This window comes from Peromyscus maniculatus, chromosome 5 (genome assembly GCF_049852395.1).
Source record: "Peromyscus maniculatus bairdii isolate BWxNUB_F1_BW_parent chromosome 5, HU_Pman_BW_mat_3.1, whole genome shotgun sequence".
Taxonomy (NCBI): domain Eukaryota; kingdom Metazoa; phylum Chordata; class Mammalia; order Rodentia; family Cricetidae; genus Peromyscus; species Peromyscus maniculatus.
In genome coordinates this window covers 144,171,832-144,243,408 of record NC_134856.1, presented here as the reverse complement: position 1 = coordinate 144,243,408, position 71,577 = coordinate 144,171,832, and the positions used below count along the sequence as shown (strand labels likewise).

The following is a 71,577-nucleotide window of genomic DNA, read 5'->3' as shown; positions in this document are numbered from 1 at the left end:
ATCTATTTGCATTCTTCTACAGGCTGACATCCAGTTATTCCAGCATCATTTGTTGAATATGCTTTCTTCTATTGTATAGTTTTGGCTCCTTTGTCAAAAATCAGGTGTCCATGTGTGTGTGTATTTACATCTGGGTCTTTGATTCAATTCCATTGATCAACTTGTCTGTTTTTATGCCAATACTATGCTGTTTTTATCACTATAGTTTGTAGTAGAGCTTGAAATCAGGGATGATGATACCTCCCAAAGTTCTTTTATTGTACAGAATTGTTTTAGCTATCCTGGGCTTTTTGTTTTCCCATATGAAGTTGAGTATTGCTTTTTCAAGGTCTGTAAAGAGTTGTGTTGTAATTTTGATGGGGATTGCATTTAATCTATAGATTGCTTTTTGATAAGACTGCCATTTTTACTATGTTAATGAACATGGGAAATCTTTCCATTTCTAGTATTTTCTTCAGTTTCTTTCTTGTCATACAGGTCTTTTGTTTGATTAGAGATACTCCAAGATATTTTATATTATTTGTAGCTATTGTGAAGGGTGTTGTTTCCTTGATTTATTTCTCAGCCTGTTAATCATTTGTATATAAGAGAGCTACCTTTTTTTTTTTTTTTTTAGTTAATCTTATACCCAGCTACATCACTGATGGTGTTTATCAGCTATATGAGTTCCCTGGTAGAATTTTTGGGGTCACTTATGTATACTACAATATTATCTGCAAATAGTGATACTTTGACTTCTTTCTTTCCAATTTGTATTTCCTTGATCTCCTTTTGTTGTCTTACTGCTCTAGCTAGAACTTCAAATACTACAATGACTAGGTATGGAGAGAGTGGAGAGCCTTGTCTTATTTCTGATTATAATAGAATTGCTTTGAATTTCTCTCCATTTAATTTGATATTGGCTGTCAGCTTGCTGTTTTATTGCTTTTATTATGTTTAGGTATGTTCTGTAGATGTAATTCTGAACGGTTTTATTAAATAAGAAACACAGAGCCAAATGCAGAGTTAAAAGCCCCTGAGGTCAGAGAGCAGTAGCTAAGAGCTGAGACTGAGACTGCTTTCTTACCACCCGCTGCCGCTGCTGTCCTTCCCCTGAGAAAGAGACCTACTTCCTGTGTGTCTGTCTTTTTATTAACTTTCTGTTCTGCCTGTTCATTGGTTGTAAACCCAACCACATGACCTCCTTGTCACTGCCTGTCTATACAGATCTCCAGGTCTCTATGGTTGGTATTGAGATTAAAGGCGCGTGTTGCCAAGCTGGCTATGTCCTTGAACACACAGACTCTGCCTGCCATGTGATCAAATTAAGGGCGTGTGCTAACACTGCCAGACTTCTGATATGGCTTGCTATTAGCTCTGACCCCCCAACTTTATTTATTAACATACAAATAAAATCACATTTCAGCACCAATAAAATATCACCATAATGTTTCTTGTATCCCTAATCTTTCCAAGACTTACCATGAAGGGATATTGGGTTTTGTCAAGGCTTTTTCAGCATCTAATGAGATGATCTTGTGGGTTTTTTTCTTTCATTTTGTTTATATGGTTGATTACATTGGCAGATTTTCATATGTTGAACCATCCCTGCATCTCTGGGATGAAGCCTACTTGATCATGATGGATGATCTTTTTGATGTGTTCTTGGATTCAGTTTGCCAGTATTTTTTTATTGAGTATTTTTGCATCAATATTAATGTGGGAAATTAGTCTATAATTCTCTTTCTTTGTTGAGTCTTTGTGTGGTTTGGTTGTCAGGGAGACTGTGGCCTCATAAAAAGAATTTGGAAATGTTCCTTCTGTTTCTATTGTATGGAACAATTTGAGGAGTATTGGTATTAGCTCTTCTTTGAAATTCTGGTGTAATTCTGCCCTGAAACCATCTGGCCCTGAGTTTCTTGTTTGTTTGTTTTTTGTTTTGTTTTGTTTCTTTGTTTTTTTTTCCCCTTTGGCTGGGAGATTTAATGACTGCTTCTCTTTCCTTAGTGGTTATAGGTCTATTTAAATTGTTTAGCTGATCTTGATTTAATTTTGTTATGTGGTGTCTATCAAGAAAATTGTCCACTTCTTTTAGATTTTTTCAATTTTGTGAAGTACAGGTTTTTGAAGTGTGACCTAATGATTCTCTAGATTTCCTCAGTGTCTGTTGTTATGTACCCCTTTTCATTTCTGATTTTGTTAATTTGGATATTCTCTCTCTGCCTTTTGGATAAAGGTTTGTCTATCTTGTTGATTTTCTCAAAGAACTGTATCTTTGCTTCACTGATACTTTGTATTGTTCTCTTTGTTTCTATTTTATTGATTTCAGCCCCCAGTTTGATTATTTCCTGCTATCTCTCTCTTGGATGTGTCCGCTTCTTTTTGTTCTAGAGCTTTCAGGTGTGCTAAGTCACTAATGTGAGATTTCTCCAGATTCTTTATTCAGGCACTTACTGCTATGAACTTTCCTCTTAGCACTGCTTTCATTGTGTCCCATAAGTTTGGGTATGTGGTGCATTCATTTTCATTGAACTCTAGGAAGTTTTTAATTTCCTTCTTTATTTCTTCCTTGACCCAGTGGTAATTCAGGTGAGAGTTATTCAGTTTCCATGAGTTTGTAGGCTTTCTGTAGTTTGTGTTGTTGTTGAACTCTAACTTTAATCCATCATGATCTAATAAGATATAGGGGGTTATTCCAAATTTTTTGTATCTGTTGAGACTTGCTTTGTGACCAAGTATATGGTCAATTTTGGAGAAGGTTCCATGAGGTGCTGAGAAGGTAAATTCTTTTGTGCTTGGGTGAAATGTTCTGTAGATATCTGTTAGGTCCATTTGGCTCATAAAGTCTGTTAGTTCTGTTATTTCTCTGTTTAGTTTCTGTCTGAACAACCTGTCCATGTGTGGGGTTTGATGTGTGATTTAAACTCTAGTAATGTTTCTTTTACAAATGTGGGTGCCCTTCCATTTGGGGCATAGATGTTCAGAACTGAGATGTCATCTTGATGGATTTCTCCTTTGATGAGTATGAAGTGTCTTTCTCCATCTCTTTTGATATTTTGGTTTGAAGTTTATTTTGTTGGATATTAGGATAGCTATACTAGCTTACTTCTTAGGTCCATTTGATTGGAAAATGTTTTTCCAACCTTTTACTCTGAGGTTATGTCTATGTTTGATGTTGAGGTGTGTTTCTTGTATGCAGCAGAAGGATGGATCCTGTCTTTGTATCCATTCTGTTAGCCCGTCTTTTTCTATTGGTGAATTGAGTTCATTGAGATTGAGAGATTTTAATGACCGGTGATTATTAATTCCTGTTAGTTTGTTGTTTGTTGTTGTTGTTGGTGGTGGTTGTGTGTGTTTGTGTGTGTGTGTGTGTGTGTGTGTTTCCCTTTTTTTGTTTTTGCTGGTGTGAGATTATCTATTGTCTATGTTTTCATGGGTGTAGCTAACTTCCTTGATTTGGAGTTTTCCTTCTAGTACCTTCTGTAGGGCTGGATTTGTGATAGATATTGTTTAAATTTGACTTTGTCATGAAGTATCTTGTTTTCACTATCTATAGTGATTGAAAGTTTTGCTGGGTATCAGAGTCTGGGCTGGCATCTGTGGTCTCTTAGAGTCTGCAAGACACCTGTCCAATATTTTCTGGCTTTTAGAGTCTCCATTGGAAGTCAGGTGTAATTCTGATAGGTCTGCCTTTATATGTTACTTGGTCTTTTTCCTTTGCAGCTTTTAATATTCTTTCTTTATTCTATGTTTAATATTTTGATTACTATGCAACAGAGGACTTATTTATTTATCATTTTTGTTCAGTTCATATTTGGTTCTGTAAGCTTCTTGTACCTTCATAGGCATATCCTTCTTTAGGTTGCAAAGTTTTCTTCTATGATTTTGTTGAATATATTTTCTGTGCCTTTGAACTGGGAATCTTCTCCTTCTTCTATCCCTATTATTCTTAGGTTTGGTCTTTTCATGGTGTCCCAGATTTCCTGAATGTTTTGTGTTATGACTTTGTTGGCTTTAATGTTTTCTTTGACCGATGAATCTATTTCCTCAATCGTATCCTCAATACCTGATATTCTCTCTTCCATCCCTTGTATTCTGTTGGTTATGCTTGCATCTGTAGTTCCTGTTTGATTGCTCAAATTTTCTATTTCCAGAATTTCTTCAGTTTGTGTTTTCTTTATTGCTTCTATTTCAATTTTCCAGTCTTGAACTGTTCCCTTCACCTGTTTGTTTTTTCCTTGGCTTTCTTTAAGGGATTTATTGATCTCTTCCAATTTTTTTTGTTTGTCTTTTCCTTGATTTCTTTAAGAAAAATCTTCATTTCCTCTTTAAGGGCCTTTATCATCTTCATAAAGTTATTTTTAAGGTCGTTTCTTGTGCTTTAGCTGTGTTGGAATATTCAGGTCTTGCTGTTGTCAGATCACTGGGTTCTGGTGGTGCCATATTGCCCATTTTGTTGTTGAATGTATTCTTACATTGGCATTTACCAGTCTGGGTTTGGAATGATTATAGGTATAAGTGTTGATTCTTGTGTTGTCTTTATTCCTTTATTATCTGTTTCCTTCATTGTCTTCTGGCCAGAATGGCCAAGGGTTCTGGTGATTTGCAGGTCTTCAGGTCCAGTAGGGTTGTCTCAGCTGAGGCTTGTGTTGGTTTGGGTGCCTAGCTACAGTGTATGCTCTTGTTTTTCTGACTGGTGGGGCCTGTACCTGTGCCTATGGAGTCTGTTCTTCCAACTGGTGCAGGTTGTACCTGAGCCTATGGAGTCTGCTGGAGTTGTTGCGGAAGGCTGGCCTTGGGAAGGATGATAAGGTGGGTGGGATTGCGCAGTGGAGTGGGTCTTGGGGGAACAGAATCCAGTGTGTGGTGGCAGTGGTGGTGCAGCCTGCAGGCAGGTCTCTCATCTACTGGCCAGCTGCTGCGGATTGCACCAGAGCAGTAGAGTTCCACCAGAGTTTGGGGCAGGGCCCAGCTGTCTTTCTGGGGCTGAGATGAGGGGAGGGGCATGGGATGTGCCTTGGGGCTTAGGGTCTGGAGGTTGGCAGTTCATCTGGGAGGTCAGTCACTCACCTGTTCTTCCAGCTGGTGTGGGTTGTGCCTGTGCCTACAGAGTCTACTGAAGTTTTGGAGGAGAGCTGGCCACAGGGAGGATGAGATTGGTGGGATTGGGTGGCTGAGTGGGTTTTGGGGCAACAGAATCCAGGGGGTGACAGTGGTGGTGTAGCCTGCAGGCAGGCCTCTCACCTGCTGGTAGGCTGCTGGGGATTGCCTTCCTATGTATGTATGTATGTATGTATGTATGTATTTGTTTATTTATTGAGACAGGCTCTGCCTATCTAGTCCTGGCTGGCCTGAAACTCCCTATGTGGGCCAGGATGGTCTCAAACTCAAGAGATCTGTCTGTCTCTGACTCGCTAGTGCTGAGATTAAAGGCATGCACCACCAGGCATAATTTCCATTTCCTAATAATGTTGTTTGTTGTTGTTGTTGTTATTTTTGTTTGTTTTTTTTGAGACAGGGTTTCTCTGTGTAGCTTTGCGCCTTTCCTGGAACTCACTTTGTAGCCCAGGCAGGCCTTGAACTCACAGAAATCCACCAGCCTCTGCCTCCTGAGTGCTGGAATTAAAGGCGTACATCACCACTGCCCAGCTAATGTTTCTTTTATTACTATTGGGTTCAAGCTGTTATGTTTTGGTTTTGTTTTTGAGACAAGGTCTCCTATAATCAAGGATGGTTGAATTTATGATCCTCCTGTTTCCATCACTCAAGTGCTGGTATTACAGTTATGTGCCACTACGCCTGGCTTATGTGGTGCTGTCTATCAAAACCAGACCCCATGTGTGTTAGCCAGGCGCTCCTCCAACTGAACTGAACTCACAGCCCTGCTTCTGCTTACTTTTTAAGGCTTTGAGAACATGACATTGGGGCTTCCAAACTATTGTTAGAGCAACCTCTGGCATCTCTCCGGAAACCCAGAGACCAGAAGTCACTCACTCAGCCAAACAAGTGAAAACAGTTTTTGCTGTGTTTCAAAGCTGTTTTCCTTATCTCTAAGCTTTATTTTTGGATTTTTTTTTTCTTTCAGAAATGATTTTAAGACTTTTCTTCCTTTTCCATATATGGCCAGCAGAGGGCACCCTAAAACAGCATTTATATCTGGATGGAAAGTAGCCCTTTTCACTCTAGGAAGGCCTGTAGCAGATGGGATCTGAATTAAGGTTAGGCTGGGTTGCTGTGTGCATGAGGTGGTACTAATTTGACGCACTTGTGGAGATGAACCTCCGTTTGAGGAATTGCCTCTATCGGACTGACCTGTGGCCACTTCTGGAGGCATTTCTTAACTTTGGGTAAAGGTGCTGAATTTGATGCCCAGAACCCATAGTAGAAGGAGCGAATGATTCCTGAAAGTGGTCTTCTGACCTCTGTGTGGGCATGTGGATATCTCACTAGCCTCAGAGACACTTGGGCCCTTTTATTTGGCTATCAGGCTACTAAAACAATGGTCTCCAAGGAATTGGAATTTCCCTAAGAATCACATGTTGGGGAAGGAAAAGGCTGAGGCCTAAGGCCAGCCACAGAGGAATTTGTTTCCCAGGAAGATTTCAAACATATACGATGCAGACTGCCTTGCCTGGGCAAGCTCTCTGAGAGATTATTCTGAGTGCTGGGTGGTGTGGTGGCCTCTGACACTTAGCCTATCTTGCAGGAAAGACTAGGGCCCAGACAAGATGGCTTGAGGATGAGCAGGACCACAGCTTGATCAGGGCTTCTTTCTTATATGTAACTCTCGCTCTCTAAAATTAAACCTTCTGGGGACTGAAGTCAGCCCGAGGACAGTCAGTGAAACCTGGTGTTGGACTCCAAAGGTACTGAGCACTGAGGCTGGGGTCAGTTCCTGTCACTGGTGCTGTGTGTTGTCCCCGACTCCACATTGGGAAGACAACGGGTGATTTACATCTGGTGTTTCTCTAGAGTTCGTTTTTTGCCCTCCTTCCTGTGGCCGACTTTAATTTGTCTCCTTTTACCTGTGATGAACCACATATATGAACCACATATCCTGTGATGGACCACATATCCTGTGATGGACCACATATCCTGTGATATAACCACATATCCCGTGATGGACCACATATCCTGTGATGGACCACATATCCTGTGATATAACCACATATCCTGTGATGGACTACATATCCTGTGATGGACCATATATACTGTGATGGACCACATATCCTGTGATGGACCACATATCCTGTGATGGACCACATATCCTGTGATGGACCACATATACTGTGATGGACCACATATCCTGTGATGGACCACATATCCTGTGATGGACCACATATACTGTGATGGACCACATATACTGTGATGGACCACATATACTGTGATACAACCACAAGTATAATAGCTCCCTGTGAAGTTTATAAGTTCTCATAGCAAACTGTCAACTAAGATTGGTTTGGAGACACTCCTTAAGCTTACAACTGATAGAAATGAGGGCAGCCTTGTGATTTGAATGAGAAATGTCTCCTCTAGGCTCGTGCATTTGAATACTTGTAGCAGAAATTATCCTATGTCCCGCAGCTGCTTGGTCCCAAGTAAACACACAGAGGCTTGCATTCATTACAAACTGTGTGGCCTATGGCTCAGGCTTCTTGCTAGCTAGCTCTTACAACTTTAACTCAACCCTTTCCTATTAATCTATGTCTTGCCACGTGCCTTCGTGGCATTACCTCTTCTCTCACATCTTGCTTCCCCTTGTGGTGGCTCCTCTGACTCCGCTTTTCTTCTCCCTCTATCTCTCTTGGATTTCCCGCCTGGCTCCATTCTGCCCTGCCATAGGTCAATGCAGCTTTATTTATTAACCAATGGGAGCAACACATATTCACAGCGAACAGAGAGACATCCCACAGCAGACACTTGGTTCCTAGTTGGTGGCACTGTTAAGGGAGGTTATGGGGCCTGGCTGGAGCAGGCACATCAGAGGGAGTAGAGGGCTTTGGGGTTTCCTAGCCTGGCCCCACTTCCTGTTCTCTCTGTCTCTCCAATTCTTATCCAGTGTGTGGATAAATATGATTACCCCGCTACCTGACTGCCAGGCCAGCCTCACGCGCCTGCTGTCATGCCATCCCCGCCATGATGGACTGTGTCGCCTCTGGAACTGTAAGCCAGAACCAACTCTTTCTTCTCTAGGTTTCCTTTTGTCAGGGAATTTTATCACAGCACCAAAGAAGTAACTAACACAGGCCTCATGTGGGTTGTGTGTGGTGATGTATTTTGTACCCTAATAAAATTTGCCTGAAGATCAGAACAAGCCCCTAGATTAAACATAGAGGCCAGGCAGTGGTGGCACACACCTTTAATCCTAGCACTCGGGAGGCAGAGGCAGAGATCCGTCTGGATTTCTATGAGTTCAAGGCCATACTGGGCTACACAAGATTAATCCAGTCTAAGAGAGAAACAGAGCCAGGCAGTCGTGGCACACACTTTTAATCCCAGTATTTGGGAGTCACACACCTTTAATCCCAGCACTAGGAAGGAAGTGATATGGTGGGCAGAGAAAGGTATATAAGGCATGAGGAGACAGGAACTAAAGGCTTTTCTGCTGGAGGTGCTTTCAGCTGAGGAAGTCCCTTTCAGCCTAGAGGCCTTTCAGCCAGAGAGACTTTTTAGGCTGAGGAGTCCTAGAGATAAGACATAGCAGTGGCTTCTTCCTTTGTCTCTCTGATCTTCAGGCAAATTTTATTAGGGAACACAATATATCACCACAGTTGTGTGATTTCAAACATTTCAGATGTCCAAAGGGAACATATGTCCCAAAAAATAAGACCCCTGTCTTAGTTGGGGTGTCTATTGTTGTGATGAAACACCATGATCAAAGGAACTTGGGGAAGAAAGGGTTTATTTGGCTTACACTTCCACATCACTGTTCATCACTGAAGGAAACAGGGACCAGAATATAAAAAGGGCAGGAACCCTGAGGTACAATATGACACTGAGGCCATGGAGGGGTACTGATTATTGGTTTGCTCCCCAAGGCTTGCTCAATCTGCTTTCTTGTAGCAACCAAGACCACTAGCTGGGGGCAGGGGGCAAGGACCTCACATACAACTGGGCTCCTCCCCATGAATCACTAATTAAGAAACAGCCTGGTCTTATGTAGACATTTTCTTAATTGAGGTTTCCTCCTCTCAGATGTCTTTAGCTGCGTTAAGTTGACAAAAAACTATCCAGAACAAGTCCCAGAGAGATTGTCAAAGGAATTGACATTGCTTGAAACAATTTGGAACAAGCTTGCACGAAGGTGCACTCTTGAAAGCAATCCTTTTTCTTTAGAACAAGCTAAACCATAGGCCCTTAGCTTTGCAGGGAAAATACAGCCAAGAAGAGGCCTCTTACTGTCTGAACAAATTGGTCTCAGTGATTGCCTCTGTCAAAAATTAAGTGATTCAAACTGATAAGCATAGCACACTTAAAAAATAGGGCAGTCAGATCTGAGTGGTCTGCATTTCACCCAGGGCCATGTTGTCATCTGTGCTAGGGCTGCTGTGGAGGGCCATGTCTGGGTCTGTGGCTCTACAGTGGCCAGGGTCTGAGTTGATGTCTGGGGGTCCTGTTACCACCAAGGGCCATTCACATGACCGGGGTCTGGTCAGCTACCTCAGACAGTGTCAGAGGACCATGCTGCTACTGGGGTCATGCTGATCTGGGTGGCTAGTGCTGCCACCTGGAGCCTTGGAGATGTCCAGGCATGAGCCACTGCCAAGGGCCATGTCTGGGTCCATGATCCTGCTGCAGCTGGGGTCTGTGTTGATCTCCATGGTCCATGTTAGCCCAAGGGATCATTGGACCTGGTCTGTGTTAGCACAAGGGGTCACTGGAATCATGCTGTGCTGAGCCAACCCTGCCCTTCACTGGCTCTGGGATAGCTGGCCCTGTCCCTCACTGGATACTACAGCAGGAGAGCTGGTCCTACCCCTCACTATGGCATGCACCTTACCTGGGCAGCACATTAGAGCTGTCACTGTAGTTGGGATGCAAGTGAGCTGGCCCTGAGATGGTGAAAGCAGGAAAGCTGACCCCAAACCACCCTCGTATGCCTCCTACAGCAATTGGGAGAGAGGGCTCTGTAGCTACTGTGGGCAAAACAGTAGAGCTGGCCCTGGTGATGTGAGTGCGGGGGAGCTGGATCTGAGGACCTGAGAACAGGAGAACTGGCCTCGCTTCTTGCTGCAGGCTACATTGGGTGAGCTAGCCAAAGCTGGAGAGCTCATCCAGGTAGTGATGATGAAGGAAAGCCGGTGGGCTGACCAACCCAGCTATCACCCAGACCCAGAACCAGTGCTGTGAGTTGGTCTACCTCAACATCATCTGAATCCATGAACTGTTGGAGCATGTGAAAGGGAAAAACCTAAAGATACAAAACAGCAGGATCTCCATGACACAGGACAACAATGGGACATCCAAGAGGAGCCCCAGTGAGAGCCCCTTATAGGTGGTGTAGCAGAAACCAGAGGCCTCAAGCCTGACCAATGACTTGTAGTGATGAACACTTGCAAGTAAAGGTGAATAGATGAATGGACTAAAGGGTAAACAGTGACTCAACAGGCCACACCACAGCTTTTTTTTTGTTTGTTTGTTTGTTTGTTTGGTTTGGTTTTTTTTTTTTAATTTGGTTTTGATTTGCAGGGGGTGGGGTGGGGAGATGTTGCAAGGGCAGAGGGTGGATTTAAGGAGATGGGGAGATAAGTAGGACCAGAATGCATGATGTGAAATCCACAAAGAATAAAAAAAAAGTTTAAAAAAAGATAAATATAAAAAGAATAGGGCAGTCACCTGGAAACTAGAGCTGGAGGCGCCATTTAATACCAGAAGACACAGCGAAAGCAGGGGCCATGTTGGTGTGCATGCCTGCAATTCCAGCTGTTCCAGAGGCTAAAGAACAATACAGAATATCAGCGGAAACAATTGCGAAAATAAAGTTGGCAAACTCTTAGACAAGTTAAGCAAAAGAAACTTTTTAAATTAGGCATAAAAGAGGAATATTAATAGATACCACTGAAATCTAGAGGACTATTGAAAATGTATATCCTGATAAATTATAAAACCTAGGGAAAAATGGATAAATTTTTAGACACATGTGAACCAAAAGAATATAGGCAACCCAAAAATGATAGTGAGCAATGAAACTGGAGGAGTAATGGTCTCCAAACAAAGACAAGTACCAGGCAGATTAATTGCTGAATTGTACCAGACCTCCGAAGAAGAGCTAAGACCTTCTCTTACTATCCCACAAAATTGGAAGGGAAGGAATGCTTCTAAACTCACGACAAGAAGCTACTGCCACTCTGATGGCAAAACTGGGTGATGACATCACACAAAGAGAAAGCTACAATTTCCTTGATGAACACAGATGCAAAAATCCTCAGTAAAACACCAGCAAACTAAATTAAGCAACAGAATAAAAGTAATAAAACCTCAGAAGCAAGGTGGTTTCACTCTAGGGATGTTTGGATAGCAAATGAATTAATGTGATACAACATAAAAGTGGAATAAAGACAAATTACATAATCATCTCAATGGATATAAAAAAGGCTTTGACAAAATTCAGCATTCTTCATGACTAAAAACTCTAAAGCAATTAGGAACAGTAGGATCAGATTTCCCCATGATAAGACTGTGGTGGTATTGTGTTCCCCAAAATATTGTGTACCTTAATAAACTTATCTGGGGTCAGAGAACAGAAAAGCCACTAGTTAGGCAATGATAGCACACACCTTTAATCCTAGCATTCCAGAGGCAGAAATCCATCTGGGATCTCTGTGAGTTCAAGGCCACATTGGAAACAGCCAGGCATGGTGACTCACGCCTTTAATCCCAGAAAGCCAGCCTTTAATCCTAGGGAGTGATGGTAGAAAGCAGAAAGGTATATAAGGTGTGAGGACCAAAAACTAGAAGCATTTGGCTGGTTAAACATTTTGCTGGTTAAGCATTTGGCTGGTTAAGCATTCGGCTGGTTAAGCATTCGGCTGGTTAAGCTTTCAGGCTTTGAAGCAACACAGTTCAGCTGAGATTCATTCTGGATAAGGACTCAGAGGCTTCCAGTCTGAGGAAACAGGACCAGCTGAGGAATTGGCAAGGTGAGATAGCTGTGGCTTGTTCTGTCTCTCTGACCTTCCAGTATTCACCCCAAAAACTGGCCTCGAGTTTGATTTTGTTAATAAGAACTTTTAAGATTCCTGCTACATAAGACCTTTCTATGAAAACTCAGCAGTGAATATTATACCAAATGGGGAAAAGTGGACAGGATTCTTCTAAACCAGGGACAATTCTACTCTGTTCACTAATGTGATGATCACAATAAAGTCCTGAGCTGTGTTTCCCTCCCTCCCTCCCTCCCTACCTTCCTCCCTCCCTCCCTTCCTCCCTCCCTCCCTCCCTCTCTTCTCTTTTATCTTTTTCTTTTCAGATAGTCTCAAGTAGCCCAGGCTTGCCTTGAATTCACAATGTAGCAGTGACAACCTCGAACTTCTGGTCTTCCTACCTCCACTTCCCAAATGCTGGATTACAGGTGTGAGCCACTGTGTCGAGTTCATGCAGGGGTCAAACTTAGGTTTTTGTACATATGAGGCAAATACTCTGCCAACTGAGCTACGTATCTAACCCTGAAAAGTGTGTTCCAAACACAAATGTTTATCTTTTTTGCTTTACTTTTGGTGGTGATGAGTTCTTGGTTCATCGTTTTGGCAACAGTAAGTTCCCTGAAGACAAAATGGCTTGGAAACTGTAGTGTCCAGCAGAACTTCCTGCATGGACATAAATGTAAACCAGGTGGCCACCTAGCCAGGAATGGCTGGTGTAGTTCAGGAACTAAATTTGAAATTAAGTTAATTTAAATATGACCATAGAGAGTTGGTGCTGCTGTGTTGTTTTTTCCAATGTCACACTAGTTCTTTTCTACTTCCTATCCTGGAGTATCACATGCAGTTCATTATTTAACAGCGGATAATTAATTTACTAAAGTGACTAACTAAGGTATTTGCAATGATGACTTTAATCTTAAAATCTGGCTCAGCAACCATGGAGGACAGCTGCCCACACTTCCTCAAATACCCCTCCTTGCTCCCTTTCAAATTCATGGCCTCCTTTTTCATTAATTGTTATTTCATTCATATGTATATGTGTGTATCTATATGCATACACATATATATCCCTAAATATAACCTGCTCAGTCTGTATAATGTTACTTGTATGCATATTTTCAAGGATGACCATTTGATATTAGATAGCCAATTGGTGTGCTCTTCCCTGGAAAGGCTATTTCTTAGTTGCTTGTAGTTCTTTGTGTACCCTTGAGGCTGGTGGACATTTCCCTGTCTACTTTAGCATGTCTGTTGGTATTGTCCTTGTTTGGTTAGCCATGCCAGTGAGACTTTATGAGTGTAGCTTCTGACATTAGTAGGAAACAGTAATGAAAGATTCTCCTTCTGAGCATCACTTTCCCAAGTGACTGCAGAACTTCTTACTAGATCCCACTTTATTTTATTTATTTTACATCCCAGCTGCAGTTTCCCCTCCCTCCTCTTCTCCTACTCCCTCCCTCTGCCTCCCCTCTGCCTGTTCCTCCCACCCCCCAATCCACTTCTCCTCTGTTTCTATTCAGAAAGGGGCAGGTCTCCTATGGATATCAACAAAGCATGACATGTCAAGGTGAGGTAGGGCTGAGCTCCTCCCCTTCTGTTAAGGCTGGGCGAGGCAACCCAGCATGAGGAATGGGTTCTCAAAAGCCTGTCAAGGCATAAAGACAGCCCCTGCTTCCACTGTTAGGAGTCCTACAAGTAAACCAAGCTACACAACAAACACATATATGTAGAAGGCCTACATTGATCCCATGCAGGCTCCCTGGTTATTGTTGGTTCAGACTCTGTGAGCTCCTATGAGTCCAGGTTAGTTGTTTCTGTGGGTTTTCTTGTGATGTCCTTGACCCCTCTGGCTTGTACAGTCATTTCTCCCTCTCTTCATCAGGCTTCTCCCAGCTCAGCCTAATACTTGGCTCTGGGTGTCTGCATGTGTTTTCATCAGTTACTGGATGAAGGCTCTCTGATGACAATTGGGGTAGTCACCAATCTATGTGTATAGCGGAATATCGTTAGGAATCATTACATTTTTTTTCTCCAATTGTGTTTGGTTTTGTCCTAGGTCTCTGGGCCATCCAGCCTCTGGGTTCTAGCACTCATGGCAGTGTTAGGGGTGGGATCACTCTCATGGCCTGGGTCTCAGGCTGGACCAGTCCTTAGTTGGCCATTCCCACAATCTCTGAGCTACCCTTACCCTGCCCCTACCCCCACCCCTGCACATCCCATAGGCAGGACAGGCTATAGGTCACAGGAGATGGCCAGTTCAGACTACGTATCCACTAATTGCTAGAACTCTTAGCTGAGGTCATCCTTGTAGATTCCTAGGAATTTTCCTTGTACCAGATTTCTGCCTCCCCTTTCCAGTCATCTCTTTCAATACTCTACCCCTCCATGACCCCCAACCTGATCCCTCATGTTCCTATCTCCACCTACCCCAGTACACCCACAAGCTCTATTTCCCCTTCCTAGGGAGATACATGTGTTCCCCCTTGGGCCCTCCTTGTTACCTAGCCTCTCTGGGTCTATGGATTGTAAATGGTTATCCTTCACTTTACAGCTAATATCTGCTTATAAGTGAGTACAAACCATGTTCCTGGGTCTGGGTTACCTCACTGGGATTATTTTTTTCTATTCCATTGACTTGCCTTCAAATTTCTTGATGTCATTGTTTTTAACAGCTGAGTTAATGTGTAAATTTACCACATTTCTTTATCCATTCTTCAATTGAGGGACATCTAGGTTGTTTCCAAGTTCTGGCTATTACGAATAAAACTGCTATGAATATAGTTGAGCAAGTGTCCTTGTGGTATGATTGAGCATTCTTTGGGTGTATGACCAAGAGTGGTATATCTGGATCTTGAGGTAGATTGATTCCCAATTTTCTGAGAAACTGCCATATTGATCTCCAAAATATGGGCCCCACTTCTCAAGAGTTTTGTCACCTCTCACATCACTACCACCCTGGGGATCAGGCTTTAAATGCAGAGATGGAGACCAAGTCACAAGACCAAATCTCTTTGGTCCAGACCCAAGTATCCCAGGGTGCCATGTTGCCTCTCTCTGGGCTTTGCTTTTCTGCAAGTCTACTGTCTCCTTTACTCAGCAACTCCATTGTCACAAAAGCCCACTGTTCTGTAAAGATATTATGAAGAATACTTGATTCAAAAGCCCATAAATCACAGGGTTACATAAAGAAGCTACTCTAATCTAAATGCTCCCTGATACATAGAACACACCCAGTGCCTCCCGGAAGGAGATCTGGCAGGTCCCCAGGTTGCCTGCCCCTGGAGGCACATAGGGGGCAAGGGCCAGATCCCAGCCGCATCTCCAGCAGGACAGCCACGGGAAGGTCATGGAGCAACTCTTTGTTTCCGTGGGGCTGCTTGTGTGCCTGGTCTGCCTGCTGAAGTGCATGAGGCTTTCCCAGTATCTCCTGCTGCACTCCTGGAAGGTTTTACCAAGGTCTTTCCTGCAATCCATGGGACAATGGGCAGGTAAGAGGACTCCCTGGGTCTTGCTGATTTGATTGCTCCTGTTTCTTTTTCTTATGTCTCAGAATGCCTCTGTGACTTTACATAAAATGAATGTTGTGGCTAGATAGCATGAGTGGAATTAGAACTATCTGAAAATCAAGGTGTGGATCAGGAGACGGTGGAGGAGGGAGACTGCCCCTCTGTTCTTACCCATGCATTGGGATTTATTACTTTGCTTTATTTTCTTCTTTTTGGAGTTTTTCTGATAATACAAATAATAAATAAGGCAGAAATACCTCTCTCCTCATCTATAGATTTCTAAATTCTGGGATGGTATGCTTCTATTTTGCTAAAGGGTGTTTCAAAAAATTTGAAATCCAAATTTTAATTTATCTTTTTAAAATGCATTTCATGCCCTTACTAACTTGGCAACTTTGCAAACTTTGTCATAGATTTTTTTTTAAATGACTATATGGGAAATTGTTCAGGATGAATTAATGAATTTCTAACTGATGCTTCTTACACTGTGCATGCACACATGTACATATATGTGCACACATATGTGATGTGTGCATACATGTGTTTGCTGCCTCTAGTAAACTTACTAAGCCACCTGAGTTTGCATGCTCTCGATCAAATATCCTACTGGGCACAATCAAATGCCCATGTTCCTGGTGCTATGAGACCTCTGCACAACTACTGCCCACTTAGACCCTTTAAGAACATTCCCCCAAAGCAGTTAAAATGGAGCTAGAGACTCCGTGGCTTCAAAGTGAAAAATATAATCTTAGCTTGTTTGGGAGTCAAGAGTGAATAACGTTATCATGAGCAAACATGTGATTTCTTCAGGCACAGACAAACCATGGAAGGAAAATATTTTAAGTAGACGATGAAAAATCCCAGTAAGAAGGCTGGAAAATACCCGGAGAGAATATTGTGAGATCCATGCTCAATAAACGTGATAGATTTTTTTTTGATTAACATTTTAAAAAAATGTGCCCTTTAATTATTGGTGTCAAGGTCAGTTGCAGGTACATGTGTAGTGAATTGTGGTAATCTCCAATTTTGGGAATGAAGGGCATAAGGACCTTTGAGATTGTTGGGTACTAGCAGATAGTGGCATTGAGGATTAACTATCTAAAAACCTTGGGTTCCTGCACCCCCATTCCTGTGTTCTTTTTTCTAGGTTCCTTATCTTCCACAGTCACTGTGGGCTGCTGTCCTGTGGGGTGGAGGAGGGGAGGACCAGACTTCACTTCTCAGAAGGGACCCTGAGGTGTTCTTAGAGTAACCACTGGGCAGGGGTGAAGCAATAACAGGACACATGCTTGCCCTTGAGGTGCTAAGGCTTGCATTGCCCCAAACCTTAAGAACCTGGATAAAATACTTGTTGGCTTAGTGCTTTGCTGCATTTCACAGTGTGTTTTCTAGATTTATAGATCCCTCACAAAACTACATACACAACCCCTCGCCCCCAAAACAAAACAGAAAAAACCTTCAAGTGTTCTGTCAGGGGTTACCAAGAGATGGAAGCTTTGGAGTGGGAAAATACGGTTTTGTGGTATTGCGAGTTCTAGACTGAGAAGTACGAAAGAATATAGCTGTGAGAAAGAGATGTGTCCTGTTGCTTCAAGACTGTCACTGTTTCTTGCAGTAATCACCGGAGCAGGAGATGGCATCGGGAAAGCCTACTCATTCGAGGTGAGGTGGCCTCTTTCTTGCAGTTTAGACTTTGGAAATCAGGTCTTATCATGTCTCACTGGTTGACCTCACATGGATTCCTGCGCTAGCTTTCTGAATTGCTAGGACTATAGGTGAATCCCACCAGCCTAACTTTGAAGCTGTCTCCCTGTTGTCATGGGATATCGACCTCACCCATCACCTTCCCTAGTACAAAAGTCATAAGCATTCATTTAAGAAGTAAAATATATATTTTTTAAAAAAGATCTATTTATTTATTATGTATACAGCATGTTTGCCTGCAGGCCAGAAGAGGGCGCCAGATCTCATTACAGATGGTTGTGAGCTACCATGTGGTTGCTGGGAATTGAACTCAGGACCTCTGGAAGAGCAGTCAGTGCTCTTAACCGCTGAGCCATCTCTCCAGCCCAAGAAATAAAATATCTTTAATGTGAGAGTAGACTAACAAAAAAAAAAAAAAAAAAAACTCATCCTTCAGACACTTAAAAAGGTTTTGTGTGTATTTGTGTGCCACTTATGTACCCAGAAGAGAAAGTGGTGTTACAGGCGATTGTGAGCCACCAATGTGGTATTAGGAACCAAACTCTGGTCTTTTGGGAGGGCAGCAAATGCTGAGCCATCTCTCCAGCCTTTTCTCTCAAACAAGCAGACCAGTGGCCCTGCCTCCATTTAGACTTTAGAGATGTATGGGGCATTTGGTGTTTTTAGGTTGTAATTGTGCCATACTGTTTAGGTATTTAAATGTACCTTTAAAAATGTAAACTCTGCCCAGTGTGGTGGTGCACGTATTTAATCCTAACACTTGGGAGACAGAGGCAGAGGGATTTCTGTGAGTTCAGGGCTAGCCTGGTCTAAAGAGCAAGTTCCAGGACAGCCAGGGCCACATAGTGAGATCCTGTCTCAAAATGAATAAATAAATAAATCCCTTTTATTTATTCTGTACAAATAGGCAACATGCTGATTCAAAGATTATTTGTGTGGGCTAGATGTATCATATATAGCTTCTGTTTCAAAGCACTGGGGAGGCAGAGACAGAGAATTCCCCTGGACAAGCTGACTGACCAGACAATCAGTGGGGGCTGTTCAGCAAGAGATGCTGCCTCAATAAAGTGGAGGATGATTGAGAAAGACACCTGATGTAAACTAAGGCCTTCATATGCATGCCATCCTGCACACACATGTGAGTCCATGCATATTTAAACACTCACACACACAACACATGTACAAAAAACAGTATGCAAGTCTTTATAAAGAATATTATAAAACTCCAATGAGAGGAACAAGTCCTCCTGAACAAGGGAGACAGAGAGATATTCAGAACTTGTCAGTTTCCCTAAACTTCTTTCAAATCTCATGTTATACATATCATTATTTTTAAAATTTTATGTTTAATTGTTAGCATTTTCTTATATAAAAAATATTGTCTTAAATTTTATTTATTTATTTTTCACATTTATTTGTGTGTGTCTGTGTGTGTGTGTGTGTGTTTGCTTTGTTTGCTTTTGTTTGTTTGTTTTGGTTTTTTGAGACAGGGTTTCTCTGTGTAGCTTTGGAGCCTTTCCTGGACACTTTGTAGACCAGGCTGGCCTCGAACACCACCTGGCTTTATTATTATTATTTTTAAAGACAGGGTTTCTCTATGTAGCCATGGCTGTCCTAGAACTCACTAGGTAGACTAGGCTGGCCTTAAACTCACGGAGATTTGCCTGCCTCTGCTTCCCAAGTGTTAGGATTAAAGGTGTGTGTCACCACATCCAATGGGTTAGGATTTCAATATGTAAATTTTGAGGGGACACAAATGTTTAGTGGCTATGAAGACTACATTTAACCTCAGAGTGCTACGCCTATCTCTCCATTCCAGAGGCTAATGTCATAATAAGCCACACAGTGTGAAATGGCAGCTCAAGGTGTCGTGGAGCCACTCTATAAACACTTTGGATGTGACATGTCTTATGCACACCTTTAAAAAGTTCCAAGTGCTGGCAAAGAATACCCATGCCTAGTTTCCACCCTGGAGAAAAATGTGCAGCTCCTGGTTGCCTGCTCCAGGTCTGTTTCATCTACAGTAAAGAGTTCTTCAATCTTACTTTAATTCATACGTAAGGATGTCCTCACAAGCAGTATTGGCTGGTCCTTGATAGATGGTGTGGTCACATTTGAATGTAGAGAATAGAAAGAGGGCTCAGCAACTGTGTTCCAAAGTGGTATGTCTCCTGTTACCAAAGTCTGGGAAAGGAAGGGCTGGCCAGATGGCTCAGCAGCCCAGCCTGGAGACCTGAGTTCAATCCCACTACAACTGAAGGAAAGAACCAACTCCAGCAGGTTGTTCTCTGACCTCCACACGCGCACTGTCACACACACACACACACACACACACACACACACGCACGCACGCACGCACACACACACACACCATAGCACACCACACACACATACATCCTGCACCCCCTCTACACCCCACTACACACACACACGTACACACACACACACACACACCCATACAATATAATAAAAAAATGTTTAATCATAAGGATGTCTCTCTCATTGCTACAGCCTGGAGCTTGACTTTTCCCTTAAAGGCACATTTACAGCTTGTGCTGCTGGGAGGCTGTGGAACCTCTAGAAAGGAACTAGGCTTCTGAGATGTGTTCATAGTTTCCAGCTGCCCTGAAGTGAGTAGCTTTCCCCTGCTGAGTTCGATCATCATGAGTCCATAGCAAAGGGGTCAACTGGCCACAGATAGGAACTTCTTTAACCTTGGGCCCAAATAAACTCTGATACCTTTTTTTTTTTTTTTTTTTTTTTTTGGTTTTTCGAGACAGGGTTTCTCTGTGTAGCTTTGCGCCTTTCCTGGAGCTCACTTGGTAGCCCAGGCTGGCCTCGAACTCACAGAGATCCGCCTGCCTCTGCCTCCCGAGTGCTGGGATTAAAGGCGTGCGCCACCAACGCCCGGCTAAACTCTGATACCTTTTAAATGTTTACCTCAGGTATTTTGTCACAGCGATCCAAAACTGACTAAGATCTGTGACTGTTTTAGGGTTTTATTGCTGTGAAAAGACACCATGACCATGGCAACTCTTATAAAGGAAAACATTTAACTGGGGCTGGCTTACAGTTTAGAGATTCAAGCCATCATCATCATGGCAGGACATGGTAGCATGCAGGCAGATATGGTGCTGGAGAAGGAGCTGAGAGTTTTACATCTGGATGTGCAGGCAGTAGGAAGACAGAGACACTGGGCCTGGCTTGAGCATCTGAGACCTCAAAGCCCGCCCTCAGTGACCACTTCCTCCAATGAGGCCACATCTCCTAATAGTGCCACTCATATGGGCCTGTGGGGTCCATTTTTATTCAAACCACCACAGTGGCCTGTACTCTGAGCTACTTGGATTCTTTCAGATTTCTCATTCTTATCCATTTGGACCTGACTTTTTTCTTGTTACTTAGAGGTTGTTCCAAGTCAAATGCTGCCTAAGTTGCTTGTTACTTTACCATCTTATAAAGCAAGGGTTAGAAGTCAGGAGCTGGGGGCTGGGTAGAGTTGTCAATCCTCACTCTGACAGGATCTTCTGTCTCTGGCCAAGTGACACATCATCCTGGGGCTTCTGAGTCCCTGCCAGCACTGGAGAGTTCGCCTGTGAGCCTTGTGTCCTGACATTCTGTCACGTCCTTGACTAATTTTGCTTGTTCTTCTGTACAAACTCTTTAATATTTCCCTGTGTTCTTTTTAAAAGTTAATTAAATATTTTTTTCTGGGCTCCTAATTTTCCTCATGCAGGCTTTTCTCCATTTCAGAGTCCATTCTTCTCTCCTGCTAACTGCTGCTCCAGAGAAGGGGGTTCAGTCTGGGGTGGTCAGGACTCTGTGGCTGAGAACTGCAAATATGTGGGCATCCAGAACCTTCCTTTGACCATCACTGGCTAGATCTATGTCAGGGAGGTGGCAGCTTCCCACCTGAGCATCTGCAAAGGTTAAACATGATGAGAAGGGCAGAATGCTGCATAGAAAAGACTTTTCAAGTTTAGCTTCTGTTTATATTGAAAGTTTAAATTGTGTCTCCTGGACTTGGGAAGATTGTTCACTCACTGGTTCCCAGCACCCATATGGTATCTCATAAACATCTGTAACTCTAGTTCCAGGGGATTAGGCACCTCCTTCTGGCTTCCAAGGGCATTGCATGCACATGGTGTTCCCTAGAGGAACAAAACCAATTATGGAGAAGGAAGGAGGGAAGAGAGGAAGAGAGTGGGTGAGAGAGCAAGAGCAGAATATGTATATTTGGGGAGAGATGGATCTTTTTTAAAAGATTAGTTCACATTATTCTGGAAGCTGATGTATTCAAGATCTGCAGGATTGCCAGGAGGTGGTGGTGGTGCATACCTTTAATCCCAGTACTCAGGAAGCAGAGGCTGCAGATCCAGGGATGAGGTTCTCCCATACTAGGGAGGGCAAATACTCAAGTTAAAGTCTTCTGACTATGTTATTTCTTACTAAAATACACATTTACATGCCAACTGTGGTGGCACACACCTGTAATTCTAGCACTTGGGAAGTAGAGGTAGAAGTTGCATTCAGCTCCATAGCAATTTTGAGGTCATCCCGGGCTACATGAGACCCTGTTTCAAAAGACCAACAAATAAAAATCAAAAGACCATAGCAAAAGAAACAGAAGCATACACACCCCTTCACAGAAACAGCATCATTAATGTTTGACCACATGTCTGGGTATCATGATCTACTTGGGCTGACACATGGAACAGGCCATACTGGAGAAGGAATGCCTGAGACTTATTGTTACTTCTTTCTCTCCATGTCCCTTATTCCTTTAGTCACTTCCTCTCTGCTTAGAGAACTTCTGGTTGTTTTTTTTGGGGGGGACAGATCTGTAGACAAAGCCTTCCCCTGGCTTTTCTTTACTCTAACTTCTGGGTTTCCCTGTCATTCTTGAAGGATAGTTTTGTTGGGTGTAGAATTTATAGCTGACATTCCCTTCCTTTCAGTATTTGAAATAGATTGTAGTGCTTGCTTCTGGCCTTGATTTCTGAGGAGAAGATTTTTAATTGCTTTTCCACTGTGGGTAAGGTGTTGTTTCTCTCTGGATTCCTTCAATATGTTTTCTTTGTCTTTAGTTGCCAGAATTTTAGTTCTGACATATCTTGGTACAACTTTCTTTGATGTTATCTTGCCTGAGGTCGTCCCATGGTACTGGCATCTCCAAAACACTGGGGTCTTCTGCTGCCACTGGACTGCACTTTCATCAGTAGCATCCCATCCCATAAGCTCTCTTCATGGTGTCAAGTTTAACTTTGCATGACTCTTTTAGTCCTGGGCCTTCAGCTGCTGCTGAGGCTGCATTTCACCAATGGCCTCTCCCAGCTTTCAAGTGCCCAGCCTCATGACCCCTTCATGCCTTCAGAACCAGTACCACCTGGGTGGCTCTTACACATTACCACATCTGGCTGCCAGCATGAGATACAGCCTTGGCCTCCTCTAAAACAGCTTTTCTGTGCTCTCAGGAAATACTTCCCAGAAGATTTCACCTCTGTGATGCTGGTCTCTTCTTAATCATTCATTGCTAATTTCTTAGCTCTAGCACCAAGTATCCCGGCAAAGCAAAATTTTGATTTAGCAGTTCTGGTATCTTGTTAATCACTGCTGATTCTTCAGCTCCAGCAAACCAAAACCACATAATCTTAATTCTAAGTAACAAATGGCCTTGATAGAGTCTTTAAAGTTCCCCCTGAAACTTCACAAGCCAGGCCTCTATCCTCTGCACTGCTCTAAACATTCTTTTCTTCCAAGTTCCCACAGAGCTCTTAACATTCAATGGTTCTTCTAGCCCAAAGTTCCAAAGTCCTTCCACAATCCTCCCCCAAACATGGTCAGGTGTGTCACAGCAATACTCCACTCCTGGTTACCAACTTGTCTTAGTTTGGGTTTCTATTGCTTCACTGAAACACCATGACCAAAAAGTAAGTTGGGGAAGAAAGGGTTTATTTGGCTTATATTTCCATATTGCTGTTCATCTCCAAAGGAAGTCAGGACAGGAACTCAAACAGGTCAGGATCCTGGAGGTGGGAGCTGATGCAGAGACCATGGAGGGGTGCTGCTTAGTGGAGGGGTGCTGCTTAGTGGAGGGGTGCTGCTTAGTGGCTTGCTCAGCATGATTTTTTTTTTTTTTAATAGAACCCAGGATCACTTGCCTAGGGACAGCACCACCCACCATGGACTGGGCCCTCTCACATGGATCACTAATTAAGAAAATGCCTTACAGCTAGATCTCATGGAGGAATTTCTTCAACTGAGGCTCCTTCCTCTCTGATGATTTTAGATCTGTCTGTCTTAGAAATGTTAATCGTGTCTATTTATTTATTTATTTATTTAGAGACAAGGCCTCTCTTTGAACCTGGAGCTACCTAGCTAGTCCTGCAGATTGACCTGTCTCTGCCTCCCGAGCTCTTAGATTACAGATGTACATTGTTATGTGGGCATTTCCCCCTGCGGACGCTGAGCTGGGCATGCAGCAGCTCCCTGTGCTTGCACAGACGGCAGGCGCCTCCGCGTGAGTCTTCTCCCGGTCCCGCTGAGCACTCCCGCTAGCTTTCCTGAGCTTTCCCTCTTCTGATCCTTTAATCAGAGAGAGTGAGCTTCCTTGGGGTTTATCCTCTGCTCCAGCTTAATTAAATAACTCTGGGAATTTCAAGGTAGTGCTTAATGGGAGGAATAGGGGAACATGCTTCTCTGGCTTTCCGGAAGCCTATTCTGTGCACATTCAGTTTAATCCACATTCATCTTTGAAGGGGCAGGAGAGGCTTTGCCTCCTGTTAAAGGAATTTCAAGTATCAACCAAAGCAGGTGGGAAAAAACAAAGCGAAACAAAACAAAACAAAAAACTTTTGGAAGGGCTGGGCTGGGAGGCAGAGGGTGGGCTTCCACCTCTGTGGCTCTCTGTCTGCACCTGAATTCCAGCCCTGTCTTCTATTCTTGGCCACACAGAAGAAGCTCTGTCTTGTTCCCACTCCCGGGTGTAGATTAGCAGCCACAAGCACCTTCCTTGACCCAGGCTCCCATTCAGCCAGCAGAGATCCAGGCCTGGTGGGCAGTGCATTATGGGAAAGGCCTTGCTGGGGCTTAACTCTCTGAAAGGGGGTTGAAGACCCGCATATGGGGCCTGTCAGCCCCGACTTTCTCAAAATAAGATTGAGTCCTGCTTGAGCAGACAAAGGGGACAATACTACCCAGACAGCACAGTGCTGTCTGAGCCCCTTTTGGCCCAGACCACTTCACATGCTGCACGGAAACTCTCCCCAGAAAACGGCGCCACCAAGGAGAGGCTGGAGCCCACAGGCAAAGAGTACCCTTTGTGCTGAAAATGCAAATTGTTTTCCATTTAATGGACAACTTCCCGTTCAGGAAGCTGATGAAGTGAACTGGGAGACAAAAATCCTTCATTCTTAAGTCACCTTTGTGACAGATTCCAGCTCTCAGAAGTGGTGGGGGGTGGGGACTCTGTACGCACCATCAGCCCAGAATTGCCCCAGCTCTGGATTTATGGTTTTTCCTCCTAATTAATGTTTTATTTTTGTCAACGTATTTTATTTTTAAAACTGCTTGGTGAAATCTTACTTTAATTGGCATTTTCCAGAGGGGTGGTGGATGATTCTGTGTATATTTTTGTTTCAAAGAGATATAAAGAAAACAACAGAAAAACTCATATACATAAAATAAACATAAATCTTCTTTAAAAAAGAAAACTCTTAATTGTATGTAGATACATATGTTGAGAATATGGCTGGCAGCAGCGAAGGGCCTTGATAACATTCAGAGGGTTCTTAGTGATGGGTGCCTTCCCCACAGAGCTCTCTCTGGTTAGCATCCTCTGGTCCTCACTACAGCTCTGCACAGCAGCTCTTCACCAGCGAGGGAAACCGCTGCACATGCCCATCTTCTCTTGGGCAGGTTGTGACTTCTTGCCTGATGGATCATATGCCCAGAAGGGGATCCAGCTTCATCAGGACCTCCAGTGTTTGACTTTACTGTGTAGTTTAGCTTCTGCGCCTGAGCAATAGTGAGAGCTCTGTCTCCAAACCCTGCTCTCAACTCCCCTTTTTTGGTGGTGGTGTTGCTGTCTGTTTTTTGAGGCAGGGTTTCTCTGTGTAGTCCTGGCTGTCCTGAAAGTCACTCTGTACACCAGGCTGGCCTCAAACTCAGAAATCTGCCTGCCTCTGCCTCCTTAGTGCTGGGATTAAAGGCATGTGTCACCACTGCTTGGCTCAACTCACTTTTTAAGGAATATCCTAAAGGGGCTCTTCCTTCAGAAGGCTGGATACTTCAGTCAGTGAGTAAACTGACAGTAGATAGATATCATGTAAAAGGATGCAGATGTCAAGCCATCCTAAGTCATGCATGTATGAGACTGGTGAGGGGTCAAAATGGCTGGACTTTATATAAAGCAAAAGGAGATAGGGACTGGGCCTTTGGGGAGAACAGAGGTGGTACAGGAAAGTGGTGATACAGATGAGAGTCTCCCCGGTAGCAGCCATCATGGTCCCCCTGGGCAAGTGTCACACTACAATCTGCTTATGTGTGTGTGTGACAAGAAAAGTCTCTGCCTGCATCTTATGATTCCTTTATGAAAATTTATGTGTGTGTTATGTTTGTGTGCATTAATGTACACATGAATGTCCCTGGATAGGAGCTGAAGTTACTGGTAGTTGGAACCATCCCATATAGATGTGGGAACTGAACTCTGGCCCTCTGCAAGAGTAGAACACACTCTTAACCACTGAGCCATCTCTCCAGCCCCTTGTTTTATCAAATGATTAATTACTTAATTACTTTATTTCTGCAAAAGGACAGCTTTTAGAAATGTTTGTTTCCAATGGCAATTTCTTCAAGTAACCAACTCAAAATATGCCACAGAGTATATTTAATGTGGGATAGTTGACCCTTTGCTCTTTGGGGAGCTGTGATTCCAGCACAGACATTTGGACAGCTCTGCTCTCCATAATGGTTCTCAGGGTGTGTTATCTCACGGAAGCCTCATGACTGTTGCCAGCCTTCAGGGATGGCCATTAAAGTTGACTTTGGTTGTTCTTGTGGTGTGGTGCATGCATGTGTGCATGTGTGTGTGAGTGTGCGTGTGTGTCTATGTATGTTTGTGAGTCTGTGTTACAGTGTTAGCCAAGAGTCCCACCTTATCAGGAAGCCTGCTAGCTAGGCTAGTATTGAACTTCAATATTGGCCTCTGCTCCCAACTTATTCTTTTATGAGACTGATATGATCTGACACCACCCATGATAAGTTGAGGTCTCTTATTCTCCAAATTATAGCCTGAAAAAATGGCCATCCCTGAAGGCTGGCAACATGAGGCTTCCTTGAGATAACACACATTAATGAATATTCTTGGTTGTTAGTGGCCAGAGAATTTCAGAAACAAAAAACACTATGTGAAGTCATTTATTTTTAATATTCTTTATCTGGACAGTTTGGAGACTATTCCCCAGCATCTAGGAGGGCTGTCTACACACAGTGTGGCAGATGAGAACAGTCACCATTCTGGAGGCAATGTTCCTGGTGGCTGCAGGAAATGGCCCAGAGTTCATGCATTCGTTAAAGTCACCAACCCAAGGAAAAGAATTGTCTTGCTCTGGCCTTGGAGATCATCTCTTTCCCTTGCCCTGTGTCAATCTGTCTTATCCCAGCAGGGAAGTTCTTAAAATCTAGTCTGTATGACTTCAGCTGCCCCAACCCCCAGTTTACCTTTACCATCTGGCCTTGTTTTAAAAATTCATCCTCACTGATGTATCTGGAATGTGGTCTGATGATTCTTCAGTGTTGTAGAGCATCACATTATCACTCTACTATAGCATTCCAGTGTGTCCCAATTTAGTTATGCTTTCTTCAGTCAGCAGACACCCATGCTTTATGTCAGTCCCTGTCTCTTAGAGGACAGGTATAAGTTAACAGCATCTGTAAGAACAGAACTGCCAAGGCTATTTTTCCCAGTGGTCAGCATGACTAGATGACAGTATTTGTTCTCTAGAGAGTCTGAGGTGTCAAGGTTATAGGCACTCCATAAAAAGAGAGAACTTGACCTCCTTTTATTCTTTTAGAGGATTACACAATTTTGGAATGATTTTTTTTTTAATGTTTGGTAGAATTTACCCAGAATTTATCTGTGCCTAGAATTCTCTTTGTAGGACAACTTAAAATACTTGTTTGTGTCCTTATTGCCTTCTTATTAACATGGGTTTTTGTTTTGGTTTGGTTTTGGTTTTTTGAGACAGGGTCTCTCTACATAATTCTGGCACTATATAGACAAGGCTGGCCTCAAACTTACAGAGATCCATTTGTTTCCCAAGTGCTGGGACTAAAGATGTATGCCACCATGTGTGGAAACATTTGTTATTTTTTAAACGTGATTATAGAATTCTTCAAGTTATTTCTCTTGGGTTGGTTTTAGAAATTTATATTTTTATTTCCTTCTCATTTATTTTATGAGTATGAGTGCTTTGCCTGCATATATTTAAATGCATTGCATGCATACCTGGTGCTGGCAGAGGTTAGAAGAGGGTGCCAGATCCCTGGGAACTGAAGTGGTTGCTGGGCTCCCAGCAGCAGGTGGTGTTTCCTCCCATCCACTCACGGTTGCTTCTCCTGGGGACTCTTGTGGTGAAGATGTTTGATGTTGTCTCTGGGGCTATTATTCAGGTTCTGAAGCCTCCATTTCTCTTTCCTTTGTTCTGTTTCTACCAAAGCAGTGCTGCAACTACTTGCCAACCTTTAAACTGAGTTGTTTCATTTCTTTAATTAAAATAAAATTAAAATTTAATGTCTTCGTGTGTGTGTGTGTGTGTGTGTGTGTGTGTGTGTGTGTGTGTGTGTGTTGTGCAGGTAAATGTTTGCCACAGTATTTGTGTGTGCGCATGTGTATACGTGTGTGTATACATGCTTGTCTGTGTGTGTACATGCTTGTGTACATGTGTGTGCGTGTATGTATGAGTGCAGGTAAATGTCTGCCATAGTGAAAGGTCAGAGGTCAACTTTGAGAGTTGGCCTCCTCCACCTTCTACCTTATTCGAGACAGGGTCTCTTGCTATTAGATGCTTCATATGCCAGGCTAGTTGGCCTGTGAGCTTCTGGGGATTTGCCTTTCTTCACCTCCCATCTTAACTCTGCTGTAGGAGCAATATTACAGATGTGGGCTACCTGGTCTGGCTTTGCATGTTTCTGCTGATCCAAACTCAGGTTTCCATGTTTGCAGAGCAATGGCTTTACTCACACCACCTTCTTTTCAACCCTTTTATTTTTTACTATGTTCTTTTTTGATGTAAAAATTAAAAATAACTTTTTTTTTAAAGACAGGTGTAGCATGAATCTTAGAAGGTCTTATTAATAAAATCAAACCTGGAGCTGGGTATTGGGCTGAACGCTGGAAGATCAGAGAAGCAGAACAAGCCACAGCTTCCTCACCTTGCCAGTTCCTCAGGTTATCCTGTTTCCTCAGACTGGAAGCTTCTGAGTCCTCATTCAAATGGATCACAGCTGAATGGCTGCTCAAAAGCCTAAAAGCTTAACCAGCCAAAAACTTGTAGTTCCTGGTCCTCACACTTTATATACCTTTCTGCTTTCTGCCATCACTTCCTGGGATTAAAGGCTCACTTTCTGGGATTAAAGGCGAGAGTCACCATGCCTGGCTGTTTCCAGTGTGGCCTTGAACTCACAGAGATCCTGCCTCTAGAATGCTAGGATTAAAGGTGCGAGTGCCACCATTTTCTAGCCTCTGTATCTAGTGGCTGTTCTGTTCTCTGATCCCAGATAAGTTTATTAGGGTGCACAATATTTGGGGAACAGAATACCACCACAGACAGGTTCTTATTGTGTAGTCCAGGGTACACTTTAATTAAAATAGTGTTTTTTTGTTTTTTGTTTTTCGAGACAGGGTTTCTCTGTGTAGCTTTGTGCCTTTCCTGGGACTCACTTGGTAGCCCAGGCTGGCCTCAAACTCACAAAGATCCGCCTGGCTCTGCCTCACAAGTGCTGGGATTAAAGGCATGTGCCACCACCACCCGGCCTGTGTTTGTTTTTGAGGCAGGATTTTGCTACACAGCTCAGGCTAGCCTCAAACTTGTAGCAACCCTGTTGCCTCTGCCTCCCATGTGCTGGGATTTATAGGTGTATGTACCTGGCTAGAATTGTCTAACTGCCTGCCCCTTTCCAAGGAAATGAAGTGTTTTGCATTTCTGAGAATTCTTTTGTGTCCACTCAACACAGCTTTAAGAAAGTCTTTCTGGTTTTCTCTTACTCCTCTGAGGATGGCAGCCTCTCTTCTTTTAAATGTAGTCTCTGAAGTGGATGAGATCTACATGAGCAGACTAGGTGTGTGTGTGTGTGGGGGGTGGTGGCAGAGGGTAAGGAGTAGGGGATGAGAGCATAGGGAAGTGGGAGGGTCAAGCTGGAACAAGGACCGAGTGGGAGGATAGGGAGGAAGATACCATGATAGATGAGGACATCATGGGAGTAGGAAGAGGCAGGGTGCTGTGGAGGCTCTCAGGAATCCACAAGGTTGACCCCACCTTGGTCTGCTGGCAGTGGTCCAGAGGGTGCCTGGACTGGTCTACTCTGGTGACCAGCCTAGCAAATAACCTAGTTGTCATCATAGAGCCTTTGTCCAGTGACAGATGGAGGCAGATGCAGAGATCCACGGCCAGGCACCAGGCTGCATTCCGGGAATCCAATTGATGAGAGAGAGGAGAGATACTGCAGGCGAGGGACGTCGAGATCATGATGGGAGGACATGCAGAGATGAGCGGTCACACTAGTGGAAGCCCATGAACTGTGGACTGGTGGCTGTGGAGCCCCCATGGGACTGGACTAGGCCCTCTGGACACGGAAGACGGTTGTTTGGCTCCAACTGTTTTGGGGGTACCCAGGCAGGGGCATCGGGATCTGTCCCTGGTGCATGGGCAGGCTTCTGAGAATCCGGTGCCTGTGGTGTGGCACCTTGCACAGCCTTGGTGCAGTGGGAAGGGGCTTGGACCTGCCTAGGCTCAGTGAGCCAGGCTCTGCTGACTCCCCATGGGAGACCTCGATTTGGGGGATGTGGGGATGTGGGGTGGCTTGGAAAAGAGGGCTGGGGGGTGGGAGGAGGGAGGAGGGAGGAGCGGGTCTGTGGATAGCATGAGGCGTGAGTAGAAAATTTCTTAATAAAGAAAAATAAAATAAAATAAAAAAATAATAAATGTGGTCTCCGGAGGCTCTTCCCTGACGGCCTCTCCCCCTTTGCCCGATCCCTTGCCTGGTGCCTCCCACAGATGTGCCTGGGCCAGCGGTTCAGGGATGAAGAACAGCCTGACATACTAGACCGTTGTGTAGGTCCTTGCGCTGCCTGTAGGAGAGGGTTTGGAGTCTTTTCTCACTTCCTGCCTGGTTGGTGGCTGTTAAGGCTCATCTCCAATTTGTACCAATACCCCTCCTGCACTCAGCTCTGGGGCAGAGACGGGCACCTGGCCTAGGGCTTTGTGAAGAGCTAGGACCCAGCACTCCTTATCTGGCTTCTCTGTCCCAGCTGTGGTGCTGGTGTGGCCTGAGAGCTTCAAATGTTCAGGAATTTTGATAAAAATTTCATTGATTATTTCAAAATAGGAGAGATGATTTTGAATATTCAATCACAAATTATCTATATCTGAGATGTCAGATATGCCAGGCCCCCAAAGTGATCATTGCATTCTGTGCACATACACTGAAATGTCACATTAAAATCACTATGTGTCAATTAAAAAGAGCATATGTTTTCTACATATACGTCTATGTATATAAATATGTATGTATGTATATACATTTTTTAAGTTAAAGTTTTAAATTATGTCTATGCATTGGGGAAGGGGTATGTGCACTTTGAGTGTAGGTGCCCTTAGATGCCGAATTCAGGTCCTTTGGAAGAGCAGTAAGTGCTTCTAACATTTGAGCCTTTTCTCCAGCCCTTCTCAGGCTTTTCACAGAGACAACTTTCAGAAGATGAACTCTTGCTTCATGTTTGTGTGGGTTTGTCAGAGCCAGCTTATTATTTGTGTTGTTTCTATAGTCTGTTTCCTTACCAAATGTCTACTTGCTTCGTCCAGCAATTAAAATCTCCAGCTGAGCCCATGCATTTTTACCTCCCATTATGCTAACTCTTCCATGGAAAGCTTTTCATCTAGGTAACCAGGAGTAGAACTTGTATGTCTCCGGGAGTTAGCTTTTTATGATGTCTATTTCCAACAATACTTACTTGCTTTAATGCTGATTTTGATTGACTTAATAGAGCTGTCTTTTTCTTTTGGTTGGTCTTTATTGTTTTCATTTGCTCTTGTTGCTATAACTCAAACACTCCAAAGTTACACAATTTTCTATCCTGGATCCTGAAGCTATCTAGGGTCTTCAGACAGCAGCTGACTCATTGGTGTGCTGAGAGACACCTAGTACTTAGAATATCCCAAGGATCTCAGGGAGTCAGGAATGAGGAACCAAGATCAAAGAAGGAGCAGGAGATGTTCCTGCAATTTCTGTCTCATGTGGAATGATGCTCCTATCCTCTCACGCACAGGAAAGACAGGCTTATCATTCCCAACATGCAGAAAGTGACAAGGGCCTAGAAGCTCTGTACCAGCTAGGTACAAGAAGTGAATGTATGATTCTTATCATATCACAAATATTGACCTTTTTGTTCTCTCTCTGAAATCATGTTATGATCTGCTATCTATTATATTTTTGTGTATGTGCAAATCAATGTTCATGTGCATACTCGTGTGTGTGGAAGCTAGAGATTTATATTGAGTGTATCCTTCATTCTCTTTCTACGCACCCCCCTACCGCTTTTGAGACAGGGTCTCTCCCTGAACTTGAAGTTCACTAACTGGCTAGACATGTTATCTCCTGGAATAATTCTGTTTCCATCTCTCCTGCGCTGAGATTGTTGGTAGTGCTGTGACTGGTTTTTCACAAGGGCATTGAGGCTTGCACTCAGCTCCTCATGCTTGTGTGGCAAGCACCTTACTGACAGAGCATCCTGCTAGCCCCCGTGAGATCTAGTCTACCTTAGCACCTCTCTTGAAATGCCCACCCTCACAACTACATGAGAAAGACACCATCAAGACTAAAAGGTTTTTGAAAACTACCTCACATGTGTTTTACCAGTACCAGGTAAACACCTTTGAGACAAGTATAGATGAAAAACTATAAAAGTGAAAGGACTTTATCAGAGTTTTATGAATTGCAGTTTGGGAAAATGGATTTGGACAGTTTCACATCAGTGTTCCAAAGAAAGAAGGAGGATGGGAATGCATGTTGAGTGACTAAGGAATTGTTTTATTGCCAGAGAGTAAAATTCAGTCCTGTGGAATTGCAAAAGGTACGGGGGCCATGGAGCCCAAGGAAGATAAAGGAATGAGTGCATATATTATTTTCTATCCAGAAAGAGGGGTTTTGTTAGTCTCTGGTGTGCATCTTGAGTCTCTGGGTGCCTTGTAGCTCTTTGAGATGCTTTGTCAGAAGGGAGCCAGAGCTCACAACACCAGGTAGCCTGGCATCACATATAAGTCCTTCTACCCGACGGTCTCCTAGTAACACTTAAAAAGTGGTGGAGGGATAGCTCAGTCATAAAAGTGCTTGCCATGAAAGCACAAGGACCTGAGTTTGATTCCCAGAACACACATGAAAATGCTGGGTGATGTGATGCATGCTTGTGATTCCAGCACTAGAGAGGCAGGGGCAGGTAGAACCTCAGGGCTTTCTGGCCAGCAAGTTAAGCCTAGTTGATGAGTCCCAGTCCAGTTAGAGTCTCTATCAAAAAATAAGGTTTACAGCTCTCATACTTTGTAGATGGCTACAATGAGCCCCACCAGTCTCAGATAGGGACTCTCAGATGATAGGCCTGTGCAAGAAGACTTTCCACAGTGGCTCTTGCCATATAATGAGCACACAGCAACACTTATGACAGCTACAGCGTTGGCTTCAGCCTTATCCACAATGGCTGTTTTACTCATAGCTCAGGAACCTCCATCATATATAAGTCCAGAGGAAGCAGGCGACTCATAACTAGGTATGTCGCTCTAAGGCCTCCCATCTGCTTAGCCTCTTTCTGGTCTTTCTATTATTGCCTGCAGCTGGCCAAACATGGACTCAACGTCGTACTTATCAGCCGGACACTGGAAAAGCTACAGGCCATTGCAGAAGAGATTGGTGAGTGACCCCACACAGTAAGGGAGGTGTGTGTATGGAACTGGTCAAGCATGGCACTGTCCTGCCTGTTCACGCCACATCTGCTGCCTGGAGCCTGGGCTGCCATCTGTCCTCTGTACACAGAAGGGCCCTGGATACTAAGGGAAGGACGAGGTGCAAGGCATAGGCTGCCACCCTGAATTCTGTGGCCTTCACAGAATTGAGTTCTCTCTGGGCCTTCATCCTCAGAATCAGCCCTGCTCAGCCAGAGCCCCAGCTGCCCTTAGCTTCCGTTGCTCCCTTCAAAGCCAGAAATGGTGTCAGTTCTTTGTGTCTGTGCTCTCCTCCTTGCAGGAGGGTGAGAAAATGCTAACTGATAGTCATCAGGTTAAGAAAAGGAAAAAAAGATACGACTCAGGGCTGCCATGTCATGTTATATTATACATAACAACCCTAAAAGACATCTTTTACAGATATTTTATTGTTTTGAATTGTTTAGGTTATTTTTAGTGAAAATGACCATAATGCTTTTTTTAGGTATTCAATTTTAATAATTATTAAGTTAGTAATTATCTGAAGTATCAAGGCAAAGGTGTGAGTCTTTAGTTATGAAGACTTTTTAAACCACAGCAGGCTGTTCTGGGCCAGCCTTGTTTCTTTGGGGGAGGGTCAGAATAGAAGAAAGTTGTGGGGGTTGGGGCTATGCATTCGCACTGTGGAGGCTCAGTGCCCTTGAACTGATGAATTTGGCTTTTGTTCTGCACCTGGGTATTAGGAGTCACTCCGATTAGCACCAAGGCATTTTGAGCATTTTCCTCATGGTGTTAAATGTGCTTTTTGTCATGTTATTGGAAAACAAGTCATGTCTTTTACATTAAAGGATCCCTGACTCTCACACTATGTCTAATGATTGCTTGATTCAGAGGAGCTGTGTCTAGACACAAAGCTAAGGTACTTCTGAGAGAGACTGAAGACAGTCTACCTGCAGCTATTACTGCTGCCTGCAAATGCCTTCACTGGGTAAGCCAGCACAAAACAGCTGACAAGGCACTAAACTTGGAGGGAGTGAAGAATAGGTTCCTTAGACAAGTTAGTCAGCTACACTTGTCCTTAATTTGCTGCTCTGGAAAATGGAAGAAGAGTGTGGTAGGGAAACAAGCTACCATGTACACAGATTCTGGAGCACAGGACACATGCAAAGGATACTTGTATCTATGCTGAGCAGACCTGAGTCTACTGAGCTGTGAAAGCATCAGATGGTGTTTATAACCCTCTTCCAGGGGCTCAAGCTTGAGTTTATGTCAATCTCTTAGTGGCTTGTGCCAGAGTTACAGGGGTTGTGAGCCACTTAATGTGGGTGCTGGAAATCAGCCTTGGGTCTCCCATAAGAGCAGAAAGTACTCTTAACTCCCAAACCATCTCCTCAGTCCCACAAAATCTATTTTAATGCTGAGGACTTAATGGTCAAAAGGGATGATTTTACTCATGCTTACTAGAAATACCTGTGGTCTCTCATACAGAATGGACCACTAGAAGCCGTGTGAAGATTATACAAGCAGATTTTACCAAAGAAGACATCTATGATGATATTAAAGAAAAACTTAAAGGATTAGAAATTGGAATTTTAGGTAAGTAAATTAAAAAAAGCAAATCTTGGTATTACATATAAGTATGATAATCACCTTAGTGACACTTGATTTTACGATAGCTTAGACAAAACCCACAACTATGTTGTAGTATTAAACTGAATATTGAAGCCCCTTTTGGAAGGGGCCTGGTGAGATGGCCTGATGCAATCAGACACTTGCCACCAAGTCTGATGACTTGAGTTCAGTCATAGGGATCCATATGGTGGAAGGAGAGAACTGAGTTCTTCAAGTTGTTCTCTGACTGCCACACGTTTCATGGCATACATGTACACACACACACACACACACACACACACACACACACACACACGCACGCACGCACGTGTACACACACACACACACACACACACGCATGAGTGCACACTTGCACACAAACACGGACTAAAAAGAAAGGACTTACTTTTTACTCAGAAATCAAGATGTTCTCCTGTACTTATGGACATCTTGCGATCACACACAGGGTGCACTGTCAGCATTACACAGGAGAAAGCAAGATAGAATTTTAAAGTTCCCTTAAAATTTTAGCCATAATTACATTTTCACAAATAAAAATATAAAAACACATTATTGTAGAAAAAATTGGAAAGGATGAACAGACACAAGAACGATAAATTTCTTAAAGCCCTCGAAACTTGCAACAGTGTTTTGGTGCATATCCTTCCAGGTACAAATGGGGTTTTCAAAACTGGGGTTGCACCTACTTATTGTTTTATAGCATTAGACCAGAAACACAGAGCTGGAGGTGCAGGTTGGCTGGTAGAGGGCTTGTTCCATCTCCAGCACCTTACATGGCTTATACATGTCAGTACACATCTCTAGTATTCAAGCATGCAGGAAGTAAAGGAAAGAGGATCGAAAGTTCTTATCCTCAGGTGCATAGCTAAAAACCTTGTATCACAAGTGTTGTTTCCTAATGTGTTTAAATTCTAAATAGCCATAGTGTGTGTGTGTGTGTGTGTGTGCGCGCGCGCGCGTGTGTGTGCGCGCGCGCGCGCCTGTACTTATGGAGGCCAGTGGTCAATGTCAAACATCTTCTTCTATTACTCTTCATCTCTCTCTCTCTCTCTCTCTCTCTCTCTCTCTCTCTCTCTCTCCCTCCCTCCCTCCCTTCTTCTCTCCCCCCTCCCCCTTCTTTCTTTTCTATCTTAATTTAGGTGCTGGGGATCGAACTCTGGTCCCCATGTTTGTGCAATGGTCACTTTATTTAATGAGTCATCTCCCTAGCCTGCATCCACCTCCCTTATTATTAAATCATATTGCAATGAGCACCCATATACAGAAATCATTTTGTACATGTTTCTGTAGGAAGATTTCCCACCTGTTCTGACACCCTTTGCTTTGCCTCTTTCTGCCAGTCAACAATGTTGGAATGCTCCCCAGCCTGTTCCCAAGCCATTTTCTGAACACTCCTGGGGAGATCCAGGTGAGCTTCTTCCCTTTGTGTCTGCTTGTCACGAAGGGTATGGACCCCTGTCTTGATCACCAGGACTCAGAGAAGAGAAATGGGAGTCAGGTCAGGCCAGACTGCATGGTGACTGTTTTGATATTTTTCTTTTAACCTTAGAACTCAACACAGAGTGTGTGCCTTTTCATCTCTATCCATCAAAAAACCTTCTAATCACTACCCCACTCTTCTGGGACTTTGTGCTCTGCTTCATAAAAGGGGAATTCTGCCCAACAAATTCATAGCTCTAGTATCATGGGAGCAGCCAGCTCTTGGCTGTTTCTGTCTTCCTAGGTGATGAGATGTAGCCAACTTTCAGCAATAGGGAAGTCTAGACATGTCTCAGTATCTGAGCATGTCGTTTGCCTTAGATACCAAAGTCCCTGAGCCTTCAAGTTCCTGATAAAATGGCATCATACTTCACTGCCAGGCTGCATGTGTCTTCCTCTGGGTAACTTATCTCTAATGTGATATAAATGTGTGAGAACAGTTAGGCATAGTGTTTACAGAATAAAGACAAAGCCATTCAAGTCTGTACATGTTCAGTACAGATGTTACTGTTTTTGTAAAAACATTTAAATTCATTAAATTTATTTTATAAATTTTTTTCTTTGACAATTTAAAATTTTGCTCTAATTTTAAAGTTTGCCCTTTGACAATTTCTTACATGTATTGATGTATCTCTGCTCCCTTCTGTTTCCCTCTTAGTTCTGGAATCCTTCCTCCCCAGTAAGTCTCCACCCTCCTCCCCACTAAGTCCCCACCCTCCTCCCCACTAAGTCCCCACCTTCCTCCCCAGTAAGTCCCTCCTACTTTCATTAAAAAATTTAAATACAATATTTTTATTAATTCTTGGGAACTTTTCTCCCTCTACTCTTTACTTAACTTCTCCCAGATTCTTCTCAACCCTCCCACCCCTTCCTACTTTATATCTTCTTTAAATGACACCAAATCCTTTTGTGCTGCCCATGTACTCAAGGGTGTGGAACCATCCATTGGAGCATGGTTGACCTAACGGGGCTACACCCTTAAAGAAAACCACTTCTCCCTCTCCCAGAAGCCATCATGTCAATAACTCCTCAGCTTGGGCTGGGGACTCATTAGCCCCTCGGCACCACACGCTGGAATGCGGACTGGCTTGATCATGTGCAGGCAACCACAGCTGCTGTGAGTTCAGGAGTTTGATGGCCATGTTATAAGCAGAAGACATTGCCATATCTTTTTCTTCTTCTTTTTTTAACAAGCCAATGAGTTTTATTAGGATTGCTTGCGTGAGCGTGAGTGGGTCACGTTTTCCTGAGGCAATTTATCAGTGGCTATACTACTGAGAAAAAAATGATACCCCCACCCCACCAGCAGCCAGTCACACCCCAGGAAGGCGTGCTTTTGAAGGGTTTTGATCTTTAGTTAGTTAAACCCAAGGGTGTGGAGTCTGTGAATGTTGGGGGCTCACCACACATGGCCCAGACTCTGAGGCTGGAGGCACTAGAACTCCAGAGAGGTCAGACTTATAGCTGCTGTTGTGGGCTGGAGAAGAATTTTTTAAAGGTATTGACAGCCCTTGAAGGCACTTGTTTACTGACCCTCCCCACAGCCCTGACCTTTGAGTGATGGGGTTGCCTAGTCTGGGCAGGCTTTCATGCTTCTACGCCTCCGTTCTGTAGGTGTCCCTGCGGTCCTTTTAAGTCCTGTGTCGGCCGCTTGGCCTATAATGCCAGGCATCCTGGTTTCCTTTCTGTTGCTGTGGTAAACACTCTGACCAAAAGCAACCTGTGCAGGGGGAAGGGTTTGTTTGGCTTATACTTCCAGGTCACAGTCCAATTATCAAGGGAAGCCAGGGCAGGAACTTGGAATCTTGGAGGAATGTTGCCTGCTGGCTGGCTCGCTCACAGGCTCTTGCTTGGCTAGCTTTCCTATATAGCCCAGACCACCTGCCTAGAGATAATTCTGCCCATAGTGTGCTGAGACCTCTCCCATCCATCATCACTCAAGACAATACCTGCAGACATGCCCGCAGGCCCATCCGACCTGTTCAATCCTCAGCTGAGACTCCTTTCTCAGGACTCTCTAGGACACCAGGTCACTGGGACATTGCTACTTAGCCTCTCCACACCTTCTCCAAGTGTGCTGTCTGTCTCACACTGCCCGTTTCAAGTCTGTCTTTCTCCTTAGTAGCTCCTGTTATCACGCTTCTCTTGAGGTCTGCATTTGTGCTGGTGTCTGCGCCTTCCTCTTTTCCTCTCTCTTCCTTGGGTAAGATGATTCTAGCATTCCTGAGGGAATTACTGTCTGGATAGTTACTGGTGTTTCCAGGTTATTGTTCAAACAAACAAACAAACAAACAAACAGAAAACAATTGAGGAAGTGCACACAGATTGTAAAGTGGCAAGAACTTCTTGAGAAGAAAATCAATAGGGAAGATCAAGTACGCTGCAAGAGCACAGCCAGCATCTTGAGTTGGAGTACTCAAGACTGGCCATGCTTGGAGCTTCATCCATGGGGCTAAGGAGAGGAGGGGGTGATCCTAAGGGGCATCATTCGAGAAGTTCTCTGTTTTTTTTTTTTTTTTTTTTTTTGAGACAGGGTTTCTCTGTGTAGCTTTGCGCCTTTCCTGGAGCTCACTTGGTAGCCCAGGCTGGCCTTGAACTCACAGAGATCCGCCTGGCTCTGCCTCCGAGTGCTGGGATTAAAGGCGTGCGCCACCACACCACCGCCTGGCTTGAGAAGTTCTCTGTTTTGATTGACAGGCTTGGATAATGTAAAACTTTTCACACTGTATGTACGTTCCCATGTTGCATCTGATTTTAATCATATGCATGTTCGATTATACATAGACATAAAATGGCAAATAGTGGCTTTCCCCTAAAAACTCACTTAGAGGTCAGATTCCCTTACTGTGCATGCATCCATAACCAACTTCTCTATCCCAGATGTATCTCGGAACATACCTGAGTGGAAACTGAGTCACCACAGGCTTGTTAAGGAGTAACATATTTCATTATGTGGAGCAGGGTGTGCTTGCAGCCCATTCAAGTGGGAGTCCCAGGCTAATTAGTGCATTACTAGGAAAGGGTTGTGTACAAAACCCAAGCCATAGTCCCAGGTTGCTAAGTCAGTCTTATGCTGGCCTGCCTCACTACCATTTTCTTTTCTTCTTCTCTAGTCCAGAACCTCCATCTTGTATTATCTGACTGTTCCCCTTTTTATCTTCCATATTGTTGTCTTCTAAACCTCACTGTGCTGACCCTTTTTGTCTAGCTGGAAATTCAACACTGTCTTCCATGATGATGAGGTTCCTCCCAATAAGTCTATCTGTAGTTGAAAATATCCTAAGTAAAAAAATGGCTCAAGACATCTAACCTCTTGGCCAACCCAGCTCCAGACATGGCATACTATAGAAGGATGGGTTTGCTTCTCAGGGCAGAGAGGCTGACTGCATTGCAGTCAAGGTCCAGCAGGCAGAAACATATCATACCACATGCCACTTAGCCCTGGACAAACTATACATTCAAAATTTTAAGTGTGATTTCTATTGTATGTACACTGCTTTTTGCTTAATCAGAAGTTGGATCAACCACTAGAGATAAGGGATCATATGTATCTTCCTTTAACACCTATGATTCTATTCTGCTCTAAAATTTCAAGGAAACTCTCCTTCTGCCGTGGCTCACATATGGGTAGCACCACAGAACGATGTCACTGAACCTCAGCTAGGAGCCAGAATGCAGGTTGAGCATGTAATAGAGCTAGTGGGACTCAGCTTTTGCCCATTCAGTACTTCATTAGTACCAGCTTATTCCCAGGACAATTCTCGGAGGACTGGGCTGACTTGTGTCTGATTTTTTATTGCAGAGCCTCATCCACTGCAACATCACCTCTGTAGTCAAGGTATGTGATAAACTCGTGTGCTGAACACATTAAAACACAGGATGAAGCATTCCTTGAACTGAAATCAAACTGCTCTTAACCATAGGATGTCTTACTCTGTTCTCATCAGGAAAACAGAGAAAGAGGTTCATTCTCTCCAGTATCTGAACACTGTTTTTGCATTCAGAATGCACCAGGCCTGAAGATGCCAACACTTCCTCAGGATTTCAAAGAAGTTCCCTAAAAATTAATATTTTAAGAAACATTTAGTTGTCTCTAAGAGAAGGACATTCAGTATGCCAGGAAAGATGACAGAGGGCCTGGGTTTTCTGGGTGTTTCTTGTTCAGTATTTGTTGAATTGAGCTCAAAGTCATCTGTGGACTAGGCTTTCTAGTCCCACGTGTACACCTGTGTGTGGGTGGCTGCACTTGAATGGCATCTGTGCTAGATCCATTGGAACTGGAGTTGTGAGCTGCCTGACATGGGTTATGAAAGAGCAATGATTGCTCTTGACCTCTGAGCCAGGTCCCCAGCCCATTAACCTCTTATTATTTGTGGTTTAATTACTTGTGGTTAACCATGGTTCCAGGATGCTAAAAGGAACATTCTCTACTTTAAGAAAGAGACTAGAGACCACAATCACATAAATCTTACTGGGGTATACTATTGTAATTGTTATATTTTATTATTAGTCATTAATCTCTTATGTCTAATTTGTGAGTTAAACTTATAGATTATGTTGGCTTCAGGCATCATATCTACTCAGGATTTTAGAATGCACCCTCCGAAGATGTGTGTGTGTGTGTGTGTGTGTGTGTGTGTGTGTGTGCGCGTGTGTGTGTGTGTGTGTGTGTTCTACTGTGTTCTAAGCTCAGCTCAGCAGCTAATTAGTTGGACATCACAGGACAAGTTACCCAACCATCTTGAATTTCCAATTCTACACCTGCTACAAGAGTGTTAGATGGAGCAGCTGGGGAGATAGCTCTGTTAGTGACCTTGCAGGCATGAGGTCTTGAATTCAAACCCCAGGTATGATGTTATGTGCCTATAATCCCAGTGATGGTGAGACAGGAGGCAGAGACAGGTAGATCCCTGGGACCTTGTGAGTCAGCTAGCATGACATACATGGTGAGGTCTCAGCCAATGAGAACTTCTCAACCTATCTCAAACAAAAGATGGAAGGTGGCTGAGGACTCTGAAGTTCTTTTGACTTCCACATGCATGCCATGCACAACCACACATGTACCTTCTTTTACACAGAGACACACAAACAGTATTGGATGAAGCAATGTCTTAAGTAGAGCTCTTGGGTCCTTTGGTTTGGTTCAGGTGCAGAGTCATTTATGCCATGATTCCCTCAAAGCTAGTCCATTTATGCCTTTGTGTGAAGAAGAAAAGGGCGTCTCCTCTGGAAAGACTGCTTAGGAACAGGTACTACTTAAGAATGGACACAGCCGGATTCCATGTGACATAGTGAGTAGTTGATGCTTTAGTGTGAACAAAGTGTTTCCCCTTCTTCTGAGCACTAGAGCCCTCTACCTCTACCATACTACACAGCTAGTGAATGAGCTCTGAGCTTTCTGCCTATACCCACCCCACAGCTGGGCATCCAGCTCACCTATGAAGTTTACAACTGTATGTGGTAGCCCTGTTGATCTCTCTTGGCAGGCAATTGTACTGTGTGGGGAGGTGTGAGGTAAGAATTCTGATTTCAGGTTGTTGGGGTGTGTGTGTGTGGGTTCAATTTCAGGGGCTGAAACATGAAATGACTGTGGAGGACTGGTTTTCTAATATCAGGAGGGGAAGCTGGTCAGTGCCTTTCTCTCCAGGCAGTTATGTTCAGGTCAATAGTTACTTCATCATTGGTTGTTTTTCTGTTAGCACACTGGCATGTTACAGCTTCCTGCTTGGTTATTATTGAGTGCTCTCAGACTTCGTGTGCTGAGCAGTCAGTGACTTTTTAAAGCTCCCAGCTGATGTGCCTTTAAGGTTTATGTGTTCAACTTACCATTAAAATATTTTTACATTATTTTAAACACTAATCTTCCACTATTAGACTGTTTGATCATCTAGGTTTCCCCAAAGGGATTTGACAGCCTTCTGAATCCTTTAGTGAAGAAATGCTTTGATTTGTATTTTTAAAAAGTTTTGTATATTATGGACACTAAATTCCCTAAGCAACAAAGAAAAATTAAAGCTCAGCTTCTAAATACACCATGCCCTCTTTAGCCTGCCTGGCTGGAATCATGATCTTAAATATTTCAAAGATGCTGTCTAGGAGCAGTGTGTACAAGCAAGTATATACTTTTGCTGGTCAAGGGCGGAGAAGGACTGGGAAGATGGGAGAGTTGACTTTATAGTTAATTTTCTTGTTACTGTGCAAAAGAGGCTGGGTAAGTGGCTCAGCAGGTGAGACCTGTGTTTGGATCCCTAGTACCCACCTAAAAAAGTTGATTGTGGTTGTACATGTCTGTAACCCCAGTGCTGGGGAACAGGGGCAGGATTTCTGGGGCCTGCTGGCTTCCGGCCTAGTAAATAAGCAGCCTCTAGGCTCAGTGAGAGGCCCGGTCTTGAGGGAATAAGGTGAAGAGGGACAGAGGAAGACTTCCAGTGTCCTCCTCTGGGGCTGGTCACATTGTGTCCAAGGTCAGGGGCAGAAAGAGATGAGAGCTGGTGCTTAAGCTTCCTCTCTCCTTTTTATCAGTTCAGGATTCCAACCCAAGGGATGGTGCCACCCACACTAAGGGTGGTCCGCCTTCCTCATTTAAACATTTCTGGAAACTCTCTCATAGACACACCCAGATGTATGTCTTTAAGTGACTCCAGCTCACGTCAAACTGATGATGAAGATCAACCATCACAGAGACTAGACACGGGAACTCTGAGGTGGGACAGGTGGTGTCCAGTGCTGTCTGTGTAACTGAGATCATTCGCTCATCAAGACTAGTGAGCTCACATGAGAGACACTGAGGATGTTCAAGGGTGTCCGAAAAGATGCAAGTGGTGCCCCCGGAGTTTGTGTGTGTGTGTGTGTGTGTGTGTGTGTGTGTGTGTGTGTGTGTGTGTGTGTGTAGTTTAGGGATGGCGTGGACTCAGTCTGGTCTCTCATCCTTCTCTCACTTCCCTGGGAAGCAGAGGCAGTTTTTAGAGTTCTGAGTCTTCTTTGTCATAGCCCCACCCATAGGAAGAACACGTGGAGGCTCTCTGGGACTGAGGCCTGGTGTATGTGATGGATACAGTGACAGGAGAGTCTCTCTAGAAGCTGCTGCAGTGCCCCTGGGCAACTCGGGCACATGGGCACGTTGCATCTGTGGCCATTGGTCTCCTTGGTTTCTCTTGCCCACTTCTGAAAACCTGCACTGAGTAGGCTCAATTGAGATGTCTAGGAGATGCTAGATTCTCATTCAGTGTTCTGATAGTTTCCAATTCCAACTCATGGGTGAAGTGTATGATGGCTGGCATACTCTTCCTTCATCCCTGGTATGGGAACGACCTTGAGAACTCACATACAGCTCCCACCACCTGAAGCCAATCCCTATTGTTCCAGTGAGACTTTACGGGAAAGAAACCAAAGGCTGTTGGATTAGTTTGCCATCTGTCTAGATTGCTTGCTGTGGCTTCTAGCCAGATTCTCAGGTTGCCAGAATGACCTCTAGAGTTGCCAGCAACTTTCAAGGTCTTTTGGGAAGATTAAGCTTCCCTAACATCCTCCAAGGACCCTGTTCATTGCTACTTAGTTGCTTTTTCAAGGCTTAACCCTGTCCTTCTCTTATAGATGACACAGCTTGTTCTCAAACACATGGAATCAAGGTAAGGCCTTTCACAGAAGAAGCATGAAGCAAGGTGGCCTTCCTGCCTTGGCAGCCACCTTGCTTGGGGACTTGATGGTGGTGGAGGGGGCAGAGTTCATCAAGTTGCTGCTTCAGTTGATGGTTAAAACCTATGACGACAGAACACAGTGATTATGGGGGAAGGCCAGGTCAGCTTTTCACATACATGTGCATATGTGAAGGTCAAGTGTAACATATCTTAGAGGGAGATTGAGAACAGCTGTTTCAAAATATATTGGCTTTCAAAGAAAATTAACTTATATTGAACATAAAAGAAGCAAGTTGGCCTCAGATCAAGACTATGTCCTTTTTTATTGTCCATCTTCCGTCAGAATGAGTACTCCATTTCCCTGGAAACTGCCCCTTCTCAGTCTCTAATAATCCGTATTTGGGTCAGCCTATTACAACACTCGTTAGGGCTGGTTTTCATCACCTTTTATTCATTAAGAGCAAATAGTTGATAGTTTAATTTTTCTAGCGTAAAAAGGGGGTGGCTTTGTATTCCAATTTTTGGTTTCTTGCCACCCCACTCCAGGCACCCAGCTAGGGATATTAAGGATAATTGAATATCTACCAGTAACAGGGGGGCTGAGACAGGAGGATCATCACAACTTCAATACCAATATAGGTTCCATGGTAACATTGAGGCTAGCTTGGACGATATAGCAACATAAATATTTTTCAAAAATGAAACAAACAAAAAACATTGAATTCCAAAAGATAGAAGTAAGAGCCCCGAAAAGCATAGGGATGTCAGAGTGAAGCACATCCCATCTAAGATGGATTCCACCACATGACACGTGTCCAACTGTGACCCACGGGACCCAGGGCATGTGGTCCCATCGAGACTGGACAGTCCCTTCCTCCTTTCCTCTTGTCCGAGCCAATTTGGCTTTTCATAGCTTGGCAGGGAACCGATTGACCTAGCAGAGCTCCTGTTTGGAATACCAAGCATGACTGCAGAGTGACATCACCACGCCGTGTCCTCCTTGAGATCTTGGGGAGTGTTTCCCTCACAGTTCTTGTAAAACCGCCTCTCATGAACTGTGGAAACCCAGAGGTGGGTTCCGACAGCCCAGCCCTCAGGTGTCTTTACTGGAGTGTGGTGGAGCAGCCAACAATGCAGCCTTTGTTCTCTGCCTTTCAGGAGGAAAGGCCTCATCTTGAACATTTCTTCTGGGATAGCCCTTTGTCCCTGGCCTCTGTATGCCCTGTACTCAGCTTCCAAGGTGAGTGACAAGTCACCCAAGTCTCTTCCTTCTTCCTCCGAAAAGGAAGAGTCTGTGGTACTCTTGGGAACCTGAGGGGCCTGTCTGCAAGGGCAGGAGGAAGCAAACTCCAGGACCTGAAGTGTTTCCTCTCCCACTGCAGGCTTTTGTGTGCACGTTTTCCAAGGCCTTGCATGTGGAATACAGAGCTAAAGGAATCATTATCCAGGTGAAGTGGACAATTGTGGGCCCTCCCAAGTGGGAACCTTGCCTGGGTGGTTGGTAGTCTATCATCCCTGGTTGTACATGTAAAGATGGGCTAGAGATGTTATTGAGTTCCCCTGACCAAGACCAGGCCAACTGCTTCCTCTACAACCCTCCTGCTGCTGAGATTTCAGGGCTTCCCTTCACCCTGAGTGTTGGCTGGAGAGGGGAATTGAGTATGGATGCAGTTGCTCAAAAATGCTGCAGAAGGCTGGGGATGTAGCTCAATTGGCAGAGTGCTTGCCTAACACACACAAAGCCCCGAGGTTCATCTACAGCACTGCATAAAAATGGATGTGGTGGTGCATGCCTGTAATCTCAGCCCTCAGTGGGTGGAGGCAGGAGGATCAGGAGTGCAGGGTGATCCTTACTACACAGCAAGTTAAGGTTAGCCTGAGCTACATGAGATGTCTGGGGAGAAATGCCGTGGACCCTTTGCTGCGAGTGCTGAGTTGCAGCAGACAGCAAGGTCTGGTCTGACTGTTGGTTCCTCTTTGATATGTGGAGAAGGAACAACAGGAAGCTGGGCACTTGACCCATGCTGGGACTAGGGGAGGACAGATCTTCCCCGGGGTGGGGTTTACCTGTGATGAGTTAGGGATACGCCACACTTTGGTCCTTGGGCAATGAGAGGAGGAACAGAGACATTGTGGAGACTACTTAACTAAAATAGGTTGTCATTGCCATCCCTGGGCTGAACAGCGGGGTAGCCTGGGTGTCAGTGATTTACATGTGCCATGTTTAGTAGTACAGTCTGGGAAGAAGTTTTAGGACATACTATTAGAGATTAAATAGACACACTTAAATTTTTTTACACATGTGTTATATGCATGTGTGGATATGTGTTACGTGTTCATGTGTGAACAAGTATATATGTGTGGGCATGTTCATGTGTGAGTGGGCATTTATATGTATGAGCAGGTATGAATATGTACACATGTTTGTGTGTGAATGGGTATGTATGTATGTGCATATTGTGTGTGGGTGAGTATGTATGTGTGTGCATGTGTGTAGGGGTTCTGAGGACAACCTTGGTTGTCTCACATTAGCATATCCTGAGTTGTCTTTTGCTCCCTTATCTCTGAATTTCATACCAGATCTGTCACATCACTCAAGCAATACTGGGAAACTTGTTTAAAATGTAAGCCTCAGTGTTGTATGATATCTTGTTTGTGTTCTGACAAATAAAGCTTGTTTGGAGATCAGAGGGCAGAGCCATCCACTAGTTAACCATAGAGGCCAGGCGGTGGTGTCACACGCCTTTAATCCCAGCACTGGGAGGCAGAACCAGGTGGATCTCTGTGAGTTTGAGGCCAGCCTGGTCTACAGAGTGAGATCCAGGACAGGCACCAAAACTACACAGAGAAACCCTGTCTTGAAAAACCAACCAACCAACCAACCAACCAACAAACAAACAAACAAAAACAACACAGAACCTCAGTCATTTAGTGTTGCCAGACTTAATATGGGGTGTGTAATTAAATTTGATCTTCAAAGGAATATGAGTAAATTTGTCTGTTGAGACAGTTTTACTAGTAACCCAGTTGGCCTTGGCCTTTTGATTCCTCTGCCTCAGCCATAGGATAAAGGTATGTGCCACCACTCCTGGCTGGTTGACTTTCTAGTGTAAGTCTGTTCAGTGTAATACTTGAGACATAATTATGCTGAATGATTTATGCTTGTCTGAACTTCAGTTTTGAGTTCCTTTTATTTGTGACGCAGTGCTTTGAATTGAACTCTGGGCGTCGCGCAGAGACTCTCCTCCTGAGCTCGTCCCCAGCCCTCCCTGAACTTCAGCTCTACCTGTTACCTGCACTTTGGTTTGCCAAGTCTCCCAGTTGCCCCGTGTGCTCTGAAGGGCATTTGAGCACCTTGAGATGAGCAGTGTAGGCCTCATCTTGAGCAATCAAACCTCCTGCCCTCTAGTTTTGTGCCAGCTTTGTGTCTTTTATCAAGGAGCTTAGAACATTTCACAGGCAGAAAGGAGCTGGGTGAGACGTGTGTCCTTGCCTCAGTCTCTGCTGGGCTATACAGTTCTGTGCCGTGTTCTTAATTTTCTCTGCAGGTGCTGACCCCTTATGCTGTCTCAACTCCAATGACAAAGTATCTAAAAACCAACATGGTGACCAAGACTGCCGATGAGTTTGTTAAAGAGTCCTTGAAATATATCACGATCGGAGCTGAAACCTGTGGCTGCCTTACTCATGAAATCTTGGTAACCGATGACTTCTTTTGAAGCAAGGGAGGAAGGCTGTGCCAATGTCGTGGGCATGTTGGGGCTTGCTATTTCTTGCTAGTGGGACGGTCAGCCATTTTCTCTCTCAGCAAGCTCACAGGGTCAGCATGCTGCAGCACAGCCAGGGAAAGTAGTTAAGAACTGAGGCCCATGTGCTCAGCCTATAGATAACCTTAAGGGTTCACTTAGAATGGTTCCACTTAGTGGCTCTTGGGAGTTCTTGGGTAGGAAAAACAGGAACACCTGGATCTGCCATGCAGTGACTCCCATCTCCCTTGGCTATGTGTTTCAGTAAAGTTGGGCCTCTCAAGAAACATTTTTCCTTAGCTGTGAGTAAACAGGGAAAGAAGCATGGTAGAAAGAGTACAAAGCCATCTGGGAAATGGGGCTTCAGGAAGGAATAGCAAATGCGTCACAGGGCAAAAAAGAGGTATGGTGGCGTGGTCAGCACAGAGTGAGTTCTCTTAATTTAGCATGTCCTTCAGAATGATCCTATCAGGATGGTCAAAGGGCATTTAAAGGGACAGCTTGGGCGGCTAAGAAGTTCACTGTTGCAAAGTATCACAAGACCTTAAACATTAGAACCACTTGACCTGACCATAGTAGTCAGAAAAAGCAATCCTTAAATGACTGACTCTGGGGTAAGTTGTAATTTCTTTGCTCTGCTCTTGTCTTAGACACTCATATTTTTCTGTTCCAGGCAATATTTCTGAACCTGATCCCTTCCAGAGTCTTCTATAGCAGCACCTTCCAGAGATTCCTATTAACACACTACTCAGATTACCTGAAGCACAACATCAGCAACAGATAGCAGGGTGGGGGGTGGTGGCAGGAGGTCATGGGAGATGGGGGGCAGGGCTAGGGTGGGGGTAGCACGAGGTAGGGCTGGAGGGGGTGTTAAGAGAGTGATCTAGATCTCTTCATTGGTGGTAGTGGCCAGAGGAACACATCACCACCCTGCACTTGCTGAAGGGGAGCCTGCTACACACACAGTGCACGGTGGTTGGAGTCTGGAGATCTCAAGAAAAGCTGGGGTATAAAAGGGTGTATTTTCTATAAAAGGGGAGCTGGCATTAAGGGTAATGCTAAAAGAAGCCCTGCAAAGGTAATAAATGTGCTGAAAAGAAAACCCCGAGTCTCAGAATACTGAGAAAGCTCTTACCTGGAGGGTCACTTTATAGCCGGGTGTAGAACTCAAAACTCAGACAATACCTGAGGCTGCTAAACTTTACACAGGCCCAGAATACGGTTTTATTATTGTTGTTTTTTTTCTTTGAGACAGGGTTTCTCTGTGTAGCTTTGTGCCTTTCCTTGGTAGCCCAGGCTGGCCTCGAACTCACAGAGATCCACCTGCCTCTGCCTCCCGAGTGCTGGGATTAAAGGCGTGCGCCACCACCGCCCGGCCAGAACACAGTTTTTTAAATGTGGCTTCTCACAGACCCAGGAAACTGGATGGGGGAAAGTGTTAGGGCAATAGCTGGCTCAAGCCAGTGTCTTCTCTTCCCCAACTCCCTTCATTTCAACAACGAGAGCACCAGGTGCATCTGTTTTATTCATGTTTGAGTCTATGTAAGGTTGTACTGGTAAAGATAAAAATGCAAAAGGAAGTTTTAAGACTCTGAGGCTAGAGAGATGGATCTGTGGATAAAGTACTTGCTGAACAAGCACAAAAACTGGGGTTTGAATGCACACAACTCACACAAAAGCCAGGTAGGTTTGGTAACTTGCCTTTATCTCCAACACCTAGGAGGCTGAGACAGGGGATCCCCAGGGAAGCTGAACAGTTACACTAGTCAGAATTGGTGAGCTCTGAGTTCAGCAAGAGACCCTACTTCAATAAATAAAGTGGAAAGTAATTGAGGAAGATGCCCAAAATCAACTATGGGTTGATATGTTCACAGAATTGCTTGCATATCCAGATGCACATGCAAACACTCATACACACATACACTCACCATACACATACACATGGAAAAATGTCCTAAAACAAACACACAACTGGGCATGGTGGTGCACACCTGTCATCCCAGCACCTGGGAGACAGGTGGAAACACCTCCATAAGTTTGAGGTTAGACTGGTCGACATAGCAAGTTCCAGACCAGCCAGAGACACATAGTTGGAGGGTGAATCTGTAAAAGCAGACTGTTGTTGAGTTATCTCCAGTCCTGCCCAGGCTGGCAGCCACTCAGAATTTTGTCAACAGCAGACTTAAAAATGAGGTGGACTAAAGTCTTGCTGCAAGCCGCAAAAAAATGTATGAAGTAGGAATTCAGCTGATTATGACAAAGCTTTACCTTGAGGAGTTGAGAACTCTTCCAGAGGATGAGGCCAAGGCCCAAGGAGTCTTGGTGATATTGGCTTTTGATTATTATCCATTTCCTGCTATGAATTTCTCCTGTGCTGTTGTAGCTTTTCCATCATTTATTGGGCACCATTTCCTCTCTACTAAGGGAATATTTAGATATTAGATAACCTTCTGTGCTGACAGCTATACATAGTCAGAACTCCAGTTCAAACCTCCCTGTACTCATTGTCATTTGCAGCATCCAGCCAGGACCATTCCTGGATGGAGGCAAGTACCTTATCAGAGATACCTCTGTACTATCTAAGAACAGACCTAAACATCCAGACTATCTGTTTGAGAAGGCCTGGCAGATGTGCTAATTAAGGTTAACTTTTTCACTTTCCAAAGTCTTCTCTCTAGTTTTAGATCTACCTTTAACTGTTAACTCAGAACATCAGGCTGACTCAGGCTGCCCAGTCACCGAGTGCACTCCTCCACCCTGCCAGAAAACAACAGTAGCCAAGATAGCTTGGATAGATAAGGAGCCAAAGGAAAATAAGGCAGTTTTATTGTCACTCGTCACTGATAGACTTCTAACACTTTAACGAACCACTTCTAAGAATATAGTTGAGCACATAAAATCCCCTTTGCTCAGATATTGACTGAATTTAGCCCTTAGTTGTTTCTGTTCCCCATTAGTCACTTCCCTTTTGGGTTGCAGATGATGTCTGGCATCTTTACTGCTCCTTTTGTGGATCTTATTGCCCCTCCTTTTGACCCTGAGGAAATTCAAGCCTGGTGACCTTGCCTTACCCAGAGCATTGCTATTGCATGGGTATCTAACTGTAAACCTCAGAGACTTGAGGGGAATGAGATTACAGGAAGAAGAGGGAACGAGATGGGAGGAGAACTAGATTGGAGGACTAGAAGAAAGAACTAGAAGAACGAGAGGAAGATGAGGAAGAGCCAGGTGGAGAAGAACAAGATGAGGTAGAACAGGATGAGAGAGAAGGTGGTGGGAGGGGAGCTAAGATGGGAAAGAACTAGATGGATGAGAACGTAGATGGGGCAGAACTAAGATGAAGGAATTAAGATAGTATTTAGAGGGAACAGCAGATAAATGTAGAGAGAAATCCAGCAAGAAAGGAGCTAGGCATGAGAGCAGAATAGAAGCTGTGTAGAGAGAGAACTAACTCAGATGAATAAAGTGAATGGACTAAAAAATTTTATATACAGGGGGCTGGAGAGATGGCTCAGTGGTTAAGAGCACTAGATGTTCTTCCAGAGGTCCTGAGTTCAATTCCCAGCAACCACATGGTGGCTCACAACCATCTGTAATGAGATCTGATTCCCTCTTCTGGTATGCAGGCAGAACACTTTATGTATAATAAATAAAATCTTTTTTAAAAAAAGAATTTCATATACATAGATTCATTTAATATTGTCTAAGATTATATTTTCATCTGCTTGTAGATTTTTCCACAGACCCTGGGAGAGGGCTATCAAGGAGCTGGACTCCAGTAGTCCCTATTAAATAGTCTTATGCAATAGTCAACTTTATTCAGAGCATCGGACAATTTACACTCTAAGGGTTAAGCAAGGTCATATGAGCAAAGTTCATATGAATTCAAACTGTACACAGTCACAAGAACAACCCGTGCTTGGAAACGTTGCTTTTTTGTTGTTGTTGTTGTTTGTTTGTTTGTTTGTTTTTCAAGACAGGCTTTCTCTGTGTAGCCCTGGCTGTCCTGGAACTCACTTTGTAGACCAGGCTGGCCTCTGAACTCACAGAGATATGTCTACCTCTGCCTCCCAAGTGCTGGGATTAAAGGTGTATGCTACCACGCCCAGCTGGAAACATTTTTGAACAAAAGTGAGCAGGATCGTGTAATCTGAATGAAAGCCACTCCTGTTTACTACACCTGGGAGGGGCATGAAATCATGTTTCCAGAGCAAAACTCTGTTTAAAAGAAAACTCTTGTCTTGTTTTCTTACAAGCTCTCAGAATTCTCCTCACACAGCTTCATTCTTAGACTGTGTTCCAACACATAATAAGACCAAACAATAATAACAAACAAAGAACTCAACCCACAAAATAAACAAAAACAAGTTCTCTAATGCAGATATTGGTAACTGTAGAAATGAGGTCTTCTGGGTCTCTAACTCCTGAGATGCTGGGAACATGGAGATAGTGTGTTCTGCCCTAGGACTAGAGTCATCTGAAGGATAATGTTCATATATGTCCTGTGATTAAGGAGGTTATTTGCTGGGACCCTAGTTAAGGCTGCCAGCTGGAGCCTCCTTGTGGCATCTGATGGCTGCTTGTTCTTCCTCATACCATAATATCTGGCCTCTAAGCATACCCATGCCAAAGAAAACCAGGAGGTTACTATCTTGTGTAGGTTAGGTTAGCCTTACCAATCACGACATACCTTGTCTAAACCCTCCCACATCTTATACAGGGGACACAAAACCCAATTCTCCAGCTGGGAATGTAGCCAGCTGTTAAATGCTTGCCTGGGATGCATGAGGCCATGGGTTGCATCCCCAGCACTGCAAATGAGCATGGATGATATCTCTCAATTTAGAGGGGGGTATAAAAATGTAATAGGAGATATTATCTTGGATCATCTTTGGAAAATACAGTGTGTCACATTAATTAATCTTAGACTCAAATGTTTGTCCTAACACACACCAATTCTCTACATTAGCCTGTAGGCATTTTTTTTCTTTAATTGAGATGGATCCACTGTGGGTGGTGCCACCCTTGGGCAGGTGGTCCTGGGTTGGCACCCCTTCATGGTCTCTGCTTCTGTTCCTGCTCTGAGTTTCCTTAGTGATGGGTTGTGATCTGTGAGATGTAAGGTGAAATAAACCCTTTACTCTGTTTTTGGTTTTAGCACAGATATTGAAAAGCAAACTAGTACAGAAATTGGTACCAGGAACATGAGATATTGCGGTGACAGACCTGACCATGTCTTTTTTGTTTCGTTTTGTTTTTCGAGACAGGGTTTCTCTGTGTAGTTTTGGTGCCTGTTCTGGATCTTGTTCTGTAGACCAGGCTGGCCTTGAACTCACAGAGATATGTCTACCTCTGCCTCCCAAGTGCTGGGATTAAAGGCATGTGCCACCACCGCCTGGCCTGACCATGTCTTTTTAGTGAGGCTCGTAGAAGCATTTGGAACTTTGGGCTAGGGAAGCCCTTGAGTGCGTGGAGCTAAGAGAACTGTTCTGTGGGAACTTGGAAGACAATGCTAAGAGAAACGCAAACAGTGCCGGTCTGGCTCATGAAGTTCCAAAGGGAAGCAAAGACTCTATCAGGTCCATTTATGTGATATATTTTAATTAAGAACCTGTGACTTCTAGTCAGGAGAGGCTGAAGAATCAGCTGTGATTAACAAGAAAATGGCACCACTGAAGTGAAACCTTTGCTTTACTGGGACAGTCGATGCTGGTTAGGTAGAGCTGAGGAATTAGCTGAGTGTAATAAGAGACCAGCACAACTGAAGCACCTTCTGGAAGGTATTTCCTCAGGGTCAGCACACAGAAACTGTGGTCCAGAGGGCCCAAAGCTGCGTGACAAGCTGGCAACTGAATTTGGGATGTATTAAGAACATCCCAAATTGGTTTTGACATCATGGAAGCTGCAACCTTGAAGGTGGTCATGACGAGAAATTGAGGGTTGGAACCACATGGCAGGGTCAGCGTCCCCGAGGAGAGGAACTGTGGGCATTGGTGAAAGTGCAGCCTCAGTTGTAGTGGAGACCCCGGCACACTGGAGACGACAGGATGTTAGATGACCACCAGGGACAGTGGCAGTGGACAAGCAGTGTGTGTTCTGGAGCCAGAGCCAGAGAAGTGGAACTGCCCAAGCTCTTTGAAACCCAGAAGATCATATGTGAGTTCCAGACATAGGACACTGAGCTTTTACACTGTCAGATTTTGGGTTTGCTTTGATCTCACTGTAACTGTGCCCTTGGTCTTCCCTGTTGGTAGAAGAAACTATTGACCTTCTTTTATTTTTATTTTAAAAGAGACTTTGGATTTTTAAGGAGAACTTGAATTTTTAAATCATTGAGGTTTTTTTAAAGACTGTGGGATTTTTAAAGTTATACTATGTTTTGTGTTGTGATGGTAACATGATATCCTGGAATAAACAAAGCTAGGAAAGGTTATGGCTTAATAGTGATGCATTGTGTGTCAAACTGACAAGGGGTTAATTGTGCTGTTTAGGTTTTTTGTCAGCTTGACAGAGGCTGGAGTCACCCGAGAAGAGGGAACTTCAGCTGAGGAATTGCCTCCACCATACTGGCTTGTGTGCATTTCTGTAAAGCATTTTCTTGATTAATCATTGACGTATAAGAGACTAGCCTGCTGTGGCTGATGCCACCCCTGGACAGGTGGTTCTGTGTTGTATAAGAAGACAGGCTGAGCAAGCCACGAAGAATGAGCCAGAAGTTAGCATTCCCTAGAGTCACTGCTTCAATTCCTGCCTCAGGTCCTGTCCTGACTTCCTGTAGTGATGAAGTGTGACCTGGAAATTGTAAGATGAAATAATCCCTTTCTTCCCATAAGTTTTAGTCAATGTTTTATCACAGCTATAGAAAAGCACAATTACTATGTTGTTTGTTTTTTGCTCTCTTGGGGGCCCCACCACCTATCTCCCAAATAAATCACACACATAGGCTTATACTTAATCATAAATATCCAGCCTTAGCTTGGGTTGTTGCTAGCCAGCTTTATTTAACTTTAAATTATCCCATCTAGCTTTTGCCTTTTGGCTTTTATCTTTCTCAATTTCTGTATATCTTTCATTCTGTGGCTTGCTGGGTGGCTGGGTGGCTGGGTGGCTGGGTGGCTGGGTGGCTGGCCCCTGAAGTCCTCCTCTCCTTGTCTTGCTCTTTCTCCTTCTTTCCTCCCAGATTTCTCCTATATTCTCTCTGCCTGCCAGCCCCACCTACTTTTTCCTCCTTGCCATTGGACGTTCAGCTCTTTATTAGACCATCAGGTGTTTTAGACAGGCACAGTAACACGGCTTCACAGAGTTAAACAAATGCAGCATAAACAAAAGTAACACACCTTAAAATAATATTCTACAACATACTATGGTTTGGATAAGTGTCCCCAAAGAAGACTCATGAATTAAAAATTTTGGTCCCCCGCCTGTGGTGTTATTGGGAAGCAATGAGGTCTTTAAAAGGCAGAACTTTAGTGGAGGAAGTGTGCTACTGAAGGGGACCGTGGGACACTAGTCTCTTCATACCTTTCCCTTCGCTTCCAACTGGCTGTGAAAATGTGAAGTTCCTTCTCCGGCCATGAACACACCATGATATTCTGCCTGGCCACAGGTCTAAAACAGTGAGGCCAATTTACCATGGAGTGAACTATGAGCCCAAATAAACCTCTCCTTCAGAGTGGGTTATCTCAGGTGTTGTGTTGTCACAGTGACAGAGAGTTAACACAACATGATGTTATGGTCTATAAGATGTATTAGGCCACAATCATAAGGATGTTGAAACACATGTTCCTGAGGCTGCAGGTTGGACCTATCTGCTTGGGAAGCAGAAAACTCCATTTCAAAGACAACTAGCCAGTGCTAGCCAGAGAAAGCTAACTGATGGCCAGCCTGGGAACTTAATCAGGTTATGCTGCCTCTGAGGCCAAAGGCAGGTCTCTCTGTAGTCTTGAGTTCTCTGGGCCCTGGCTCCATACTGCCCTCTAATGGTCTTGGGGAGAAACTGGGGGCTGCTACTATCAAGTCCCCTAGAAATTTCCCTGTAGAATCCAACTTGGGGGAAGGGATGTTCTTCAATTTCTTTCTCACATTTTTAAAGCAGGTGTGCGTGCGTGCGTGCGTGCGTGTGTGCGTGCGTGCGTGCCTGTGTGTGTCTGTGTGTCTGTGTATGTGTGTGTGTGTGCCTGTGTGTGTCTGTGTGTCTGTGTGTGTGTGTCTCTGTGTGTGCCTGTCTGTGTCTGTGTGCGCATGTGCATGAATTCATTACCAGAAGGAACAGGAAGGGGAGAAGGAAGGGCCTGTTTGGGTGGCATAGATTCTGAGGAGAAGGCTGGCAATGGCTCAGTTTCTCTAGACTGAGCTCTCTCATGGTAAAGGTTGGCTTCATGAGCTTTCTTTTTTGGTTAGATTTCAAATAGGTTTAGAAAATAAACTGATCTTTTAAACCGTGTTTAAAAGATAAATTTTCTAGTTACAAACAAGTAGGTAGGGAAGAAATACAGAAACTATAGAAAAAAGGAGAGAAGAACACCTTTCAGAATTAACCATCCCTCACTCATGGTGGCTTGCTTTTTTTTTTTATTACATTTATTTATTCCCCGTCTCTTCTCCCTTTCCCTCTCTATCCATCACCCCTATGTGGAGATTAGAGAACAACTTGCAGAATTCAATTCTTCCCTTCCACCATGTGGATCCTGGAGATTGAACTCAGGTTGTCAGGTTTAGTGACAGGCATGTTTACCTGCTGAGCCATCTCATCAGCCCGGAGATTGCTTTTTCTAATTTCTTTATGTGTTTGCAGTAGATTGAAGCACAGGGTTTTATATTCTACCTTTGCCATTAAGATAATGACATCAGATTATTAATTACAAACATCTAAGCAAGAGATGTTTTGCAGTGATTGTAACACCTGCTCTTATGACTCATCATAATTTATATATTTGTTTTGCATCTAGATGGTGTTTGATCTTTAAAATTTTATAGGTAATATGACATTATCTGTCCTTGTATGCATGCCACTTTGTTGTTAATGTTTAAGCTTTAACAACTCACATGCTACACTTTTCCTATTGAAAACATGTGATTTAGGGGCTGAGAAATGGCTCTGTGGGTAAAGTGCTTGCTGAAGAGTGCAGACCCAAGTTAAGGTCATGTGCATCTGTGACCCCAGTACAGAGGGGCAAAGGCAGATGGGTCCCTGGAGCTCATGGGGAGGGATTGAGGAAGATATGGGTATTGACTGCTGTCTTCCCCAGGAACATACCCGACAGTGCACACACAAACATGTATACAATCATAAACCACACAGGCACACACAGAGTATACAATTCAGTGTTTATAGTACATTCAAAGTAGTGTAACCATCATTTCAACTAGTTCTCGAACATTTTTAATGACTCCACATTGAAACACCACCCTTCACTCCACACTAGTTTGAAACACACCTTGACCAAAGTAACCACTAAGTGTTTCATTTTTTTAAAAAAATGTATTTAAGCACACTTAAAAAAAATACAGGTCATGATTTATATCCTAGGCTGGCCCCATATTCTCCATCCTCCTGCCACAGCCTCCTGAGTGCTGTGGTTACTGACATGTTCCACAACATGGAACTGGCTATTCTGAAAAGTAAATACAACTGGCTTTTGTTATTATATACTCTCATGCAGCATAGTGTTTTAAAGGCTCGTCCATGATGAGCCATGCATCAGTACCTCTTTCTATTTTCTGTTGAATATTTTGTCGTCAAAATGTAGCCTGTTTTACTTATTAGTTCATGAGTTGATGGACATTCAGCTTGCTCCCAATTTCAGTGCTCTGGGTGAGGCTCCTCAGAACACTAATAGACTAATAACGTTTTTCGCTTTGTGGTGGTTTGAAAGAAAATGCCCCCAAAGGGAGTGGCACTATTAGGAGGTGTGGCCCTGTTGGAGGAAATGTGTCACTGTGGGGACAGGCTTTGAGGTCTCTTCTTCTCAAGCTTCCCTCAGTGTGACATTCAGTTGACTTCCTGTTGCCTCTGAGTCAAGATGTAGGAATCTCAGCTCCAGCGCCATGTCTGCTCCCCTTCATGATGATAATGGACTGAACCTCTGAAACTGTAAGCAAGCCCCCTCAATGAAATGTTTTCTTTATAAGAGTTGCTGTGGTCATGGTGTCTCTTCACAGCAATAAAAACCCTAAGACGCACTTCTATTGGGTATGTTCCTATCAGTGGACCTCAGGGCACTGATATGGCAACTCCACTCCAGTGAGCCTTTGGAATAACTGCCAGACCATTGTTCAGATGGACTGAGCTGGGTTCATTTTCACCCATGAAGGGTGGACATGAAGGGTCCAGTTCTTCAACTTCCTAACCAATACCTATTATCTCTCCCTTTTGAGATAGATGGATAGATATAGAGATATAGATAGATAGCTATAGATAGATGGTAGATAGATATAGAGATATAAGTAGATATAGAGATATAGATAGATAGATGATAGATAGATACAGATAGATGGTAGATAGATAAATATATAGATATAGATAGATAGATGATAGATAGATATAGAGATATAGATAGATATAGATAGTTGATTGATAGATATAGAGATATAGTTATATAGATATAGATATAGATATAGATAGATAGATAGATAGATAGATAGATAGATAGATAGATAGAGATACTGGTGGCCAGAGGAAGAGGTGAGCTATCCTGGACCTATTTGCTATTTCAGTGAGATAGGGTTATTCACTGAACCTGGAGATAGGCTGACAGACTAACATTTTTTTCTTTAAAGTGTGGGTGCTAGGATCTGCACTCAGGTACTCATGTTATGCAGCAAGCGTCTTACACATTGAGCAGTCTCTCTTCAGGCTGCTTGCCTTCTGTCAGTAGAATCTGTGACAGGTTCCATTTGCTTCTCTGGTATTTGCAGAGCTTACTTCACGATACATAATCCTAGACCCAGAGGAAGCACCAGAGCTCCAGCTGGCCAGCAACTGCTTTTGTCCACATCTGGCATGTGCTACAGACACAGATACTACATCTCATCACTGCATCGAGAGAACTATGTGTTGTATCAGGTTCAGTTCAGTTTTATGTAATTGTATGATACAGGCTGTAGGCAAATCTTTAGGTGAACATTTAAACACCGGCATTGCCTTTTATTATTGACATGCGTGTCTCTTTACACTGCTGGTCTTTTTCCCAGAATAAGGCTTCCTAGATGGAAATGTCTAAAGAGGTGTGCCATCCCTAAGCCTATGAAAACACCAAATACTAACATTATCCCAGAGTATTCTGGAGTTGTTTCCTTCTAGAGTAGTCGAAATTAGGCAGTGTGGGCAATTTTATTCTGGGCTTCTCTTACTTGGCATCATGTCTGTGAGTTTCATCCATGTTGCTGTATTCATTCCTTTTTCTTGTTGATCTACTTCATACAAGACTATACCCCAATCCATTTTCTTTTTCAACTTTTGATGGATGTTTGGTTCCCCAGTGTGGGGCAGGCTGCTGTGAACATGCTTGCCTAAGAATTCTGTGGACATATGTTTCCATTTCTTTTAGGTTTATCCTTGGGAATGGATTTACTGGGTCAAGGGGTTGGTACATTAAACATTTTATTTTAACTTAAAACATACAAAATTATGTTCTTTTTGCCAATCTTTTGATGTAGGGCCAGGTCCTTTCCTTCCCTTCTGGGTTCACTACTTGGAACCACAGTGTGTGTGCCTTTCTTACCTAAATCACACCCATAGAAAGTGTCAGCTGCAGCATTCAGCTTTGAATTCTTTAAGCTAGAATGAGACCTCAGTGACATTCAAAAAACAATCAAAAATCCCTTCAACAATTTCTTAGAGTTGTCATGGCCATCTGAACATTTATAATGTTAACTTTCATTTAGTTGATCTTTGCTGTGGCTTGGATGGGACCCTTGAGTTCATGTGCTGAAAAGTTAATTCCCAAAGCCATGCTGACATTTGGAAGTGAGGCCTTTGAGAGGTGTTTGGGTCATGAGGACTGGACTCTGTCCTCATGGTCATTGGAACCCACCCATGGATCAATGGACTCATATCTTAGCAAGGAAGCAGCCTCATTAAAAGTCAACACCCTAACCTGAAGCCAAGCAGATGCTGGCACCATGCCTCAGGCCAGTAATCAATAAACACCTATTTTTTATGTATTCCTGGTCTCAGATAATTCTTTTTTTTTTTTTTTTTTTTTTTTTTTGGTTTTTTTTGAGACAGGGTTTCTCTGTGTAGCTTTGCGCCTTTCCTGGGACTCACTTGGTAGTCCAGGCTGGCCTGGAACTCACAGAGATCCACCTGGCTCTGCCTCCCGAGTGCTGGGATTAAAGGCGTGCGCCACCACCGCCCGGCCCTCAGATAATTCTTTATAGCTATAGAAAACGACTATGAAAATACCCTTGTTGAGTCCTTCCCAAGTATGTTTGCGAAATGGCCTAGTAGTATATGGGTGCACAAGAATTTCATAGCGGAAGACAGTGGATATATATTAATAAACTAAATAACAACAAATATTCCTTGATAAATGGCTTCCTCTTAAAGATGCCTTGGTCCATCAAGGTATAGCTTATTATATACAGCTGAATCTCTACAATATATTCTTGTGGTTCACTGCACCTTCTATTGGGCTTGCTTGGATTTCTAGTTTGTTGAGTAGAAATAATGAAATAATTCCTCAGCTCCATCTTAGAGGAAGCATTCAGCCTTTAAGTATTTGTATCTGGGGCTGGAGACATGACTCAACAGTTGGGAGCCCTTCCTGTTCTTTAAGAGGACCCAAGTTCAGTTCCCAGCACCCATGTTGAACAGGTCACAACAACCTGCAACTCTGGCTCCAGGGGATCTGATGTCCTCTGCTGGCCTCCATAGGTATATACACACATGTGACATATATACAAACATACACATAAGTAAAACTAAAAAATAATTTTATAAAAGTAGATATAGATATGTGATATCACTCCTTTTTTGTTTGTTTGTTGTTTTTTGTGCTGTGGGATGGTCTGTATGTCAAATTGCTCTGATTGGTCAATAAATAAAACACTGATTGGCCAGTAGCCAGGCAGAAAGTAGGTGGGACAAGGAGAGAGGAGATTTCTGGGAAGCAGAAGGCTGAGGCAGAGAGACACTGCCAGCCGCTGCCATGACAAGAAGCATGTGAAGATGCCAGTAAGCTACAAGCCACGTGGCAAGGTATAGATTTATGGAAATGGATTAATTTAAGCTGTAAGAACAGTTAGCAAGAAGCCTGCCACTGCCATACAGTTTGTAAGCAATATAAGTCTCTGTGTTTACTTGGTTGGGTCTGAGCAGCTGTGGGACTGGCGGATGACAAAGATTTGTCCTGACTGTGGTCAAGGCAGGAAAACTCTAGCTACATTTTTGTTTGTTTGTTTGTTTGTTTGTTTTTCACCAGACAGGGTTCTCTGTATAACAGTCTTGGCTGTCCCAGAACTCACTGTGTAGACCAGGTTAGCCTCAAATTCACAGAGATTCACCTGCCTCTGTCTCCCGAGTGCTGGGATTAAAGGTCTGGGCCACCACACCCAGAGTGATATCAGTCTTAACAGACACATATTTCTAGTATATTTGGTAAATGTTCCCATTGCACACAGGTTGTTTTCTATTTTTTGTTCTTATAAACAGTGATTCAGTGACATCCTTATAGCAAAATCTTTATGCACATGGCAATCCTCATCATAAATTTCTCACCCTGTTCTGGATCGTTCTTGCCATCATCCAAATATTCTTCACTATGTACCATTAGTAAAGAGATTCCTTCCACATTTCTAGTCCATCCCTCGTCTATTGTCACCTGTTACGTGTCTTCCTGGGGAGACATGAACAAATGTCTACTCAAATGTGCCTACACAGGCCCAACAACAGACAAGAGAAGTAATCCAGGCAAAGTCCACACTGGGGAACCAATGAGTTTGTTGGGGTTACTTGCAGGAACAAGGATGACTCAAAGGCTGATATATCACAAAAAAAAGCCCATCCCAGTGTGGGTGATGCCTCAGGAGAGCTGCAGCCCTGGAGCTCTCTACATAACATGCAGGCAACTTGACAGGTAAGAGTCTCCTTTTGAGACCTGGGGGCTGGCCAGAGTCTGTCCCCTAGGAGTTGTCTGCTACTTCCAGAAGGGTGGGGATGGGGATAGAGGAGTTGGGCCTTGCAAATCTCGTTCGTTTCAAAAATTTCCTGAGGCTTGTGAGTTGCTTACTTCCTGAGTCTTGGAGCTTCCCCTCCTCTTCTTGGAGGGAATGTTTCAACTCAGAGTAAATTGTTATTCAACATCTCCCCTCTCTTTCCCTTCATTAAGCTTCTAGAGTTTTCCTGTCTCACTATCTATATTTCTTCACTTCACCAGTCTCTTTTGCCCACAGCAACCAGCTTCTGTTCTCACTTCTCCATGGAAAATGGCAAGGTTAGGGGAATCATATGTGGCCATTTTCTGATTCATATTTTAGTTGTTACTTATTGACTCTTCATGGAACAGTTTCTTCATGTGATTTCAGGACCACACCCTGGTTTCCTAAGAAAAGCATCTACTCACTTTTCCTACCACTAGTTGTGACTTTGACATTGTATACCTTGAACTTAAGACATTTTCTTATCTTTCTACAACCAGAGCATAGTTTAAATAGGGCAATAAGGGTACAGCTCAGTGGTAAAGTGCTTGCTTAGCATGCACGAAGCTCCACAGCATTGCATGAATCCAGGCATGGTGTAATGCGGTCTTTCAGGAGATAGAGGCAAAAGATCAGAAGTCCAAAGTCACTATTGGCTATTTGGAGAGTTTGAGGCCAGCCTGGGCTACATGAGACCCTGTCTCAAAATAGAAACAAAATCTTAACCAAAAAAAAAATACTTTATATTCCTTGGAGGTTTGAAAGAACTCGCTTCTATAGCTGCTCAGGTCAGAGTATGCCTCAGAGTTGGCTCTTAGCTAATTCGGTGGTTTTTATACAGCTGTTAACTGGACACTTTTCTCTTTTGCTCAGTTCTCACTTGCTTGTTGGACAGTGATATAAAGCCTGGAGTACTAGCTTAGCTGCTGTTTACATTTAACGGACCTTATTCTTTTCATTATAATTTATTATATTTCAGTGAGTCTGGAGAAGGATGTTCTGCTCAGAGAATGGCAATGTTTGTAACAGTGTCCCTCCCACCCAGGCTGAGGGATTAAAGGAAATGAGCAGGTTCCCTTTTCAGCAATAAAACTTCACTCTGTCACCAGGGACTCTCACACAGAGTCCAAGACCCAGTTTTAAAAACACCAAGTTGCACATTTGTTTGTACAAGTAACATACAAATGAAATTTCCTTCTTTTAAAATATACAAATGCACAGGAACATGCCTGTGGGCTTGGATCATGATTCAAACCACAGATGCTGAACTTTCAACGTTCTGGAGAAATCAGGATAATTGCTTGGGAGGCACTCAAGAAAGAATTTGCCAGGATGGCTCAGCAGGCTTGTTATTGTGAAGGTTTCCTAGGGCAGTTAATGGAGGTGAATATTCCCTTATCTGTAGGCTCCTGCAAGAACAGGGAAGAACTGCTTTGCCATGGTTGTCAACAGCTCTGCTCATTGGCTGCTGAATGCAAGGATTTCCTGGTCTGCTCTGACTGCCTACATTTTCTGCAAGCCAAGGTCTTCCAGAGGTGGGCCATGCTGTGTTGATGGGCTGACCTAGGGGCTTCCAGGGCCTCCTGGGAACTTAAGCATCGCTGGTTTGTGGACAGAGAACATCTCTTTTCCCCCACATGCACTACATTTCTCTCCGAAGCGCTTCATGAGCACAGTTCACAGCATACAGTAAATGCTAGCAGTTAGCAGCCATTCAAACACTTGTAATCAGTTTTATGAAGTCTCCATTGGGAAACAACATCAAGTTCCATAGGATTCTGGTCCTTCTTTCTAACCACAGGGACTCCAAGTCTGGTACAGCACTGGCCCTTATCATGTCCGGTCTTCCTCTCTTGTTTCCCACCTGCCACGTATTGTGGAATTGTGGGAATGAACTTGGGACTCTGAAACAGGCTTTTTTGGACCGCCAGCCCCTAAATCACGACACAGAGACTTATTATTAAGCTTAGGCTTGTTTCTAACTAGCTCTTATAACTTAAATTAACCTATTCCTATGCTATCACATGGCTCATGGCTTTTTACTTCTCCTCTTGTATATCCTGTTTTTTCTGTGTCCAGCTGGTGACCCACTTTTCTTCTTCTCCGAGACCTCTTTGTCCCCAGGAGCTCTGCCTAACCTCTCCCTGCCCCGCTATTGGCCATTCATCTCTTGATTAAACGAATCACAGTGACACATCTTCACACAGTGTAAAGGAATATTCTGTAACAAGACTCCACTCTGCTTTGCCTGGCTGATGAGCTACCAGGGGCGGCATGGGAGTGTCGTGTGTGTGTGTGTGTGTGTGTGTGTGTTGGTGTCCCTGCTTTCCCAACAGGCAGTGCTCTGTTGAATTCAGTCTCCCTAGGAAGCACTGGTCTCTCTCCAGCCACCAGCTGGAAGAATGATGAATTCTCAAGATCTCTAGGTATGAGGCTTTTCTAGATGAGTACTTCCAACTAACTTCAGACACCCAAATCCACTGTAGTCCTGAAGTGTCCATCACTGAGCAGAGCTGGCTGCTGTGGTGACTTCCCTGCAGGCAGAGGGCAGCACTGGCATGCGAGAGCTTCCTCTGTGCTGCAAATAGACACCAGTTTTCTTCAGAGAGCCAACCCTGAAGTTTACCTTATGTGGAAGATGAGCCTTCTCTTCTGCAGATATTTCTTATTGAGTTTCTACAAGACTGGACTGCATTATGTCATCCTCAAATTGAAGCCCTAACTTCCAGTGCTTCAGAATAGCCACATACAGAGAGGTGAAAAGGTATGTGGCTTAGTCTGGCTGGCGAAGAAGAGGGTATCTGGGCCCCTGAGACGTTAAGGCTCTGTGCACACAGAGAATAGGAGAAGTAATGTCTGCAAGCTAAAGGGGAGGCCTCTAAAACACAAGAAGTGCATAGATATTTTTGCTTGTTTATTTTTAAACAAAAATTTCCTATAAGATTTGATAGATAAAATTATATTTCAAGTCAGGACTCAGGAGGTAGAGGCAGGAGGATCATGAGTCCAAGGTCATTCTTGACTATGGAGCTATCTTCAGGCCAGTCTGAACATATGAGACTCTAACAATAAAATTGAGAAAGGAAGGGAATGGGGGCAGATAGAAGAGAAACACACACACAGAGATAGAGAAGTACATTTCAATAAGCATAAATGGAAAACATGATTGCAAAAATCTGTGCATGTCTCTTGAATGTGCACATTATGTAATTAACAGAGAGTATTGCTATTACACTTGGCAACTGTGGTGTGGTCACAATTGAATGCAAATGATGGAGTAAGACAATGTTGCCCTACTTTGCATGAACACCATGCATTTTAGTAGTGAGGAGCTTTTTTTCTAAAGAAAAAAATTGTGTGTGTGTGTGTGTGTGTGTGTGTGTGTGTGTGTGTGTGTGTGTGTGTTGATATGTGCCACAGCCCACTTGTGGAAGCCAGAGGACAACTTTAGGGAGTCAGTTCTCTCCTCCCACCTGTAGGTGGGTTCCAGGAATTGAGCTCAGGTTTCCAGGCTTATGTGAGAAGTGCCTTTACCCACCGAGCCACATCACCATCCCCAGGGAGCTTTCAGGGACAAAAACTAACTGCCCACTGTCTTAGGGTTTTTATTGCTGTGCAAAGATACCATGACCGTGGCAACTCTTTTTTTTTTTTTTTTTTTTTTTTTGGTTTTTCGAGACAGGGTTTCTCTGTGTAGTTTTGCGCCTTTTCCTGGAGCTCGCTTGGTAGCCCAGGCTGGCCTCGAACTCACAGAGATCCGCCTGGCTCTGCCTCCCGAGTGCTGGGATTAAAGGCGTGCGCCACCACCGCCCGGCTTGTGGCAACTCTTATAAAGAAAACATTTAATTGGGGTGGCTCACTTACTGTTTCAGAAGTCAGTCCATTATCATCATGATGGGGAACATGGTGGCATGCAGGCAGACATGGTGTTGGAGTAGCTGAAAGTCCTATGCCTTGCAGGCAACAGGAACTAGGTGGTTATCCCGAGCATAGGTAACCTCAAAGCCCACTCCCACAGTGACACACTTCCTCCAACAAGGCCATACCCACTCCAACAAAGCCACACTTCCTAATAGTGCCACTCCCTATGAGATTATGGGGGCCAATTACATTCAAACTACCATACCCACTGACCTCAGCAGGAAGCAAAGACTCTAAGAATACTTGGACAGTGCAATGAATGTTGAAACTTTCTTTTAAAATTAATTTCTAGGGCTAGAGAGATGGCTCAGCACTTCAGAACATTCCCCCTCTTGCAGAGGACTTGCATTCGGTTCCCAGCCCCACGTGTGGTGGCTCACAACCTTTTCTAACTCAAATTCCAGGTTATCCAATGACCTCTTAAGGCACCAGGCATACACATGCACACATACATACATGTAGGCAAACACTTATACGTATAGAATAAATTAAATCTTTAAAAATCAACTTTTAGCATGCAGTGTGATGGATGTCATACGGCACTTTCATACTTATGTGCTGTTGTACTTTGTTGTCGTTCAATCTTCCCTCCACTACTCCACCATTGCCACTTTCTAGATTTCTTCCCACAGACAACTCCCTCTTCTGTCATTTTTATAAATCACAGGTATACATGGTTACAGTTTAAGCCGTTCGATCTGTGGTATTTTGTCACAGAAGCCTGAATGAATACACCCTGCCAAGTCTGTCTCTCAGCACACCAATGTGATGTTGTGGGATTCACTTTAAGCCTGGCACTTGACAGGATGCTGGCAACTGGAAAAGCTTGATTTACCTGAACTGATTCCCAGCTTCCCACTCCTCCCACAGGCCAAAAATGAAACCAGCAAGACATCTATCTCAAAGGATACCAATTGTTGACATCGGTAGTGTGAATGTAGAAGTGGCTGAGGGTCTTGCTATGCTAAAGCAATGGTACTAGAGGAAGCCAGCCCTGAGGACACTATGCTAATAAAATAGAGAGACAGCTGGAGTTTAGAGTTTAAGATGACTGCTGGATTCTGCCCTAAGGGGTGGAGGCAAGTCCAGAAGCATTCAGCATGGGTCTGAAATACGGGGACAGTTATGGGACAACCCTGGAGGAGAAGCTCATGTGCAAGGTTGTTGTCTACCTGGGACAACCTCTAAGATCCAGCCATTGTTCCCCTGGTGGCCAGTAGCTAGAGGAAGAGGCCTCAACAGTGTGGTGACAGTGACAGGAGATGGCTTACTTCTGAAGAAGAAAAATGACCTCAAGGCTTATGATTCACACACAGTGATCTGGGAGGCAGCAGAGTTTAGATGAGCCTTTTTTGGAATTGTATGTTTATTGGGTATCTAAGGGTTTGGGGATGTAGTATTTCTGAAAAGCTTACATTCCCAAGCTGCTTTCTGGTGTTTCCATGGTTTTGTCCTAGATAATCCAGAGGGAAGCCCAGTGTAGAAGTAACCATCTTGTTAAATCAGAAACACAGAGCCAATGTAAAGATGAAAGCCCAAGAGGTCAGAGCGATAGCTAAGAGCTAAAAACCTTACCCTTCACTGCCGCTGCTGTCTTCCTCAGCAAGAGACCTACTTCCTGTCTGGTTGTCTTTTTTTTTTTTTTTTTTTTTTTTTTTTTTTTTTTTAATGACAGGAACAAAAATAGACCTAAAAGCAAAGCTTCTGGAGAAACCATTTGTTCTTCCCTGTCTTGTATCTTTCCTCAAACTTGACCTTGGCCTCCCGCCTGGCCTTGCGTTTCAGGGATGGGTTTCTAAAGACATCCTGTTGACAACTGTTTTGTCCAAGGGGATGCCACAGAGTACCTTGTGGGCATGAGGTGATTGTAATTATAAACTTTCACAAAGGACTTGATCTTTGATCTCTTGGCGATTTTCTTCTTGCCCATGGCAGCTGTCACTTTTCGGGGATAGCGGTCAATTTCAGCCACCAGGGTATGGCTGTAAGGGCGGTCTGAGGAGCCATCATCAATGTTCTTTATGATGACCGCTTTGCGTCCGGAGTAGCATCCAGCCAGGACCAGCACCACTTTCGCGGGTTTCATGAACTTGCCCATTTCGACAGCAAGGAGCCTGTACCCAGCAGAAAGGAAAGAAGGGCCTATTTGTCTTTTTTTTTTTATAGACTTTCTATCTGCCTTCTCATTGGTTGTAAACCCAACCACATGACCTCCTCGTTACTGCCCATCTCTACAGACTTCCAGGTCTTCTATGGTTGGTATTGAGATTAAAGGCATGTGTCTCCATGCTGGCTGTATCCTTGAACACGCAGAGATCCGCCTAGCTCTGCCTCCCAAGAGCTGGGATTAAAGGTGTGCACCACCACCGCCCAATTTCTGCTATGGCTTGCTATTAGCTCTGACCCCCAGGCAACTTTATTTATTAACATACAAATAAAATCACATTTCAATACAATTAAAATATCACCATATTTCCCCTTTTCTATTTTAATAAAAAATGAAAAAGGAAAAAGGTTATAACTAACATAAGAAAAACTATATACAAAAGTACAATAACTATATACCATATATACAAGTAATAAATACCTAAACAATGTCTAGTCCATTTGTATTTGACAAACTCAGAGAAAATGCGTGTAGCTACTGCAGGCTAGCTTGGCTTCTGAACTCTGGCACTTTGGAAATACTCCCAAGGTTCTAGTGAAGTACCATACCCCTCAAGGGGCAGCTGGATGGCAAGACCACCCTATGCATAGCCATCTGGTGCCAGGGGCCTCCTGCAGAACTGCCACCATCTACCATCTCTTCTAAGGAGGCTCTTCCCACAGGCTCACTGGACTTTGGAGAGTTGGTGCTCAGCTCCATCTTTCATGGTCATAAAGTTTGGCTGTGCTTCAACTGCCTTTGCAGTTTCTGTGTCCAAGGAAAATGCAAATGTAATAATGCTTAGGAAATGCTCACAAGTCTGAATGCAAGCAAGGCATGGCCTCTATCCTCTCCATCTTTCTAGTTCTCCCATTACACATGTAGCTCATCCTCAGGCCAGTTGCTGATCCAAGGAACTGACTCCAGATTAGCTGAATAGATGAATTATTCAGGATGTGGGGTGAGGCTTGGAGAGACTGGAGAACTCAGTATTGTGAATGGACACTGATCAGAGCACAGCCTCTGGACACTGGGGGCACAGCCAAGCCAGGAGGCACAGAGCTGAGGGTACTGTGATGGAGAAGGGCCACTTGGGGGAGTCAGTAACAAGTCAGACGTCCAGAAGGGACCTTGCAGAGGACCCGCCTGGGCTCAGTTGAAGGACAGATTCTGTCCTTGGATTTCTGCCAGTCCTCATTGAAGAGTGTAGCACAAATCTTAAATAGTCTTATTAATAAGAACAAACCTGAGCCAGGTATTGGGGTGAATGCTGGAAGATCAGAGAAGCAGAACAAGCCACAGCTTCCTCACCTTGCCAATTCCTCAGCTGATCTGTTTCCTCAGACTGGAAGCTTATCCAAATGGATTTCAGCTGAACTGCTTCTTGAAAGCCTGAAAGCTTAACCAGCCAGTTCCTCGTCCTCACACCTTAGATACCTTTCTGCTTCCTGCCATCACTTCCTGGGATTAAAGGCTTGTGTCACCATGCCTGGTTGTTTCCAGTGTGGCTTTAAACTCACAGAGATCCAGGCGGATCTCTGCCTCTGGAATGCTAAGATTAAAGGCATGAGTGCCACCATTTTCTGGCCTCTATATCTAGTGGCAGTTCTGTTCTCTGGCCCCAGATAAGTTTATTAGGGTGTACAATATTTTGGGGAACACAATATCACCACAGAAGAGTGCAGTACAATCCAGCCCCAGACCTTGAGCTATGTACAGACAGGGCTGGAATGTCTGTGTGCCTCACAACCAAAATAAGGTGGGTGAGATTCCAGAGCCTGACTGGGCTGGATTGAAGAGCAGTAGAAGGGATGATGTTTTGAAGACACCCCAATCCCTTTCCTTAACATTTATTTATGCATTTAGTATGTGTGTATACACACACACATGTGGAGGTCAGAAGACGACTTCTGGGAACTGATTCTCTGCTTCTACCATGTGGGTCCTGGGAATTGAATTTAGGCTTTGCTGCAAGCACCCTTACTCACTGGGTCTCACAGGCCCAGTGAAATTAGGTAGTCGCTCTTGCTTTAAATCTCACTCTGTATGCCCTGTAGTTCTTAACATTTGCCAAGTGTGTGGCCTTTACAGAAGTCCCATGTCACATGCACAGGTTTTAGTTCTTTGCCTTCCTTGGAAGCTGCCTTTCAGTACTTACCCAGCATTGCAGACCAGACTTTCCAACCCAAGATGAAAGAACACCAACCAGATGCCCAGAATCCACCTTCTACCCACATTTAAGGAAGGCAGAAATTAGAGTTTTATCTCCACATTGTGTCAGGAGTGGAGGGCACAGAGTGAGGGTCCCTGGTGGGGGAACCTGTCCAGTGAGCAGCACCAGTGAGTGGAATCTGTTAGTGTCCACCAGAGGGCAGTGTGGCTCCATGCAAGTGCTAGACAGAGAGCAAGCCTTCTGCTTCCAGTTCATTCAGTTATTGCAAGGCCTGAGGGAATTGGATTCATTGATAAAGAGTGATGCGTGCGTGTGTGCGTGTGCGCGCGAGAGTGTGTGTGTGTGTGTGTCTGTGTGTGTGTGTGTGTGTGTGTGTGTGTGTGTGTAATGGTTGAGGTTGAATCTCAGAGTGCTTGCCTATCATGTAGCCAAGAACTCTAGAGGATCAGAAGTTCAAAGTTATCCTTGGGTACACAGCACATTTGAGGCCCAGCCTAGGCTACATGAGACCCCGTCCAAAAACAAACAAACAAACAAACAAACAAACAAACAAACAAACAAACAAAACTATTGAGAGAGTTGAGAGTTTGATTATGGGCATCACTGAGTTTGTCTGGGGTAAGGCAGAGATGTCTAACCCACTGTTTATAGAGGAACAGGTGACAGACCTTGTGTGGACAGTTTTAGCATATATTACAATTATCCCTCAGTGTTGGCAAGAGAGTCATCCAGGGGCTCCCCCCACTTCACCCCCACAGCTAAGATCTGAGGATGCCTCGTCCCTCATAAAAAGAGTGTGTGTACATACCATCCATCCCTAGGTAACTCAAAATAGTGAATAGCCAGATGTGTAAAGAGTTGTTACATTGTATTGTCAGAGACTAAAGTTGGTACATGTTCAATACAGATGCTATTTTTGTGGTTTTTGGAGATGTGTCTAATGAAGCCTGGGCTGGCCTCAGACTTGCAGTATATCCAAGGACAACCTCGAACTTCTGATCTTGTTGACTCTTCCTCTGGAGTGTTGGTATTGCGGGTGTGCATGACACACTCTGTTTAGGTGGTGTTGGGGTCAAACCCCAAGGTTTTGTGCCTGCTAGCCACACACCTCACCAACTGAGCTCTGTCTGGAAGTTTTGGTCCTTGGCTAGTTAGGTGTGTGGAGTGGAGCTCACAGATATG

General features: G+C 43.9%; 1 protein-coding gene and 1 pseudogene across 5 annotated transcripts; one reads left to right on the top strand and one right to left on the bottom strand.

Moving 5' to 3' along the window:
* The first annotated feature begins 11,991 nt into the window (after positions 1 to 11,991).
* Hsd17b3 (hydroxysteroid 17-beta dehydrogenase 3) lies at positions 11,992 to 49,118 on the top strand. 5 transcript variants are annotated; one of them, XM_076573555.1, is made up of 13 exons: positions 12,014 to 12,119; positions 12,449 to 12,550; positions 15,451 to 15,610; positions 17,244 to 17,290; positions 33,436 to 33,511; positions 35,011 to 35,118; positions 36,495 to 36,562; positions 40,436 to 40,471; positions 44,227 to 44,261; positions 45,429 to 45,510; positions 45,653 to 45,718; positions 47,819 to 47,968; positions 48,690 to 49,118. In XM_076573555.1, exons 3-13 carry the CDS (start codon positions 15,469 to 15,471, stop codon positions 48,798 to 48,800), a joined length of 921 nt encoding a protein of 306 aa, XP_076429670.1. In that variant the 5' UTR covers positions 12,014 to 12,119; positions 12,449 to 12,550; positions 15,451 to 15,468; the 3' UTR covers positions 48,801 to 49,118. The 5 variants fall into 5 exon arrangements, with proteins under 5 accessions (XP_076429669.1, XP_015855763.1, XP_006981791.1 ...); XM_076573554.1 differs by lacking the exon at positions 12,449 to 12,550 and having other exon boundaries at positions 11,992 to 12,119; XM_006981729.4 differs by lacking the exon at positions 12,449 to 12,550 and having other exon boundaries at positions 12,005 to 12,119; positions 15,346 to 15,610.
* Positions 49,119 to 67,712: 18,594 nt separating this feature from the next.
* LOC102906826 (large ribosomal subunit protein eL27 pseudogene) lies at positions 67,713 to 68,174 on the bottom strand (annotated as a pseudogene).
* Positions 68,175 to 71,577: the final 3,403 nt, after the last annotated feature.

What these genes read in the sequence shown, in the direction of transcription:
- Hsd17b3 (XM_076573554.1), top strand. Translation starts at nt 15,469, where the DNA reads ATGGAGCAACTCTTTGTTTCCGTGGGGCTGCTTGTGTGCCTGGTCTGC. An exon ending in CTCAAACACATGGAATCAAG is followed by an intron (nt 44,262 to 45,428) that starts GTAAGGCCTTTC and finishes TCTGCCTTTCAG; the next exon opens with GAGGAAAGGCCTCATCTTGA. An exon ending in CCCTGTACTCAGCTTCCAAG is followed by an intron (nt 45,511 to 45,652) that starts GTGAGTGACAAG and finishes CTCCCACTGCAG; the next exon opens with GCTTTTGTGTGCACGTTTTC.